This window comes from Primulina eburnea, chromosome 11 (assembly GCF_022965805.1).
Source record: "Primulina eburnea isolate SZY01 chromosome 11, ASM2296580v1, whole genome shotgun sequence".
Lineage (NCBI taxonomy): Eukaryota > Viridiplantae > Streptophyta > Magnoliopsida > Lamiales > Gesneriaceae > Primulina > Primulina eburnea.
The window spans coordinates 9,497,883-9,569,971 of NC_133111.1; the positions used below are offsets into that span (position 1 = coordinate 9,497,883).

The 72,089-nt window shown below is 36.5% G+C and overlaps 5 protein-coding genes across 12 annotated transcripts; 4 read left to right on the top strand and 1 right to left on the bottom strand.

Annotated features, from left to right (window-relative positions):
* The first annotated feature begins 11,451 nt into the window (after window positions 1–11,451).
* On the top strand, window positions 11,452–15,669 carry LOC140805820 (uncharacterized). 3 transcript variants are annotated; one of them, XM_073162134.1, is made up of 5 exons: window positions 11,452–11,653; window positions 12,104–12,194; window positions 12,411–12,547; window positions 13,693–14,066; window positions 14,980–15,669. In XM_073162134.1, the coding sequence occupies exons 2-5, from the start codon at window positions 12,168–12,170 to the stop codon at window positions 15,036–15,038; spliced, it is 597 nt and encodes a 198-aa protein (XP_073018235.1). In that variant the 5' UTR covers window positions 11,452–11,653; window positions 12,104–12,167; the 3' UTR covers window positions 15,039–15,669. The 3 variants fall into 3 exon arrangements, with proteins under 3 accessions (XP_073018235.1, XP_073018233.1, XP_073018234.1); XM_073162132.1 differs by having other exon boundaries at window positions 11,453–11,653; window positions 13,693–14,139; XM_073162133.1 differs by lacking the exon at window positions 11,452–11,653 and adding an exon at window positions 11,748–11,766 and having other exon boundaries at window positions 13,693–14,139.
* On the bottom strand, window positions 15,110–37,483 carry LOC140805818 (serine/threonine protein phosphatase 2A 55 kDa regulatory subunit B beta isoform-like). The gene is made up of 14 exons (XM_073162128.1): window positions 37,249–37,483; window positions 37,050–37,153; window positions 36,627–36,734; window positions 36,397–36,516; window positions 35,790–35,978; window positions 35,577–35,668; window positions 33,952–34,070; window positions 33,740–33,863; window positions 33,516–33,636; window positions 18,925–18,993; window positions 18,302–18,393; window positions 18,130–18,207; window positions 17,406–17,482; window positions 15,110–16,511 (listed from the first exon to the last, which is right to left on the bottom strand). Exons 1-14 carry the CDS (start codon window positions 37,352–37,354, stop codon window positions 16,393–16,395), a joined length of 1,518 nt encoding a protein of 505 aa, XP_073018229.1. The 5' UTR covers window positions 37,355–37,483; the 3' UTR covers window positions 15,110–16,392.
* A 5,985-nt stretch (window positions 37,484–43,468) lies between these two features.
* On the top strand, window positions 43,469–43,999 carry LOC140805368 (uncharacterized). The gene is made up of 2 exons (XM_073161640.1): window positions 43,469–43,549; window positions 43,616–43,999. Exons 1-2 carry the CDS (start codon window positions 43,469–43,471, stop codon window positions 43,997–43,999), a joined length of 465 nt encoding a protein of 154 aa, XP_073017741.1.
* Window positions 44,000–44,181: 182 nt separating this feature from the next.
* LOC140805369 (uncharacterized) lies at window positions 44,182–44,610 on the top strand. The gene has a single exon (XM_073161641.1). It carries the CDS (start codon window positions 44,182–44,184, stop codon window positions 44,608–44,610), a length of 429 nt encoding a protein of 142 aa, XP_073017742.1.
* Window positions 44,611–61,743: 17,133 nt separating this feature from the next.
* On the top strand, window positions 61,744–68,436 carry LOC140804373 (uncharacterized). Of its 6 annotated transcripts, none has more exons than XM_073160355.1 (13): window positions 61,744–62,151; window positions 62,564–62,699; window positions 63,372–63,508; window positions 63,629–63,830; window positions 63,935–64,173; window positions 64,293–64,410; window positions 64,514–64,658; window positions 64,736–64,878; window positions 64,985–65,154; window positions 65,436–65,744; window positions 66,443–66,498; window positions 66,710–66,921; window positions 67,031–68,436. In XM_073160355.1, exons 1-13 carry the CDS (start codon window positions 61,942–61,944, stop codon window positions 68,200–68,202), a joined length of 3,249 nt encoding a protein of 1,082 aa, XP_073016456.1. In that variant the 5' UTR covers window positions 61,744–61,941; the 3' UTR covers window positions 68,203–68,436. The 6 variants fall into 6 exon arrangements, with proteins under 6 accessions (XP_073016456.1, XP_073016457.1, XP_073016459.1 ...); XM_073160356.1 differs by having other exon boundaries at window positions 61,749–62,151; window positions 64,299–64,410; XM_073160357.1 differs by lacking the exons at window positions 61,744–62,151; window positions 62,564–62,699 and adding an exon at window positions 62,703–62,816.
* The last annotated feature ends 3,653 nt before the right edge of the window (window positions 68,437–72,089 follow it).

Consider the following 72,089-nt stretch of genomic DNA (forward strand, 5'->3'; position numbering starts at 1 on the left):
TCTTCCTAGATTTCATTCTTAAGAATTCAAATATAGTGTCTTTGTTTTGTTTTAATTTTATGGAATAAATTTCTTTAATTTAAGATAACAATAGGGCAAAACAATACTTTGTTTGATATTTGATTTTATTTTCAATATCTTTTTTTTTTTTTATTTTAATTATCGATTGATGCTGATTTAATATTTCTTGTTAATAGCATAATCACTTATTTACATGTTTGTTGATTAATTACATATCAAAAGAGGATTAGTTAAATATAGCAACAAAGATGTCATCAACACACTGTTAAACTGATTAGAAATAATATTCAGTTTCAGTGTGCGGTTTTAGGTAAAAACTGAAATTTTACAAAGATTTAATGTATTTAGATATAATTAAATTCAATTAGAAATAATTAAACTGTTAGATTTAAATATGTTTATTTTAAATCCAGGAATCGTTTAATAAATAAATTAAGAATTTCACCGTGATCGCCAAGAATTAAATAATTAATTGAATTTTAACACATGTCAATATAATAGATTATGATACCGTTGTGTGTATTAGTTCTTTATTTGAATATGAATTTCTCATTAATCTTTGAATCCTTCGTCTTTTATTGCAATTGTTTTATTTAATAGTTTAGATTAATAATTTATATACCATCTTTTTATTTATTTTTTCTAACTTAAGTTAAGTGATAAAAATTTTAGTAATTAAATATTAGTCTTAGTGATGTCGATACTTGGACTCATAATCCATTTATTATAACTTGACCTTGTCCGCTTGCTAGATTTATTTCTAACCAAAATCTTCGGTCACCATGTTAGGTGTATCAAGCATGAAATGGTAGAGTTTAATGCAAGATAAAACTATCCTAGATATGTGGAGGGATTACTTTAAGAACTTACTCGATGAAACTAGCACAAAAAAGTTAAACATGGGTAGATATGAGATGTAGAAAGTAAGACATTTAATGTTCTATCGTAGAGCTAGTGCTAAAAAAATAACAGAGGCATTGAAGATTATGAAACCAGGGAAGACAGTTAGACCGTATGGGATACAAATTGAGATATGAAAATGTCTTGGGGAATTAATTTGGGATTCAATGGTTGACTAGGCTCTTTAATAGGATTTTAGATACTGTGAAAATTTCAGAATCTTAGAGACATAACATTGTAGTATCAATTTATAAGGATAAAGGAGATAATACAAAACTGCTCAAACTATAGAAAAGTTTATGAGCCATACAATGAAGCTACGGGAGCGAGACACTTGAAGTATAAATACTGTTTCAGAAAATCAATTTGGTTTTATGCCAGGTAGGTCTATAATGGAAGCTATTTTTTTGATTAGATAAATGATAAAGAAATATAAAGAACAACATAAGAGTCTGCATATGATATTTATCGATTTATATATGAAACACCCCACTTAAATAAACATTTTTAAATTTAAAAATAACTCGACATCAGCGGAAGCATTTATCTTTAAAACAAAATATACTTTATATACATTGCAAACATTATCTTACAATACATACAATACATAATCTCAAACATCTAATTCAAATACCATTATTACATATAATAAAATACATGCTATTTTTAAAACTTTAAATGTTCATCACACCCCAATAAAATCATTAACATATTCAAATAAAACTTTTCCAATACAGTAGCTATATGACTTCTTCCCCTTGGACAATCTGCTTCAAATCTTTTTATTACCTGCATCACATGACATTAACTGAAATGAGATAAAACTCAGTAAGTAGAGAACTTTACATAACAAATACATATTTATATGGCTTGGCTTGAAACATTGCAATGGCAATAAACATTGAATAATACCATCTTCGATGAACAATAATGATAAAATCAATATAGATGGTATATCATAACATGAATTAAAGGAAATGAAACAATAGCTCAATGATTTGTAATCTATGAATGTTATCTCTGTTAATATATATAAATATATATCGGACTGTGAGAGATAACCATGAGAGGAAATGATAGTCTGTAACTTGTAATCTGTGACCTGTGAATGTTATCTCTGTTAATATATATAAATATATATCGGACTGTGAGAGATAACCTATGGATAGTATCTCTGTGATATATGAAAATATATACCAGACTGTGAGAGATACTCTTCATGTGATTGGCCAATGACATGCATGAATTACTATCATTCCTTGAATTGTAGCATATGAAATTCATTTGGACAATTGAACAAACACTTGATAGGCACAATAGCTTGCTAGCTTCTTTATCAATGAAATCAATAAAATTCTTGGATCAATGAATATATATCAACAAATATGGCAATAACATGTCCATTAAAGAAGATAGACATCAATAAAAATGGCTTGGATACATATATATCATGTGAGCACAAGGAATAGCCTCTACTTACGACCCAATCAACACTTGGTGGCAAAGATGACCTCAAAAGAATCCCTACAACAATAAACACCATAAAATCTATGAATTAACACCAAATATACATAGATCCAAAAAGTCAACTCAAACCTTCAACCCAACAATTCCTTGCAAAACCAAAGAATAACTAAGATCTTACCTTGTAGCTTGCACCTAGACTAGGAGATGCTAAGATTTCCTCAAAAATCCTTGAACTTGGTTGAAGATTTGGAAGAGAATTTTGGGGAAGAAGATGAGAAGGAAGCGTATGAGAGAGAAGGAGAAATGAAGGAATGAAGATAAATCTCAAAACCAAGCATAAAAATCAATCCCCAAGCTTAAAATCGTGATTTGAAATAACACTTTCGTCAAATAATGCAGGGCAGCGCACCCGCGCTCGACTGGGCAGCGCTGCATCAGGCAGCGCACCCGCGTTGCACATAGCAGCGTGGGTGCGGCGCTGCTGCCGCACAGGCAGCGCATATGCAGCGCGGGTGCGGCCTGCTGCCGCACAGGCAGCGCCCCTGCGTTGCCTCTGGCAGCGCAGGTGCGGCCTGCCCTCGGCCAGGCAGCGCCCCTGCGCTGCCAATGGCAGCGCAGGTGCGGCGCTGCTGCACTCGAGCGCTACTCCTCCGACACGAACTCCTAAAAACATCCTTTCTTGACTTAATATCCAACCTTTTCTTAATCCACTAAATTCTTATGAATTATAACAACCAAACTCCTTCTATAATCAAGCATAAAACATCTCCCAAAACTTGATCATATCAATATATGAATATCCCTTAACCATAACACATGAAATCAATGATCATAGCACAATAAAAACTTGGGATATTACAATCTCCCCTCCTTAAAAAAAAAATTTCGTCCCCGAAATTACCTACTGTCGAATAGATTAGGATAACGTTGCTTCATCTCCTCTTCCGGTTCCCACGTGGCCTCTTCAATCACTTGATTTTTCCATAGAACTTTGACAATGCCAATTTCTTTGTTCCTTAACACATTAACTTTACGATCAAGAATTTGAACCGGCATTTCATCATAACTTAGGTTAGGCAAAAGCTCCAATGACTCGTACCAAAGAACATGAAATGGCCGCAAGATACTTACGAAGCATAGATACATGAAATACATTATGAATTCGGTCCAAGTCCGGTGGCAATGCAAGACGATAGGCTCGATCTCCAATCTTATCTAGAATTTCAAATGGTCCAATGTATCGAGGACTTAACTTACCTTTCTTGCCAAATCTCATAACTCCTTTTAGAGGAGCTATCTTGATAAAAACATGATCACCAACCTCAAATGCCAAAGGCCGTCTTCTCACATCGGCATAACTTTTCTGTCTAGACTGAGCTGTCTTCATTCTTTCTTGAATTAACGCCACAACTTCTGTTGTTTGTTGAATCAACTCAGGGCCCAACATCTTTCTTTCACCTACCTCTTTCCAATACAAAGGAGATCTACACTTTCTTCCATATAAGGCTTCATAAGGTGCTAAGCCAATGGAAGACTGATAACTATTATTATACGTGAATTCAACCAATGGCAACTTGGAATCCCAACTCCCAGGGAAATCAATTGTGCAAGCTCTTAACATATCCTCAAGAATTTGAATTACTCTTTCTGATTGTCCATCGCTTTGAGGATGGTAGGCGGTGCTAAAGGCTAACTTCGTGCCCAAAGCTCGATGTAAACTTTTCCAAAACTCTGATGTAAATCTTGGATCACGATCTGACACTATAGATACCGGTATACCATGAAATCTCACAATTTCTTGAATATATACCTCGGCATATTGATTCATAGAATATGTTGTCTTGACAGGAAGAAAATGCGATGACTTGGTCAATCGATCTACAATCACCCAAATAGAATTGAAACCCTTCTGAGTCCTTGGCAATCCAACCACAAAATCCATTGTGATGTGTTCCCATTTCCATTGCGGTATAGGCAAAGATTGCAATAATCCCGCCGGTCTTTGGTGTTCAATCTTAACCTGATGACAGGTTAGACATTCAGAAACAAATACTGTAATATCTTTCTTCATACCTGACCACCAATAAAGACGTCGAAGATCTTGGTACATCTTAGTACCACCAGGATGTACAGAGTATGGCGCCGTATGAGCTTCTATGAGTACATCTCTTCGAATGTTATCACCTATAGGAACACATATTTTACCTCGAAAGGTCATCAAACCATCACGATTCAATCCAAATTCAGAAACTCCTGTTAATTCATTACTCCTTTTTAACTTCAATAACTGAACATCGGACTGTTGTTCTTTCAAAATTCGAACAAACAAAGTTGAGCGGAGAACTAATGTAGATAATCGAGCCACTGTCCCTGAAGATACCAAATTTATCTCATTCCTTTGCAAATCAAGGAACAAAGGTTTAGAAATCATAGCATTCAATTCTGAACTTGACTTGCGACTCAAAGCATCTGCAACTACATTAGCTTTACCAGGATGATAGCTAATGGTGCAATCATAATCCTTGACAAGTTTTAACCATCTCCGTTGTCGCATATTCAATTCTTTCTGTGAAAACAAATAACTCAAACTTTTGTGATCCGTAAAAATTTCACATTTTTCGCCATAAAGATAGTGTCGCCAAATCTTTAACGCAAACACCACAGCTGCTAACTCCAAATCATGAGTATGATAATTTTTCTCGTAGTCCTTCAACTGACGAGAAGCATAAGCTATCACTTTCCTATGCTGCATCAGTACAGCACCTAACCCCAATTTTGAAGCATCTGAATAGACAACAAAATCTTCAGTACCACAAGGAAGTACTAACACAGGGGCAGAAGTCAACTTATCTTTCAACTCTTGAAATGCTTGTTGACATGCTATAGTCCACTCAAACTTGACTGACTTACGAGTTAAACTCGTCAATGGCAATGCTATCTTTGAGAAGTTCTCTATAAATCTTCGATAATATCCTGCTAAACCCAGAAAACTTCTCACCTCTGAAACTGTCCCTGGAATGGACCATTGCTTAATAGACTCAATCTTGGAAGGATCTACAGAGATTCCTTCTTTAGAAACAATGTGACCCAAAAACGCCACTTGTTCTAACCAAAATTCACATTTCTTGAACTTTGCATATAATTGTTTTTCCCTCAACAATTTCAACACAATCCTCAAATGATCTCTATGAAGTTCTCGTGTCTTAGAATAAATCAAAATGTCATCGATAAAAACAATGACAAATGTATCCAAATACGGCGTAAAGACACGGTTCATTAAATCCATAAACACTGAAGGAGCATTGGTTAATCCAAAAGACATCACCAAATATTCATAATGTCCATACCTCGTTCTAAAAGCAGTCTTTGGTATATCCTCATTTCTCACCTTTAATTGATGATATCCAGACCGGAGATCAATCTTCGAGAACACTGTTGCTCCTTGCAATTGATCAAAAAGATCATCTATCCTTGGCAAAGGATATTTATTCTTAATAGTTACCGTGTTCAGTTCCCGATAGTCAATACATAATCGCAATGATCCATCCTTCTTTTTCACGAATAACACTGGAGCTCCCCAAGGTGAGAAACTATGACGGATGAAACATTTATCTAATAGCTCCTGCAATTGATTCTTTAATTCTTTCATTTCAGTAGGAGCCAATCTGTATGGAGCCTTAGAAATTGGGGCTGTACCTGGAATTAAATCAATAACAAACTCTACTTCTCGATCAGGTGGTAATCCAGGTACATCCTCCTCAAATACATCAGGATAATCCTGAACCACATCAATGTCCTGTAATTGTATTCTACTTTCCTTTCTTGTATCCAAAACTGAAGCTAAGTAACCAACACAGCCCTTGTGCAACAATTTAGTGGCTTGAAGACAAGAAATAATAGGGATACTTAATGAAGAGGTAACACCAACAAATAAATCCTTCTCATAATCATCTGCTAAAAATTTTACTGTCTTGCTAACACAGTTAATCACAGCACGATAAGCAGACAACCAATCCATACCCAATATCACATCAAATGCAACCATTGTAATTACAATTAAATCTGCATACAACAATCTGGATCCCATGAACACAGGACAAGCCTTAAACATACTATTTGTCCAAATTTCTTCTCCAGAAGGCAACACAATATTAAATTCAACAGGCACCACAGTAGGTTTAACCGATATAGTATGCATAAACTCCTCAGATATAAAAGAATGTGTTGCACCAGTATCAATTAAGGTAAGTGCTTCTTTGCCCAAAATGAAAATATTACCTGATATGACTGAAGCATCAGGATTTGCGCCCTCTTTTGTGATCGTAAAGATTCTTCCCTGAACTTTTCATTTTCCAAACGAAAGAGGACAATTATATATTGTGTGTCCCATTTCCTTACATCTATAGCAACGACCACTTCCGATTAAACATTCTCCTTTGTGTGGCTTTCCACACTTGGGACACAATGGTCGTTCACTATCTGTAGGAGGCAAAGGAAGCCTACTACGCTGCTCCATCTTGCCTTTGCCTTTATAACCTCCTCGAACATTTACACTTGAACCCTGACCTTTAGCTTGAAAAACTTGTCTCCTCAACTGCCTTTCCTTCTCTATCTCTTGCTCATCATGTTCAGCAAGTAAGGCTCTTTCCACAATTTCTTGATATGTCACCACCTTGGACATATGCACATCCCTTATAATTTCGGGCTTCAACCCACGAAGAAAGTGTTCACCTTTATCCTTGTCATTCTCGGCAATAAACGGAACAAATACACAACCTTCTTCAAATTTCAATATGTACTCAGCAACAGACAAAGAAGCCTGTCTTAACTCAAGAAATTCTTTCACCTTCTTGGCCTTAATTTCCCTTGAAAAATATTTGGCATGAAATAAATCTTTAAACTCGTTCCACTTCAGTTCTTTTACATTAATAGTCACTTTGGTGGCTTCCCACCAAATACGAGCAGCCTTGACCAACATAAACACAGCACAACCAACCTTCTCTTGATCAGTGAATTTCAAATAGTCGGAGATAGCTTCCAAAGCTTTGACCCATTCTAGTGCTACTAATGGATCAGGACCACCAATAAATTCAGGAGGGTTCATCCGCCTGAAACGATCATAAGCACCATTTTCAGAACTATTTGTCGTGCCTTGAACTCTTTCTTGAACTTGACCTTGGATCGTCGTTTGCATAGTCAATAACTTTTGAATCTGTTCACCATGAACCTTAGCTTGCTCTTGTAATAACTTAGTGAATTCATCTACTACACGAGTAGTCTTGTCTGTGGGAGGGGTACTATCATCCCCTTCAACATTCTTACGCTTGGGAGGCATTTCCTATACATATGCTCACATTAACATGGATAGGATGAAAGAATACGTCAATGGCAATGAAATAGAATCAACTGTCAATGTTAAAATCAATAGATGCAGGATCGAAAACATACCAGATTGTCCTAGATATATGGTCCAAAGAACTTTGCTCTGATACCAATTGAAACACCCCACTTAAATAAATATTTTTAAATTTAAAAATGTTTATTTAAGTGGGGTGTTTCAATATAAAACCTATTATAGAGTGCTTAGAGAACTAACCCGATGGGTATTTAGAATGAAGCATATGTCTCAATGCTACATGGAGATCATTAAAAATATGTATGAAGATACCATAACTATTGTTAGGTCTGTTGGAAAGATGTCATGTGAATTTTTTGTGGCAGTACTTATTCATCAAGGAACGATTTTAAGCCCTTACCTCTTTGCTTTGGTTATGGATGAGCTGACTGGACATATTCAGGATGAAGTACCTTGGTGTATATTGTTTATAGATGATGTTGTCCTGATAGACCAAATTGAAGAAGGTGTAAATAAAAAATTATACAGATGACGTGAAGTTCTTGAGAATAAATGTTATAGAATTAGTCACGCAAAAATAAATATTTAGCTTGTAACTTTGGTTCTGAATCTAGATGAATGAGTAGTCGAATTGAGATTGAACGTCGAGAAGTCTCAGGGTGTGAAACTTTTCGCTATTTAAGATCTATTATCCAAAATACTAGGGACATTAGAGATTATATAAACGATATGATTAAAGAAGGATTGATAAAATGAAGTATGACATCAGGAGTCTTATGCGATAGAATGATGTCTGCGAGATTGAAAGGAAAATATTATTAGATTATTATTCGATCATCTATGTTTTATGGTTCGGAGTGTTGGGCCGCTATAGAATTAGAAATGAGATTAGGTGGATACGTCTAACATGATTTGGTCATGTGAAGAGGAGACCAAACATGACCTCAATCCGACATATCTTAGATTGCCATGTTGATGAAAAGAGTAGAAGAAGGAGTAAACTATTGAAAACTTGGATAATGCAGTTAAGGAAGATATCTTATATCTTGGTTTAATAAATGACATGTGAGAAGATCGCTTAATTTGGAAGACTAATATCACCGACCCTACAATTAGCAAGAATGTATTATGATGATAATAATGACGATATCCAAAAAACACATTTCACTACTTTTTTTAAAAAAAAAACATTTCACTAATTTCTCACATAAAAAACCTTACGGCCAAAATTTCGCGCTTTTTCCTAATTTACCATTGCTAATCAAATACATTAATTATCTACCATAATATAAATTTAAATAGAAAAATATTCTTAATTATAAATTTTAAAAATATTATTAAAATATAATACTATTTATTTTTTACCTTGAAAATAATCAACGGACGATTGTTAATTTATTTATTAATAATATTTTAAATCAAAGTACTTATATTTGGATATTTTTTTTAATTTTAAATATTTAAGTAAAAAATTAAATATTAGGAAAAAAATATTCATAAGAGTTTGATTCGATTTAATAAAATTTAACATATTCCATTAAAAATTTATGTTGAAATTAATGTTATTAATTATTTGAAGCACCTCTTCTTCTTATAATAACTAATTTTAAAAATTTCAATAAAATTAATATATTTTTAGAAAAAAAAATTTACATATAATATTTGTCTGATGGGGTTTTTTGGGTACAATATATTATAAATTGTATTTCCAGTACTATTTTCAAGAATATTATTTAGTTTAATTTTTTTTACATAAACACTTAAAATAAAACTATATTTTAGAGTGAAGCGTATTTTACATAAAATAATGAGATATAATTATATGTACATATATATGCACATATCTTGTTTTCAATGTTTTGATTTAATTATGAGATTCAACAAAATTAAATATACTCACTAGATTTAGTAAGATGATATATTTTTTTTACAATGATCAAATATTAAAATTTAAACCTATTCTATAAAATTAAATATGTACTAGATTTAAATAGGTGAAAAAGAAAATGTTGGGTGCAATAATTGTCTTTCCTTGGTAGAGCGATCGAACCGTGGTGCTTGAACTGCTGTGCGGTTTAACAGATTTGAGTTGCATCATTACTACTAGCTATAACTTTTGGTAAAGCGGCAAGCGCTCGGTCCTACAATTAGTATCAGAGCCAATGTCACGGGTTCGATTCCCATTGATTGCAAGGAGTGCAATTATTGGGAGGGAGATTGTTGGGTGCAATAATTGTGCTTGCTTGGTAGAGCGATCGAACCGTGGTGCTTGAGCTGCTGTGCGGTTTAAAAGATTTGAGTTGCACCATTACTACTAGCTATAGCTTTTGGTAAAGCGACAAACGCTCGGTCCTACAGAAAATTTTGAAAGAAAGGAAAAAACTTAACTACAGGTGATTATTATTCAATTATTTGAAAGTTTTGATTAATTTATGATATTCAACAAAATTAAATATACACTTGAGATTTAGTAAGATGATTTTTTTTTACAATGATTCGATATTTAAATTTAAGCATAATCTATAAAATTAAGTATTTATTTTATTTAAATATGTGAAACAACATGTTTGGAATTAAGAAAAATGCTTCACCAAATGTGGTTATTATTAAACTCTCTTAATTTATTAATAACTAACGACCGCGGACACACGTTGTGTATAATATAATACATGAATATTATATGTTGAACACAATTTGTTCTCAAAGTTTTTGATTTAATTATAATATTCTATAAATTAAATTAAATTAAATATAACATGAGATTTAATAAAATTATTTTTTATAATTATAAAACGTGAAATGTATGTGCTGCGAAAAAGTGAACAGAGAGTGACAAAATACGTAATAACTACAGAAATATTACAACGGGAGATCAACATGTCATCGGATATTTGGCACAAATCACAGTTTTTAACAAACAATGAAGGTTTGGTTTCTCAACAATCCAAAAAATTCGACACAAAATGTTTTTATATGAATATGAATTAAATATACAAAGTTTATTATCTCTTAAATTTATAGACAATTTTTGTAAGAGTAGGTCTCTTGTGAGACGGTCTCACGAATTTTTATCTGTCAGACGGATCATCCCTACCGATATTTACAGTAAAAATTAATACTTATAGCATAGAAATTAATATTTTTTCATTGATGACCTAAATAAGATATTCGACTCACAGAATTCATCCGTGAAACCAAATTTTTTGTGTTTTTTTAAACACCGGGAGAAACAAAACTCAAAAATAAAAAAGAAATAATATATGGTCTCATAAACGATGAAACTTTATTTAGGCATATTTGAAAGACATTAATTAATTATATGACAAAGATGCATTATATCCAAAACCAAGGACTTGACGAATACAAATAGACTTGATATTTATATGAGTAGGTCTTTTGTGAGACGGTCTCACGAATCTTTATTTGTGAGACATGTCAATCCTGCTAATATTCATGATAAAAAGTAATATTCTTAGCAAAAAAAAGTAATATTTTTTCATAGATAACATAAATAAGAGATCTGTCTCACAAATATGACATGTGAGACCGTCTCACACAAATTTTTATCTATTTATATTCGCTCTGTTTATAAATAAATTTGAAACTTATTTTGCATATAAAATAAATTATAAATAATATGAAATAAAATGTAAATATTAAGTCTCAATACAAATAATATATTATATACGTGTGTTGTACGAACGCGCAATTAAAAAGTACTTTGAAAACCCTAAAATCACAAATCTGTCCTCCCTCTTTCCTTTATCCAAAGCTCATCTCTTTGAAACTTCTATCCATGACTAAGCATTCAGAGATAAAATTCTCGAGTAATCTGATTCTCAATCTAACGCATTGAAAATATTTCTCGTGTACATATCATCAGTAGCGACACCAATTTCTGTGTTTGTTGTAAGATTTTTTTTCCCAATTATATATCGTAATTATGCTTTATGTGTCTGTATATGAATATGGAAGTGCTCCGAAGATATGTTTGTACAATTATCCCGGGGTACGATCTCTAGGTGGAGTTGCTTATCTATTTTTTTGAATTGTGAATTTATCAATAATTTGTGATCTGAACACCTAGGGTTATTCGGTTTCAAGCCATCTTCACCAATATTGTTTTAGCTTGACGTGGTCTATCTTATGTATCTAATGAGGTTATGTTTTGACTGAATATTATTCTATGTGTTTTATCCTAATTTTGAGCACAATATAAACTTTAACGTGAAATATAAATAAAGATTTTATTATCACAGGCTGAGGTTATGTTTTCTGTCTTCAGATTTAATGCTTGTGATTCATGATATTTTTGGATAATCGATCACATGGAAAAACTTGTGAATTTTTTGCCCCCAGGTTTATGGTTCTTGGTGTAAATATGAATTCAGTGGGAACTGCTTATATGCATATGGTGTAGAAGATGGCATTGGCAACTCATCAGTTGCAGGTGATCGTAACTGTCCATATTAGTGTTGAGTGCTGACTGCCTATAAATTTTAAAATTTTATATTTTCACTCCAAAACCTACAAAATGCTGATGGGTTCAATTGATTATTGTCTTAATGAATGTATGATGGATTTTTAGAATCTAACTGCCTTTTCCCCCTTTCCTTTTTTTCTTGAAAGGTGTTTACGTTGATATTTTCAATGTCATTTTGTTCAGAGCTGCTCTTATTTTTCTTTCCCCTCCGTGCCTTCATCTTGGAGCAGAGCGAGCAAATTAAAACGTAGCGTTCCATCATCCTTTCCTGTTGGACGGAAAAATAGATTTATAACTGTGAAATGTAGATCTTGTTTGAGGTAAGATCTTGGAATTTATAGTTCTAAATTTATGTTTGTGTACCTTTTTTTGTTTTATTCATGTATGCAAACTTGAATTTCTATCCCGATTCCTGGAGGATAGCTTTCACATGTTACACGCCTATAAAGTAGGTCTTCTTTGTTGAATTACCACTTTTTGCATTGAATTCAGCGGCGTCTGCTCGCTATACATGTTATAATTATTTGTCGGAGATAGGCAGGCAGATCATTCTTTCTGATGTTATATAAATTTGTCTTTTGTTTTAATGACCATTTTGTATAGAGAGTTGTATGCTTTCTACCAATACCACCTTGCAGTTCCAGGTCCCTTTTCCTGTTTTTGTAAATAACAACGAACTATTTATATGTTTTAGCAAAAGATTCTTTCTGATGTTATATAAATTTGTCTTTTGTTTTAATGACCATTTTGTATAGAGAGTTGTATGCTTTCTACCAATACCACCTTGCAGTTCTAGGGCCCTTTTCCTGTTTTTGTAAATAACAACGAACTATTTATATGTTTTAGCAAAAGAAGACTTTTGAATGGCTTATTCAGTTTACTTTTGAAGATATGTAGTCAAGTTCTTGAAAGCCTTTTCAAGATAAGCAGTATGTCTTATTGCTGTTATAAAGCATTAATTGAATTGCAAATTATTTGATACAAACCTTAAAATGTCTTGCATGTGGAACACTTTCATTTATGTTGATTTGTTCCTCATATTCTTAAACTTGACATCTTTTGTTCTAAATCAGCAAGAAAAAAGGGAAACCATGTTTGGCTTGTTCTAACAACTTAGAAGATGACAATGCTTACCAGGAGAATAAATTTATATACATGTATTTCTTTTTATGCCTTGCAAAGAGTTTTTATTTACGACTGTGTTATCAAATCATTTTTGGAGTGTATGTTCTTGTGGTATCTTTGTGTCTTTAAATGGCAATCAACTTCAAGTGACATAAAGTTATGTGCGCTGAATGTAAACCTGAAAATCACAATCTTTTGCATGATGATTCGTAGGGGAATTCTGTACTTTTGTGACATTTTTCAATACTTTGTAAATTCGCCTTTTTTTTCCCTAGTTGCATACTGAGACTATTTCTGATCCCGCTTTATGATCTGAACTGAACAAATATCTTGTTTGCAGTGTAGGAGCTTCCCTTGCCCTTGGACCTAAGTCAAAATTATTTAAAATATCAGCTTTTAAAGGTAGCAGTAGACATGATGGTTCTGGCAGCAGGAGCAGTGAGTCAAAGTCCCTTAAAAATCCTGCTACCGTTTCTTATTGGCAACATGAGAGTAAAGAATCCTTGGCGGAATCCTCTAAGGTACAGAATGTTGTACCTGCTTCTTACACAGCAGCAGATGAGACTACAACCCGGTCACAGGCTATACAAAATTTGTTCAAGAACTGGCTGATGTTACTGCGATCGCCATCACAAACCCAAACAGTGGAAGAAGTCAACAAACCTTCTTCAGTGTCAACAGAATTGTCAAAAACTAAACAAAAGCAAGAAAGAGGTGAAGTTTCAAAGGCTGTTTGGTGCTACTTTATGGGTTTGGATGCAACAATAAAAATACCATTGTTGATATTGTAAGCATTTTGCAATTCGGTTCCATATGTTCCTTACCCTCTCTTTGACTCTTTTTGCCATTGAGAAAGCTGTTAGTTAAGAAACACAGATTGTCAACCTGTTACAAACTAAATTTTCAAAACAACTCAAAAACACAAGAAATACAAAATTTTGTTACAAATATAGGTGAAAACAATTTGATTCAATTCAATAATTTTAGTAATATTAACTTTGATGTGATAGTTTGCAAATTTATAGTGTTATGATATTTTAAAATTTCAAGTATATTTATGAATTAATAGTTGCATAGATATGGTGAGGAGAAAATTAAAAGTTAGATGAACTTTGTGTATTGAGATAATCCAGATCAACAAGGTTTCTGACTTTGTGATTGAGCTTGGTTGTACGTGTATTGTGTATTTTTTGTGGTTGCAATTATTATAGGTGTCTGGTTGAAAATTCTTCTTCATCTTTTCTGTTGGTTGATTTTGTCCTCCTGTGTACATCTTACGTTTTTGCTACTTGGGGTATTCATGAAGTAAATAAATGATACTAGTGGTGTTGCTTACAGTCAAAATGAGAGTAAATGATTTTCTATCTGTATTAGCGGTCTCTTCCAAATTTTACTCAATTTGCTCGCTTGTGGCTTTAGCTGACAATGATCTATTTTCTCTGTGGAGAAATAGCAGAGAAAATGCTTCTAGTATCCTTAAACCTGTGGCTTTAGTTGACAATGATGTATTTTCTCTGTGGAGAAAATGCTTATAGTATCCTCAAACCTGCACTCTTTTTGCATTATACTTCACTTGCAACGCATGTAACAACCATTGCTACTTACTCACTCTGGTTTTTATCCGCAGCACACCTTTGTACCTCGCAGTTAACCTTATATATGGATCAAAAGTGTCAAAAGAATTGACTCCACTATGGTTTCTTGGACCCATAATTGTCGTCTTCTACATTAAGATGTTTAGGGCGATTTGTGGTCTCTATATATTCAGCTTCAAGCGGACAGTCAAGGTAATAAAAGATCTGCCTGCATTCTCCTTACTGGCGTACAATTACGTATTCTGTGGAAAGCTTATACAAGCCATACAAACTCGTATATGGAAGCCTATGGCAGATGTTAAAAACCTGAACTACAATGAAGAAAGTAGGAGAATATTGAAGGACTTCCAAGGCTGGTTAGTGGAGAGATACCTCGATTTTATTGAATCGGTATGGCCATACTACTGCAGAACAATCAGGTTTTTGAAGAGGGCAAATTTGATATAATAACTAGGCTTTTCTTTAAAGACACTTAGTTAAAAGGCGCCAAGGAATAGAGATCACTTTTTCTTTTCGGTTTTTGTTCTTTTTTGGTAAAATCGCTGAACCCCTTTTTGGATTGGGGTTCTTCTCCTGAGCAATTAGAGAGGATTGCAACCAAAAAGATGTCCAAGAGTGGTCCATTTTTTTTGTTCTCGTTGTCTCCATTGAGTTTCCGTTCTCATATCCGCTCATGCAAATTCTTGTTTCTGTAGGTTTAATAAAATAGAATTTAACTGCTTGTATCATTGAACTATTGTCTGTATTATATACTTTTTATGTGTAATTTTGCATCTACTTATTGTTGTGTAAGATCGTTACAATATAATCTGCTATTTGGGAGAGGCTTGAATTCATTCACAGGTTCCTTATTCACAAGTCCTCTCCTTGCCCCAGGGTCGGTCCATGGTCACATTGCATTAAGAAGATTTTGGGAATTAAATTTGATATAATCTTTCATCTGAAGATGGAAAACATAGGCATGTTCATCACTCATTTTCGGAGAAGAAAATGAAGTCCCAGAAATGAACTAATGCTCGACATTACAGGTATGTCTCTCCTTAATTGAGTCATGAACTCACGGATAAGATCCACCTTCTCTACTCCTCAATAAGGTAAACCAATAGCTTCCCCAAAGTAACACAACAACTTGAGCATTGAGCATGGATAAATGCTTACAAAATCAAACATCCAAATGTCTCTTTTATAGAATCCACTGAATATCCATGTCCACTGGCGGCATGCAGGGTTGGCCCGTAAAACAATAGAGACGGGGTGGGGGGCAGATCCAAAATTTGTAGAGGCTCTATTACACGATAAGAAAAATTGTACATGAAATTTTAAATTTTTATCTTGATGCTCCCCTAAACTTCCTGGGGGTTCTGATAGAGTTCCCTAGACCTACACTTTAATCTAAGTCAGCCCAAGAATCGCAATTTGCAAATTAAACAAACAATCTATTTTCATCAGGCGTGATGATACATAAGTAAGGTGTTTTCAGCAGCACAAGCTATCAAATTGGTTGTTGGATTCCATGCCATATGCAGCAACTTGGAGTTGAAATCAAAACCAAACTCATTACTTCCTGCACCAGCCAATCGTGTCATGAGTAATCTCAATCAGCTAAATGTCAAGAGCACAATTTAATCCGAGAAAAAGGAAGCATGTAAAGTTCTAAGGGAAACATTTTAAATTTGCAAAATAAAGTTATTTGAGAAGAGAACTGCCTCTAGTAATTACTTCCATTAAATATATATGAAAACAATTGCAAAGTCAATTTTGGAATCGGTGACTCTGGGTTTATTTCATTCTACCCATGTGGACATTGTCTCCATGATAGGATGGATGACCAAGATTTGTCCATGCATATATAGAACCAACTTTTTTTTTGGAAATTGTATGTGTGACAAAATCTTATCCGTTGAAATGAAGTGCGGGTAGTTTCCACATAAGTAGGATCTCATCTACCGTGACTCTGGTGTCATGGAAGGGGAAATCAAAATGATGGCACTTACGATTCCTATTCGGCTATAATCTTCAATCGAAGCTTTTTTCTTTAAAGTCATCAAGAAAAAAATTGGTATTGTTTCCGAGTGATCAAGCTAATAATGTAGAATAGGGAGTGATTTTGTTCCTACTTGGTCATAGATTTGAAGCGTGTTATTTTTTAAAATTTTAAAAATCAAGAGAAAACGGTACGGCCCATGCTATAATTATATTAATTAAATTTAATCATTAAGTAATTCATTAATATTTCATTTTATACTAAAAAATACTAGTGCTTCTAATATAATCCAACAATTTTAATTTAAATTAAATTTGCCGACATATTAAGAATTTACAGTTTCTCTTTCGATTTTTATCTTGAAGATTTATGGTTTAACGGAGCCAATGTCGGGTCTAATCGTTGAGGTAAAAATTGGACAAAAGAAAATGAGAATGCTAAAACGACTTAAACGAGAGAAGATATATCAATCACCTTGTCTCGAAAATCCTCTAGTCAAGTTGCTTAATGATGATCGTCGGAGTTTTGGAGAAGGTTGGAGAAGCGACTTCCTGCAACAAAATATACTTCTTTTAAAAATATCAAGGGTATCATGAGCTTATAAATAACAGTAATTTAAGATGGGATTTTGACAACAGAAGCAATATGGGCCAAAACTTGCATAGTCCTATTCCAAATATACAAATTACTGTAATACAAAGAAAAATGAAGTGGACACACCATGTAAAATACTAGATGTAGTTCGGACCTATAGAATCAAAAATCCACGTTTAGGAAAATATAAGCTTGTCTTCTGGTGAAACGAATATGCTTATAGTCTCTGCTATTCGGTTATGTTACAATGTCACCTAGCCATTTTGAACATGTTCGCTTATTCAGTAGGATGCTTGATTGCTTTCTTTCTTGTAAGAGGTACAGTTTTTTCACTAAAAAGATCCAATAGAACAGATTTGGATCTAAAACTTCCTGATTCTTTGATTAACCTTTCATCACAAATAAACACCAGAGGAACCAAAAAGCGATAACGAACAAATAATAATAAGGAATCGTACAAGATTCCCCACGAAGGTTAATTATACGTCTTCCAATGGGGAATAATTTCATGCATAGCACAACACCATGTACTGACTGGAATACACAGAGCAACTATTTTTCTGAAAAAAAGTAAATATAATTTGGGGAGGGTAAAGTAAGATACCTATATGGATTTTTTCCAACTTCTATGGTTGTACCTTCTTCACTTCCAATACCATATGAAAATATGCGCAAATGATTGCTAATAAAGAATAATTAATTTACAGTGAGCATAGAAACACAGTATGATGGAAAACAAACAGACTGGAACATAATTTTCAGCCAGAAAGACTAACCTGTACGATCCAGTCGCGAAGTTAAGCCTGTCTCCGGCAAGACAGCAGTCAAATTTGTCAAATATTGCATCATTATTATACAAATCACACAACTGTAAAATTTATAAAGTGATGCATCAGCAGAAGATGGAGAAAATAACAACTGTACGTAATTGTCATCAGCAAATAAAGAAGGAAAATAGAAAAAAATTATTCCTTTTGCATAAATAAAAGTTATACCTCAGCCTTTACAATTGAATCGAAAATTGGTGATGGATTTTAGAACCCCTAATAAAGCTCATGTGAATTCAATCAATGAAAGATTATTGAAATAAATTGACTGCCAATGACATCACAAATCATTAGTTCCAAAAGCCTAATTTTGTATTTATTTTATTTTTATGCTAGATATAAAATCACCAAAGATACTACAAGCTACATATGAAATAAGGTAACCATGTAAATCCTTGTATTTGCAAGTGTTTAAATCTTAACAGTCCCAGACACGAGACAGCATGATTAAATATATGTACAAATTAGAGGCTATGAAAATTTAATTAGAAGGCTTATAGCATTTTAAGTACTCAAACGATTGAACTACAGAAACTGAAGAAAAGGTTTTGAATCATACAGCAGACACAGACCTTAGGCCTCAGGTGCTCGTGAATCCTATATGTTGCCACCGGGCAGGTATCCATCCGCATATCCCAAAGCTTAAACGAAACGGAGAAGAAAAGGTAAGAGGCAAATATCAACAACATTAAACATTTTTTATGTAAACCATTTGATTACTTTGAAATTTACAATTTAACCTTAGAAGGAGAGAGGAAGAGGCAACATCCAAACACAGACTTGAATTAAGAATATGAGATTTACGAGTCTATGACACTCCAGTAATAGAGGAGAAAAAATAAAAGATCATCTGTCAATCTGTTGTGTTCCCAGAATTCTCACACACAATCTCAAGTAAGTATAAGAACGATTAAAGAAACTGATATTATATTCAATGAAGAAATGTAAAACTCAGAGTTGATAAACTCTGTACAATAACTCTCTCCCTAGCCAAGCTAGTGTTCGCTCAACAAGAATATAACTGAATGCCTCTCTCCTTCCCTACAACTGCCCTTTTATCTCTCCCTATTCACGTGTTTCTTCCCTTTGTTCCTCCTAACATACGTATTAATTATTTTGGGCTTTTCAAGGTTTATTTTACTTGGGCCTTGGGATGTTTCTGGGCCTGATGGGTCCAAGACTTTTGCAATTGATTCTGGGCTCATAACATTACCGGCCTCCTCAAAATGCGCCTTGTCCTCAAGGCGAAAATCAGGAAACTGCCTTTGAAAATCTTCCCGACTCTCCCATGTAGCTTCTTCTTTGGATCGGCCTTTCCATTGTACTAAAATCTGATGACATGGCTGCCCTGCGAGAAGTTTAATCCTCTCTGCTAAAACAACCTCAGGTACAAAGGTCATGAGCAGGTCTGTGTCAAGTTCTTCCGGAAGTTTGATCTCAATATCAGACGTGCCCATTGCTCGTTTCAAGCATGACACATGAAAAACTGGATGCACTCTTGACCCCTCGGGCAACTGGAGTTTATAGGCAACTGTCCCCACCTTCTTTTCAATCTTGAAAGGCCCATAGAACCTGCTGGATAATTTCTGGGCAACCCTGGAACAAGCTGAGTTATGCCGATGAGGTTTCAACTTCAAGTATACCATATCTCCTTCTTGAAATTGAACCTCTCGCCGTTTCTTGTTAGCGTGTTTTGTCATGTGCTGCTGAGCTCTTTCCAGATTGTACTTGAGTTGCCGTAAGAGCTCATCTCTGTCCCCTAATGCTTGTGATACCGCTGCCACCTGTGTCTCCCCCGGAATAAATCGAGCCACGCTTGGTGGCTTGCGTCCATATACCACTTCGAATGGGCTCATTCCTGCTGAGGTTTGATAGGAAGTGTAGTACCAATATTCTGCCCAATGTAGCCATTGAGCCCAACTCTTAGGTTGTTCTGAGCAGAAACAACGTAGGTAAGTCTCAAGGCATTTGTTCAACGCTTCACTCTGCCCGTCGGACTCGGGGTGATACACCGTACTCATTTTTAGTTGGGTTCCTTGGAGCCTGAAAATTTCAGACCAAAACATGCTCATAAATACCGCATCTCTGTCACTCACAATCGTCTTTGGAATCCCATGTAATTTCACCACATTTTTAACAAATAACTCAGCTACTGTACTGGCCTTGTAGGGGTGTTTCAACAGTAGAAAATGTGCATATTTCGATAATCTGTCTATCACCACCAATATTACATCATTCCCTTTTGACTTGGGAAGTCCCGTAATAAAATCCATGGCCATATCTTCCCAAACCACTTCAGGTAAAGCCAACGGTTGAAGTAATCCCGCGGGCTTGGTGGCCTCATATTTTTGTTGCTGACAGATTGAACACTGGGCTACAAATGTCCTGACATCGGCCTTCATTCCCTTCCAAAAAAAATTGCTTGCTACCCTCTTGTATGTTCGTAATGCACCGGCGTGACCCCCAACTGGGGTATTATGAAACTCGTTGAACACTTTGGTGACCCACAGCGAAGACTTCGGGACCACCAACCTGCCTTTGTGCAGCAAACAGTCACTGATTAACATATAATTGGTGCTGCCATTGTCTTTCCCTTGCAGTTTGTCAATGATCTTTCTCAGCTCTTGATCTTTCCAGACTGCTTCCTTAAGTTCATTTATCTCCACCCATTCAGCTTTCGTCAAGATCATCAAGTCACCCTTGTCTTCTCTTCTTGACAATGCATCAGCTGCCCCATTTTCCAAACCTCCCTTGTGCTTAATTTCAAACTCATATCCGAGCAGTTTTGCCAACCAATATTGTTGGTCCGGGGTGGTGATTCGTTGTTGTAAAAGACTTCTGAGCGGTTTGTGATCTGTAAGGCTCGAAGATTTAGTTATCATAATCAGATGGATTTGTTGATAATTAAGATGATTGTAGATGTGTTTCATGGGACTAGAAAAGAAAGGGAAATGTATAATAAAGATGTGAAAGATAGTCAAAAGAATAAGTAAGGTCGAAGCTATGGCGCACATGCGCGAAGAAATGCGCGCATATGCATGGAAATTCCAGTAGCCTCGGCGCACATGCGCGAAGAAAGGCGCGCACATGCGCGAGCAGGCCAGTAGCATTGGCGCATATGCGCGAGAGTAGTGGCGCATATGCGCGGAGCGTCCAGAAACATTGGCGCATATGCGCGAGTTTAGTGGAGCATATGCGCGAGTGTTAAATCTGCCGAGACAGTAGGTCTCGCGCACATGCGCGAGTAGTGTCCGCGCATATGCGCGAGACGTGTACTTCAAAGAACGAGCCAAGTGTTGGTAACCATGCAGGATATATATATATATGTTGCTTCGATTCTTTCTTCAATTCAGCAAGATTCGACACTTTCAGAGGAAGGATAACACATGTTCTTAGGTTCTTTAAATTGTGGTTTAACAAGATTGAGCCATCCAAATTCAAATCCGACTTCGATTTTGAGCTTCTCTCTTCATTAGCTACAAGGTGATGTAAGTATTGTATACTTTCAACATGATTTGAGATATTGTTGTTGGGAGAATTAAGATTTGAACTCTAGGATATGTTCTTGTGAGTATGAAGATAATATAATCGTAAACGGAACGAAGAAATGATATCATATGCAATTCTTATGAATTTCAGCATGTTTAAGAATAAGATGTATCGAATTTGAGTATGGTTTTGTGCATATGATTCGATTGTGAGTTGAGGATGGTATATGTTGATATTTGTTGAGATTGGATTGACCGGTATTAAGAATATACGTCGTTATGCCGTCAAATTGTATCAAGATCACGTAGTGACTTGGATATGTGTTGAGTAGATAAGAGATTGATAGATTTTGTATCAACATTTCCATTTCAGATTCGTATTGTCAACCGTGACAGCAACTGTGCGACGAAAGGTATAGTACATGTTTTGTTTGGGGAATTACGACTCAAATGAGATCACATTTGAGTTTCCCAACCAAAATCACATACTTGTTTTATTGTTTATATCTAGATATGATTATGATTGTTTATAGATTTGTTTATAGAACTTGTATACAAATCTTGCTATGCTTTGTTTACAGATCATGTGGCATTGCATTAGAATGATTATGCTTGTTTACAGATTGTGTATTCATGCATTAAGATAGGACAGTCTGGAGATCAGGCAGACTACTAGATGTTCGGCGATATCACAGCTTAGGGGAAGATCACCGCCCCTATTGTAGACGCGGATACAGATCAGGCCGAAGTCTAGGAATAAGACGGTCAGCACCTCGATTGGGAGGGTAGGTGACAGACAGTGCCGTCTTATTCACAACGGGATCCCTAGAGTTCTAGTCGAGTCGTGTCTAGACATGATTAGACTCGCATTGCATGATTATATATGAATGACATTCTTATTAGCATGTTTCATGTTTTAGATTGTTTTAATGCATGTATACATGTTTATACTGGGATTGTTTTCACCGGTTTTCCGGCTGTTGTTATGTCTGTATGTGTGCATAACAACAGGTGGGGCAGGATCTGGGTCGAGACAGAGATGATCGGGTTAGCGTGGAGATCACGGGCGTAGCAGATGAACCAGTAGTTGTCTTTTATTATGTACTGTATTTTAATACTGGTTAGTTGAGGACATACAGAGCAAGACATGTATTTTGTGTTTGTATGTTGTAAATTAATAAAGAACTTATGCTTGTTTAGTTACATTTGATTTAATGTAAAAAGCGAAAAATTTGACCCACGTTTTATGTTAACGATCCATTTAATCCCAAGAAAAAGAATTAGAGCCCGGGTCCCCACAACAGGTGGTATCAGAGCCGAGAATTCCTTTAGAGTAAGATGAGATAGAATGAGCGGGGTAGATCGAGTCTTCTTCCTTGCTTATGATGTGCTAGCATGTTTATTGCTTTCCTTATTGCATGTTTTTGTTATCTGATCGATTATAACATGTGATTAACTGAATCAGAACTGATTCTAGATCAGAGGTAATTGACTAGTGGATGGCTGAGACAGTTGTATATTTTGTATACTAATCCTTTGGATTATTAGATATGCCACTTAGAAGAGCAGCAGTACCTCTACGACCAGCAGCGCCAGAACAGGGGAGCACATCCGGAGATCCTATGGATGTTACGGCGACCCCTATGGAGACGTTGCTGAAGCGATTCCAATCTTTTCGACCTCCCACATTAAAAGGTACCGAGAATGCCATCGAGTGCGAGAGTTGGCTTGAAGACATTGAAATGCTATTCGACTCTTTGGAGTATAGTGACGAGAAGAGAATAAAGCTAATTGGCCATCAATTGCAAGATATAGCCAAGAATTGGTGGTTGAACATTAAGAGAGCTTTAGAGCAGCGGGGTACCGAGATTACTTGGAAGGGATTCAAGACGGAGTTCTATCAGCGTTTCTTTCCCATCTCCTATCGCAAGGATAAAGGTGCTGAATTTGCCAACCTGAGGCAAGGGCCACTGAACATTGAGGAGTACGTTGCCAAATTCTCTTCTTTGCTTCGTTTTGTACCCCATGTTTCAGGTAGTGACGAGGCGGTGGCGGACCAATTCATAAATGGCTTGAACCCGGACATCTTTACCTTGGTAAACACGGGAAGACCTAATAATTTTGCGGATGCATTGAATCGAGCCAAGGGTGCAGAAGCAGGATTGTTGAGGCAGCGGAGTGCTCCTTATGTTGCTCCGATACCGAGACCACCAGCACCTACCTTTTCACCCCCTCCAAGATTTGATAGTGGCGGTAGTAGCAGTGGCAGAAAGGAACAGCTGAAGACGAAGGGGAAACAGTTTAAGCGACCTGGGAGCAGTTCGTCGAGCTCCAGCGGATCAAGACAGACGGGTTTTGATCAAAGTTCAAGGACTTCAGGTGTTTACTGTAATTCTTGTGGAGGTAGGCATGCGACTGAACAGTGCCAAGGAGTTACAGGCCGATGTAACATTTGTAGGCAACTGGGGCATTTTGCCAAAGTCTGTCCACAGAGAGGTGTACAGCAAGGCCAGAGTGGAAGAGCATCCGGTTCAGTACCTCAGTTTGAGCGGCAGGCATCATCGGTTCACTCTTTTCAGCCTCCACCGGCACAGACTCCACCCAGAGGCCGAGGTAGTCAGACGGTGAGTCAACCTCCGAGGCAACAGGCCCAAGTGTTTGCATTGACCGAAGAGCAAGCACAAGATGCACCAGATGATGTTATAGCAGGTAATTGTCTCCTTTACGGTTATCCTGCTTATATCTTGATAGATACAGGTGCATCGCATACATTCATTTCAGAGCGATTTGCATTGTTGCATTCATTGCCTGTTGAGTCTTTGTTAGATGTTGTATCTATTACTTCTCCGTTGGGAAGTGGGTTGATTTCTGTAACTACGGTTAGACATTGCATCCTACAGTTTGAGGGGCATGAGATCGACCTAGATTGTATAGTATTGGGTCTAGCTGATTTTGATTGTATAGTCGGTATTGACATGCTAACAAAGTACAGAGCCACTGTAGATTGTTTCCATAAGATTGTCAGATTCAGACCCGAGATGACAGACGAGTGGAAATTCTACGGGAAGGGTTCTAGATCTCGGATTCCCTTGATTTCGGCTCTTACTATGAACAGATTGTTACAGAAAGGAGCGGATGGTTTCTTTATTTATGCTGTAGATATGCAGAAGTCGAGCCCGGCATTGGCGGATCTGCCAGTAGTACGGGAATTTCCAGATATTTTTCCAGATGAAATCCCAGGATTACCTCCGGTTCGAGAGGTAGATTTTAGCATTGAACTTGTACCAGGTACCATTCCTATTTCGAGAACTCCGTATAGGATGGCACCTATTGAACTAAAAGAATTGAAAGCACAATTAGAAGATCTTTTAGCCAAGGGATATATCAGACCTAGTGTATCTCCTTGGGGCGCTCCGGTGCTGTTTGTGCGAAAGAAAGACGGTTCGATGCGATTGTGTATTGATTACAGGCAACTGAACAAGGCAACGATCAAGAATAAATATCCTTTGCCTAGGATTGAGGATTTATTTGATCAGTTGCAGGGATCTTCCGTGTATTCGAAGATTGATTTGCGTTCTGGGTATCATCAGCTCAGAGTTCGAGATATAGACATACCAAAGACAGCATTTCGAAACAGGTATGGACATTACGAATTTATTGTCATGCCTTTTGGTTTAACCAATGCTCCTGCGGTATTTATGGGCTTGATGAATCAAGTGTTTCAGAAATATTTGGATGAATTTGTCATTGTTTTCATCGATGATATTTTGGTATATTCCAAGAGCAGAAATGAGCATGCAGAGCATCTCAGAATTGTTTTGCAGACGTTGAGAAACGAACGACTGTATGCAAAATTGTCAAAGTGTGAGTTTTGGCTGAATCGAGTTGTATTCTTGGGGCATATCATTTCTGGAGATGGTATTTCTGTAGATCCAAGTAAAGTGGAAGCTGTGATCAGTTGGTCGAGACCGACTTCTGTACCAGAAATACGCAGTTTCATGGGCTTAGCCGGATACTACAGAAGATTTATCAAAGATTTCTCCAGTATCGCCAAGCCAATAACTCAATTGACACAAAAGAATATGCCATTCGTTTGGTCAGAGGAGTGTGAGTCTAGCTTTGTTGAATTGAAGAAAAGGCTGACTAGTGCTCCAGTATTGACGATACCCTCAGGTACGGGTGATTTTGTTGTATATTGTGATGCTTCTCACAGAGGTTTGGGATGTGTTCTTATGCAAAGGGGCCATGTGATCGCATACGCCTCGAGACAATTGAAGCCACATGAAGTTCGATACCCCATTCATGATCTGGAATTGGCGGCTATCGTATTTGCATTAAAGATTTGGCGTCATTATCTCTACGGCGAAAATTTGAGATATTTTCCGATCACAAGAGCTTAAAGTACCTATTTTCTCAGTCAGAATTGAACATGAGGCAGCGTAGATGGTTAGATTTATTGAAAGACTTTGACTGTGAAATCAAATATTATCCAGGGAAGTCAAATGCAGCAGCAGATGCCTTGAGTCGTAAGGTATGTTCTTTGTCCTTATCGACGATAGGTGTTAACAAGTTAGTTGAAAATTGCTGTACATCTGGATTAGAATTTGATACAGATAGTAAGCCACTACGACTTTTTACGATCCAAGTTGAGCCCAATTTGATTATGAGGATCAAGGAAGCACAAAGAACCGATCAGAATGTGCAGAAATCAATCCAAATGGTCAGATCAGGGCATGTATCAGAATATCAGGTACGAGATCATGTGTTGTACGTGAATAACCGTCTAGTTGTGCCAGATGTTGCAGATTTGAGACAGCAGATTCTGACAGAGGCACATTGTAGTCGGTTCAGCATTCATCCGGGTGGCAGGAAGATGTACAATGACTTGAAGACACAGTTCTGGTGGAAACAAATGAAGTCAGACATTGCCGAATTTGTGTCTAAGTGTTTGAACTGCCAACAGGTGAAAGCTGAGAGGAAGAAGCCTGGTGGATTACTTCAAAGTTTAGCCATTCCTGAATGGAAATGGGACCACATTTCCATGGATTTCGTGACGAAGTTACCACGATCATCCAAAGGCTGCGATGCGATTTGGGTTATTATTGACAGATTGACCAAATCAGCATGTTTCATCCCATACAGAATGACGTATAGACAGGATCAGATGGCGGAGATTTATATTCGAGAGGTAGTCAGATTGCATGGAGTGCCGAAGTCTATCGTATCAGATCGTGATCCACGATTCACTTCACACTTCTGGCACAGTTTACAGCAGGCCTTAGGTACGACATTACACCTGAGTACTGCTTACCATCCTCAGACAGACGGACAGTCAGAACGGACTATCCAGACATTAGAGGATATGTTGAGAGCCGTCGTGCTAGATTTTGGCATTAGTTGGCAAGATTCTCTACCTCTTTGTGAATTCTCTTACAATAATAGCTACCAGACGAGTATCGAGATGGCACCGTTTGAAGCTTTGTATGGCAAGAAGTGCAGATCTCCGCTATACTGGGATGACGTTGCAGAAGTACCAGAACTTGGGCCAGATATGATTCGTGACATGACAGAGAAGGTGAAACTCATTCAGAAGAAGATGAAGACAGCACAAGATCGACAAGCAAAGTATGCCAATATCAGACGTAGACCGTTAGTATTTGAGGCAGGAGATAAAGTATTCTTAAAGATTTCTCCTTTCAGAGGCGTTCGATTTGGCAAACGCGGGAAATTATCTCCTCGATACATTGGTCCTTACGAGATTCTTGAGAAGATTGGCGATCGAGCTTATCGACTTGCACTTCCTCCTTCTCTATCCGGGATACATGAAGTCTTTCATGTATCGATGTTGCGTAAGTATATGCCAGATGTTTCTCATGTCATTCAACCCGACGAAGCTGAACTTGATCAGACATTGAGCTATATAGAACAACCGCTACAGATCCTTGATCGGAAAGAAAGGAAACTCAGAACGAAGAATATTCCACTCGTGAAAGTTCAGTGGAGTCGTCATGGCATTGAGGAAGCGACTTGGGAAACAGAAGCAAGCATGAGACAAAAACATCCCGAGTTATTTACATGATGTATGTAATTGTTTACTTTTGCTTGTATTGCATCTTGTTGTACTTGAATTCATCATCTACAATTTCGAGGACGAAATCATTTCTTAGAGGGGGAGAAATGTAAGGCTCGAAGATTTAGTTATCATAATCAGATGGATTTGTTGATAATTAAGATGATTGTAGATGTGTTTCATGGGACTAGAAAAGAAAGGGAAATGTATAATAAAGATGTGAAAGATAGTCAAAAGAATAAGTAAGGTCGAAGCTATGGCGCACATGCGCGAAGAAATGCGTGCATATGCATGGAAATTCCAGTAGCCTCGGCGCACATGCGCGAAGAAAGGCGCGCACATGCGCGAGCAGGCCAGTAGCATTGGCGCATATGCGCGAAAGTAGTGGCGCATATGCGCGGAGCGTCCAGAAACATTGGCGCATATGTGCGAGTTTAGTGGCGCATATGCGCGAGTGTTAAATCTGCCGAGACAGTAGGTCTCGCGCACATGCGCGAGTAGTGTCCGCGCATATGCGCGAGACGTGTACTTCAAAGAACGAGCCAAGTGTTGGTAACCATGCAGGATATATATATATGTTGCTTCGATTCTTTCTTCAATTCAGCAAGATTCGACACTTTCAGAGGAAGGATAACACATGTTCTTAGGTTCTTTAAATTGTGGTTTAACAAGATTGAGCCATCCAAATTCAAATCCGACTTCGATTTTGAGCTTTTCTCTTCATTAGCTACAAGGTGATGTAAGTATTGTATACTTTCAACATGATTTGAGATATTGTTGTTGGGAGAATTAAGATTTGAACTCTAGGATATGTTCTTGTGAGTATAAAGATAATATAATCGTAAACGGAACGAAGAAATGATATCATATGCAATTCTTATGAATTTCAGCATGTTTAAGAATAAGATGTATCGAATTTGAGTATGGTTTTGTGCATATGATTCGATTGTGAGTTGAGGATGGTATATGTTGATATTTGTTGAGATTGGATTGACCGGTATTAAGAATATACGTCGTTATGCCGTCAAATTGTATCAAGATCACGTAGTGACTTGGATATGTGTTGAGTAGATAAGAGATTGATAGATTTTGTATCAACATTTCCATTTCAGATTCGTATTGTCAACCGTGACAGCAACTGTGCGACGAAAGGTATAGTACATGTTTTGTTTGGGGAATTACGACTCAAATGAGATCACATTTGAGTTTCCCAACCAAAATCACATACTTGTTTTATTGTTTATATTTAGATATGATTATGATTGTTTATAGATTTGTTTATAGAACTTGTATACAAATCTTGCTATCCTTTGTTTACAGATCATGTGGCATTGCATTAGAATGATTATGCTTGTTTACAGATTGTGTATTCATGCATTAAGATAGGACAGTCTGGAGATCAGGCAGACTACTAGATGTTCGGCGATATCACAGCTTAGGGGAAGATCACCGCCCCTATTGTAGACGCGGATACAGATCAGGCCGAAGTCTAGGAATAAGACGGTCAGCACCTCGATTGGGAGGGTAGGTGACAGACAGTGCCGTCTTATTCACAACGAGATCCCTAGAGTTCTAGTCGAGTCGCGTCTAGACATGATTAGACTCGCATTGCATGATTATATATGAATGACATTCATATTAGCATGTTTCATGTTTTAGATTGTTTTAATGCATGTATACATGTTTATACTGGGATTGTTTTCACCGGTTTTCCGGCTGTTGTTATGTCTGTATGTGTGCATAACAACAGGTGGGGCGGGATCTGGGTCGAGACAGAGATGATCGGGTTAGCTTGGAGATCACGGGCGTAGCAGATGAACCAGTAGTTGTCTTTTATTATGTACTGTATTTTAATACTGGTTAGTTGAGGACATACAGAGCAAGACATGTATTTTGTGTTTGTATGTTGTAAATTAATAAAGAACTTATGCTTGTTTAGTTACATTTGATTTAATGTAAAAAGCGAAAAATTTAACCGACGTTTTATGTTAACGATCCATTTAATCCCAAGAAAAAGAATTAGAGCCCGGGTCCCCACATGATCTGTCATAACCGTGAATTTCCGTCCCAAAAGATAGTGACGCCAATGTTGGACAGCTAATACCAAAGCCATTAACTCACGTTCATATGTTGATTTCCTTGTAGCCCTTTCTGCCAGCGCCTTACTGTAATAGGCGACGGGTCTGCCCTCTTGAACCAGCACTGCTCCTACCCCCGCTCCTGATGCATCACACTCAACTACAAATTCTTGACTAAAATTGGGCATTTTAAGAAGTGGGGCCGTGCTAAGATCCTCCTTGAGTTGGACAAACGCACCCTCTGCCAAGTCATTCCAGGAGAAGTTATTTTTCTTCAACTGGTCTGTCAATGGTTTAGCAACTTTCCCATAATTTTTTATGAACTTTCTGTAGTAGCCCGTCAGTCCGAGGAACCCCCTTAAACCCTTGGTGTTTTGCGGTCTCGGCCACTGACTAACACTCACTATCTTGTCCGGATCCACCATCACCCCTTGGCCAGTGATAATATGTCCCAGATAGCCTACCTGCCTCAACCCAAAGTGACATTTTTTTTCATTCAAAACCAGACTGTTCCTCAGCAATATATCGAGCACCATCCTCACATGCGACAAGTGTTCCTCCCACCCTTCACTGTAGAATAGTATATCATCAAAAAAAACAAGAACAAATTTCCTTAAAAGTGGTCGGAATACATCGTTCATTGTGGCTTGGAACGTTGCGGGGGCGTTTTTTAAGCCGAAGGGCATTACCACAAACTCGTAATGCCCATCATGCGTTCGAAACGCCGTTCTTGGAATATCCTCGGGTTGCACTCGAATTTGGTGATAACCCGACCTGAGGTCCAGCTTCGAAAAATACTTCGCACCGTGCAATTCATCGAAGAGCTCCTCAACCACGGGAATAGGATATTTATCAGATATTGTGATCTCGTTCAAAGCTCGATAATCAATACAAAATCTCCAGCTGCCGTCTTTTTTCTTCACCAAAATAACGGGGCTGGAGTAGGGGCTGCTACTTGGCTGTATAACACCCGATTTGAGCATGTCTCGCACCATTCTTTCTATCTCGTCTTTTTGGTGGTGGGCGTAGCGATATGGACGCACCGACACCGGTCCACACCCCTCTTTGATGTTTATGGCATGGTCCTGTAATCGTCGAGGGGGCAATCCTGTTGGTTCTTGAAACACTTCCCCATATTGAGCGAGAAGCATGTCAATTTCCCTACTGGAGCCTTCTTGCTCTACTGCCAGTTTGCTCAGCACACAATCAGTCCCTTTGATCAGAACTGCCCCATAGAACTCCACCTCTTTGACTTTGGCAATTGATTTGAACGATACCACAGCCCTACTGAGCTTCGGGTCCCCCCGTAGAACCACCTTCTGTCCCTGCCACGTAAATCGCATTTCCATATTGGCCCAATTCAGCATGACGTCGCCTAACGTTCGAAGCCAATCAACACCGAGAATGAGATCAAGCTCACCCAACTCAAATAATTACCCTTCGATTTGTACCCGACAGAGGCCCAATTCGACTTCCACTCCTTTACACATCCCTTGACAAGCCACACGGTACCCGTCACCCAAACACACGCAAAATTCAACCCCTTCATCCACTTCAAAACCCAACTCAGCAATCAAATTTCTAGAAATGAAGTTGTGGCTTGCACAGCTGTCAACCATCGCCACTACCTCTCTTCCTGCTACTTTCGCCTTCATTTTCAGCGTCTGCGGTTGATTAATCCCGCTAACAGAATACATTGGCAGCTCTAGCGTATTGTATTCGGTAATCGGGGCTCCCAACCATGTTTCAGCCTCTCCCTGTTGTTGGTTATTCCCTTCTTCAGTTGCCCCTTGATCCTCCTCAACTTCTTCCCCATCCTCTTCCGCCAGAATTGTCACCCTTAAACTCTTATTCACGCATCGATGTAGGGGGTGATATGGCTCCCCACATTTAAAACATAGTCCCTTCTCCTTCCTGTGTAAATACTCCTGGTGTGATACGATCCTACCATCTCGATTCCGTGGCGTTTGGGCCCTCGTCGCCCCGCCACTGTTGCCTCCAGGATAAGATCGCAACCCCCCTCCGTGATGCGTCGGGGCTTGTGGTCGGTGCTGATACTCATCTCCTGGACTCAACGCTTTTGCATTAACGCGCGATGGTGGGTTATTAGGATGACGAACCTTACCAGTGGAATGGGCCTGATTAGCCCAATTCATATTCATGGGCCATCTCTGTTCAAGATTCAGGCCAAGCCCAGATCTACTTTTGCCACGGTCCATCACCTTACCAAACACTTCGACCTCCAGCCCCCTTGCTAACAACATGGCGCGATCCACCGTCCGCGGATTATGAACAATCATTCGCCGACGAATCTCTTCCCGCAATCCACTCATAAAATATCCCAGACAATGGTCTTCTTGAATGTCACCAATCTGGGCAACCAGCACCTCAAATTGTTGAATATAGGTGTCTACGGTTTGTTGTCCCTGTTTCAGCGAAGCTATGAGCTCATATGGGTTCGCCTCATACCCGCCATACCTCTTAATCAATTCCTCCGCAAACCGATCCCAGTTCATGTTAGGGACCCTCGCCTTCATCCAGCGGAACCAATGAATGGTGGTTCCCTGCATACAAATATATGCCAGTTTGAGCCTACACTCAGATGGTGTGCCATGAACGTCGAAGTATTGCTCTACTTTTCCCAGCCATCCCATCGGATCCTCTCCTTCGAATACAGGTAATTCGATCCTTCTCAGCGCCATCCTCATCTCTTCCGTGACTGTTTCGGGAGTCCCACCACTGATGGTTTCCACAGATTCTCTCCGCCCTTCTTCCAGTTGCTCATCGCCATGAACGGGACCCTTCCCTCTTTCCTGGGTTTTAATCAGTTGCTCCATCAGTCCCTTCAGCTCCTGGAAACCGCCGAGCGTTTGATCGAGTTTATCCAGCCTTCCTTGTACCTGAAGCATACTTTCTTGTAATCCATTTACCGATCGTTCCATAGTTTCAAACTTCGCATCATTCCGTGTGCTAGCCATCCTCTTTGCGCGTCTTTCGAATCCGGCAGGTCGGACCAATGTTGTGTTCCCAGAATTCTCACACACAATCTCAAGTAAGTATAAGAACGATTAAAGAAACTGATATTATATTCAATGAAGAAATGTAAAACTCAGAGTTGATAAACTCTGTACAATAACTCTCTCCCTAGCCAAGCTAGTGTTCGCTCAACAAGAATATAACTGAATGCCTCTCTCCTTCCCTACAACTGCCCTTTTATCTCTCCCTATTCACGTGTTTCTTCCCTTTGTTCCTCCTAACATACGTATTAATTATTTTGGGCTTTTCAAGGTTTATTTTACTTGGGCCTTGGGATGTTTCTGGGCCTGATGGGTCCAAGACTTTTGCAATTGATTCTGGGCTCATAACACGATCCACACTCAAAATTCAAGAAAGAATTCAGTCCTTCACCAGGTGGAATCACTATGGGAAGGCATAAACTCTTAACGAGGAAAAACAAGTAAAATATTAAACCAAATTAAAAAGTGGCAGAATCTCAGTCTAGAGCCGTTTTAAAGGAAAATGCTTACTTTCAGATTCATAAAATCACGACATAAAATATGCCTTCCCCCATTTGCGAACTTCAAGTCAGTTATCGCTGCAATTATCTCTGTGAAGAATGATTTTGGTCCGTGGGACTCATCTTTCAATCTATGAAATTACATTCAAATGTTATCAAACATGTTTGTGATAAAGCTACATATGTTAAAGTCACAATAACAGAATATTAAGCAATAGAACAGGAAAAACTCACATCTTTGCGCTGTGATCACATAATGCCGATAGTCTCATGTCCACAAGCCGAATAAACCCCCTTGAGCTGGTGTACGCCATCAGATTGCAATGATATGGATGGAATTCTGCTGAAGTGATAACCTCTAAAAAATGTCACAAGAAGATCAAATTAACCTCCTAGCTGGCAAAAGTTACAAGATAATGGAACTAGAAGACAGTCTAAAAAATCACCTGTAAGATCTTCCATATTTTCAGGTTTCATGTCAATGATATTGAAACACTGATTACTGATTTCAAGGTTCCACAAATTTATTCTAAGGTCATCAGCCGAAAGAAACGTCTCCCCATCACTGTAAAACAATAAGCGAAACTCAATAGCCATTATGATTTGTATTTCAATAGTGTTACACAAGAAAGTACTTGCTCCCCTTGCAAATTCTATATATTTCACCACAAATAATTCAAACCAAAGCAAAAATCAATTGACTGGACAAAATGTTTACAAAAGAAATATATAGCACATATATAAAAATAATCTTACTTAGTGCATTATGATTTGTAAGGACATAGTGCATGATGCCGTGCAAGATTCCTTTTTGGCACGTTGGATTCACCCCACGACCAAATAAGACAATGATCAAATTAGCATATTTTGGACGATGTCGGATTTTAACAAATAGGTAGCTACTTTGATAGTGAATGGACCTACGAAATTAAGGGTGTTTAGAAACCGAAACAAACTATAAACCAAACCAAACCAAACGAAATATCTATTGATTCAAACATTGTACTTATGGGATAACCAAACCGCATTGTTCGGATCGATTTTCAGTCAATTCAAGGTTTGAATTGTTTTTAAAATCAACCAAACCAAAAAAATTGGCTATTTCAATTTTTGGATAAAATAAATTGAACTAAATCGAGTACACTTATTATGAAAAAACATGTAACATTTTTGTAAATTTAATGTGATTTTTCTGGGATATATGACTATTTTATTTATTTTTTAGTTTGTATTTTATTATTAGCGGGCCTTGTAACAATCCAATTACATCAAGAATTTATTTATTGCATATTATAGCCCAAAAAAACATAAACACATCCCAAAAAGTTCAGTTTTTTCATAAGTTGTAAAATTTTGTGACATGCATAAATATTTTAATTTATGATATTTTACTTACAATCATTCTATTACACGATTAAATAAAATAGTTCACTCAATATCTATCAAATGTCAATTGCTACTTTTTACAAATTAATATATCTCAAGTATTAATTCATCATAAAACTCAACATTTAAAATCAATCATCCAAACTAGGTCAAACCGAAATTCATGGTTTGATTTGGTTTGGTTATGAAAAAATAATTGTTTGGTTTGAAATTTTGTAGAATCAATATAATATGGTTTCGTTCGAATTTTCATCTAAAATAAACAGAACCTTAGTTGGACACCCCTAATGAAAACTCATTTATATTTAGGTCAGTCAAATTTGCGTTTTTTTAGTTTTTCATAAATTTTTTTTTGGTAATATCTCGTCTCAGGAAAATCGAAATTCGATTTCATTTGATTTCCTTGTTCCTTAAGCATGATAGTATCTTTTAAGTTTGTTAAATACAGACTTTTCAATTTTGGAGATTTTTTTGAATTTAATTATTGCAAGTCCTTTCTATAGATATGGGAATGATTATAATTAATAAGATAGTTTACCATTGAACACAAATTATTGCAAGTGTTCTTATTTTTCATTATTTTCACGCTTCTGCTATATAAGCACACACAAGTTACAAAGTTTAGCAATGCCAAATTAAAATAGAAAACATAAAAAATGTTTCTAGAATAGGCTCCAGAGTGTACCTATTGATTGAGATCGAGTTTGTACTGAAATCATGCGCACGCGCATAAACTTTTCGACACAAAGCACGAGGAGAATCTGCTATGCATTCTAGCTAGAAACAAAACAAAACAAACCAAACTATTATTATAAACCACACATCATGTTGAAGCCCATTCATTCTAAGATGAATGCTCTTATTAGAAGATCAGATACCAAATTGAGAAGATGAATACCTTGGATCGTCCTCCATTGAACAATGATACACCATTCACTGTGGTCTCTTTCCGTCCCAAAGAATGGCCATTGGCAAGATATTCACTTTGCCCATTAATAAAACTTCTTTCAGCCAACAGAGAATTCTCTGAAGATATGGGTTGGCTGATATCCATTTTTTTTACTTGCTTTACTTTATGTTCCTTGACCTGCCTTTAGGCATGAATTAACAAAATGGCAGGAAAGGACAAAAAAAAAAAAACAAAAAAACAAAGTGTATAAATTAATATCAATAGGATACTTACTGTAGCTGCCACTCTACTATGTTGATCTATTGACATGACTGGAAATTGGTATACTAGTTTCAAAGACATTGACAATCCGAAGTAACTCAACATTATCTTATACCCAATAAAGTCAACAAAAGATTATAGTGGAAGTTATCAGTTCTTTAATATTTACTCATTTGAAAGTTCTCGCATGAATAAAAGTTTTCAAACGCATAGCAATTCTTAACAATTCTTTAGCTAATCAAGATTGGAACTTAACTTGAGTCCAACTTATTTTACAGCACCAGAGAACATCAGCCAATACACTTTACTGATAAATGTTACAAGAAAATTGTACCTTCCATAGTTTAATAGTCTTGTCATTTGTTGATAGAATATATAATGATCCATTAGGTGTCACACACCACCTAATATCATTGATCTTTTCTTCAATTTCAATGCTCTTTAAATAGTCAAACTGTAAAAACATAGTCAAAATATTCAGTTTTAAATCAACATCACCAAAAAGAAGCATTCCAATACATTAATATTTTTTTAAAAGAAAAGATTACAAGTTATGGAACACACCTCTGGCTCATGACTTTGGAACTCAGTTTTATATCGAAATTTAGGATGCCTCGAAACAACAAAATCGGATTTCTCAAACTCCTCCCGTGAAGTGCATTCTAGTGACTCCTGCATTACCAGTGAGAACATATAATTAGCTTCTATGAAACCAACAATGTCTCCAAAGCAGCGTGTTTTTCATAGCACACTCATTTTTAACAAATTCAATAATGTTGGCGATCCAAAGATAACCTCAATTTCTTCAGTACATACTCTAGGCGTTCCACAGAATAAAATATTCACACAAAATCATCAACATGATGCCACATTAATCATTATCATCGCTTTATATAGCACCAAAATAAATCATCCCCTGTATAATTGTACTACTGTTGTTAACCACCAAAACTTCCTTACCAGCTAAAAAAGGGAAAAATTCCATACCTCTTTACCATCTGCTTTCTCGAAAATTACGACCCGACCACCGCGATCCCCTACAGCAAGGTGATTTCCACTCTTGTCGAATTGAACTGCAGATATAATATCAACTGAAAATGTACAGAAAATAATAATCAGACCGTGATTTGAAACCAAGTTTTCGGGAAAAAAAACTGAATCAAAAGAGGAATTTGGTTAAAATTACTATTTTGCACTTCTTCTCCGGGTAGTTTATCGCCGAAGATTTGAGAGAACTTCCAGTCGGAAACGGCGAGAGAGGAAACGTTGGAGGAGTTGAAACTAAAACTCATTGCGGCTGGCCTCAAAACGACATCCTACAAGCGGCGGCTGAAGCTGAGGTCGAGTGGAAGTTGATTTTGTCCGAAGAGAGAAAAGTGGTTTCCGTTATCCACTCGATTTCTCGAAAGTGTTCTTCAACTGAAATGTCCATTATCTTACTTTAAAGAGCAAGTTAATATGGACCCCACTCAATCACCGACTTTTGATATTTCTAATTTAATTTTCATTGAATAATTTCAAAACGAAATTAATTAATTAAAACTAGGATTTTTTTTATTAAAAAACAATCTTGGAAATATAATTATCTTAGATTTATATGGATTATGGACCTTGTATTTTTTTAATGTAAAAATATAAATTCAAGTCTATATTTGATTTATTTTTACTATTTTTTGAAAAAAAAAATTCTACAACATTCTGCCATACGGTTCTAGCTTCATGTAGATGAGTTGCAGCCTACAATCCGAACTGAGGACGGGTTTTTGGGGTGAACTCACCTTTGCGTGATCGTGACCTTTTGTCCCGACCATTATAGCACGTGTGTCGTCCAGGGTATAAGAGACATGATGACTTGACGTTATCTCCACTTTCTTCCTGATTATAACTGACAGTCTGTAAATCTAATTCTATTATTTCAATTAAGAGAAGTGTACGGTCCCTCCGTCAACCAGAATGAAAGGGGTTTCGAGCTTGCTCGATCTGTTCAATTAGGAATTCGTTGAAAGTTAAAATATATTCGTGAAATATTTAAACCAACAATTCACATACTTATATCGAATAAGATATATGTAAATTTTAATGAAATAATAATTGAGTATTTTTAGTCGAATAAGATATATGTAAATTTTAATGAAATAATAATTGAGTATTTTTAGCAAACGGTAATTTTTTTATTAAAATAATGATTATCCGGGAGAGAAAACCTATGCTTCAATTTTTAAAATCTGGGAAACAGAAAATGAAGTGCAGAAAATGATTCCAAACAAATCCTTGCAAGTCCACTAAAATACTAAGACAACAAATCCAAATTTTACAAATTCGCAAACAAAAATGTAAATTCAAAAAAATAAAATAAAAATCCTTCTCTGGATATAGCATAGCTCCATTCTTTCTCAACCAACTCAGTATATGTTATTATTAGATTTTATGAGACGTTCTCATGAAAAGAGTTAATCCGATCAATATTTAAAATGAAAAGTAATATTTTTTTATATAAAATGTAATACTTTATTATGAATCGAATCAGGCCGTAGATTCGTCGAGAAACTCTTCTAACCGCAAGTAAAAAAGACTCTCATTATCAATTTCAGAGACAATGTGTGGGGACCCGGACGCTAATCATGTTCTTAATCATCATTGGGACTAATTAAAACAATTATAATAAACAGGGTCTAAATTTTTTTAAAAAAATAATGCGGAACGTAGTGACATAAAACATATATACATCTCAGTATTTAAAAGTACTAGTCCTGTACCACATACATTTATTCAACTAAGGTTTAACATCTAATGTCAAGTGTCCAAACCCTATCTCTAATCCAAGTCCGGAGCCTCCACTCTAATCACGATCTCTCCTCATCTCCTGGACCCTGAACCTGTCCCACCTGTTGTCAAGTACACATACAAACAAGACAACAGCCGGATAGTTCCGGTGAGAATATAATCCCAGTATAAATCAACGAAGCATGCAATCATATGATAAACATAAAAGCATGGACAGATAACAGCAATATATATCAAAAGCTGAAACATAATCAATATCAAACTGTCGACAATGCTGGTGACTCCACGACTCAGACTAGACTCAGTCCTAGCCTAGGTATCCCGGTTTCCAGACATTGGCATTCCATATCAACCAACAGTAATAGAAAAGACTCCAGTTATATCCACGTCGATATAATATCGATCACCAGTAATAGAAGAAGCTCTGTTTCTATCCACATCGGTATAGTATCGATCACCAGTACTAGAAGAAACTCCGATTCTATCCACATCGATATGACATCGATCAACAGTAATAGAAGAAGTTATAATTCTATCCACATCGATACAGTACCGATCACCAGTAATAGAAGGAGCTATAATTCTATCCACATCGATAGCCAATTATCCGGTGACAGACTATGGCACTACCGTCAATACACTATCTCATGACATCGTGCAATGTGCCCGTGGCGATCCCACCACTATTAGGCACTTCTGTCATAAGATTACTCGACTAATACCTGCTGTCTATATATCAAGAGAACAAGTAATCAGATACCTGCTATCTATATATCAAGAAAACAAGTATATCAATCAAATACATGCAAATATCAATGCAATAAAATAAAGTATGTGATTTAGGGAAACTCAAGTCTAAACCGACTCAAGTCGATCTCCCAATACACATTGACTTATACCTTTCGTTTGCAGTTTTGGCCTGGAATTCAAACCCTGTCGATCCCTCAATCTGGCAATGGCAATATCAATGATATCATATCAATATACCGTTCAAATCGATACCAATCTGATCAATAATTCAAAATCAACGGTATAACGGTACAATTTCAATATTCCCGTCAATATCACATCACCAGATAACAGTTACAATCCATAAGCAATATCCAATACAATCCGTAATCCAATCGTAATTCAATTTTGTCCGGTATAACTCAATATACCCTAAAAATTTATAACAATTCCATAATCAGTCCGTTTCTAAATCTGACTTCGATTCTATGATGTCTAACATGTCCAGAATCATATATGAATTTCATTCAATTCTGACAATATCATAATTTCAAGACATGTCAAAACGTAGTAAAACTTACGTCCAGTTGTAGCCTATGTTGCTAGGAACTCGGTACCGAAGTCGGATTCAAAATCAGACGGACGGATTCTGCACAAAAGGCGTAAGGATTTTCTATAACTTCACAGAGACCTTTCCTCGATTCTTTTCTGATTCTGAATAATTTCGAACGTTTTGTGTGTGTGTGTATATATATATATATATATATATATATATATATATATATATATATATATATATATACCAATGTTGCATAATAAGCCACCCGTCAAATTTTCCTTTTGCATGTCTCGCGCATATGCGCGACATCACTGGTGTATATGCGCGAGACCTACTGGTCTCGGCCTTGGTAGCTCGCGCATATGCGCGAGGAATTCTTCACAACTCTCGGGTTGTCTCTTGCATATGCGCGGATACACGTCGCGCATATGCGCGAGGCTTTCTGGATATTTCGCGCATATGCGCCCGGCTGGTCGCGCATATGCGCGAGAGCTCTTCCTCGCACATACATCTTTTTTTTTTTACATGTTATCTCAAATCGTGTCTCTGTTAATTCCCTCGTAATCATATCAAATTATAATTCATTAATTACAGATTACTAGGATTAAATTTCCGGGCATTACACAATTTCCTATTATCCTCATTGCAATAACGAGAAACAAACCTAAAAGTCAGCAAAGATTGGATTTTGATATCTGAAAAGGATCGCTTGGAGAGGCAAAAAGATTGTATTTCAACCAGTGTTTTCACATGAAGGTGATCGATCTCTATATTCTCCAATAACTTGATTCCATTAAACCTGAAATCGAAAATATCTTCGTTCAAATCGGTCAAAGTTTATTATAGATCAAGGGAGCTATTTATCAAGAGTTTTAAGGAAAGGAACTTAACAAAGTTGGTTTTCTCGTTCTCGATATACTTTAACTGATCTTTTTCACCACACTGAAACGAGGGAGAATTCTACCTTTGGACGAAAAAGGCAGAATGGCATTTTGCGGTTTTGCCTTTCCATCAAGAATGGAGAACAGCTTGAAAAACATGGTTTCCCAAGCTCTGTCGCATCTCCGGTAGTCAAGACAGAATCTTGACAGACAAACAACTCAATCCAGAAAGAGTTGGGACTTTTCTCCCATCCCACATGGTATCTCCACCAACTCCTAGCACATCCTCCGCTCAAGGCTTGGAAAGTTTTCCTAATCAGCTTTCCAGTGCTTCAAGAACCAAATGTTTCACGTCCGCAACATTCCCCTTCATTTGGTTCTCGCTCTGTCCCAATGCATGCATGATCTCTCAATTTAAGTACTTCAAGATTGGGTGATGAACCAATTGTTGAGGTACCGTTTTCTTGGACCGAGACATCTTGGAAGTCAAAAAATTTCAAAGAAATTACGTTTTTGACTATCAAAATTGTAAAACTCGCAAATTTTAAATTATTTTGTAATTGAAATTTGTTCTAGGTTATCCAAGAATTTTCTCTTATTATTTTATTTAAAATTATCAAGATTATCAAAAGTTGTGTGAGATAATTAAATCGTGTGTAAAATATCTAGGGAATTCGAAGTTTAAGATGATATTATGCATATATTTTTATTTTTAGGACAATTATAAATATGTCAAGATCCAAGAATTTAAAATAGAATTAGAGATAATATATATATATTCATGGATCAAGATAAAAAGAGAGATCAATTGAATGATAATGCAATCTTAAATTTTCGAAACTTTTGTGCATATATATGGATAAAATCGAAAATAGAGGTAGGCCAACAGAATAAAGAAATGCATGCATGAGAAATTCAAAAGTTTTCTTACAAGATTTCAAGAAAATCAGGAATCCTATCTTAAGGATAAATGATCAATAAATTCGAAATTACATAGAAACTTTTTGAAAGTTTAAGAGTATAAATTAAGTTGCAATTCAGAATAAAAGATTTATCGGATGTTGAAAAAATTAGACATGGAATTCAAAATTCAAGGCCTAGCTAGGGATTATTTTCGAAATTTTATCTAAGGAGATAGATAAAGAATGATAAATTATCATAGATTCAAAATTTAATTTCAAAAATTTAAACGCAAATATAATGCAGGACCAGGATAGCACTCAGTCTCTATAAATAAGAGGATCTCATAGCAAAAAAAAAAATCATCCTTCACTTTTTTAGCATCCAGATCTAAGGTGAGTGAGATTGTTTTAAAAGTATGTATTTGAGTATACGTCCTCCGATTTTGAAAATTTCGGTCAAGAACCGTTGTTCTGTTTCTACACGACCCTTACACCATAGGATTATAACCGTTATATGGTGTCGTCCTATTAGAGGAGTAAAAATTAGATAGTAAACCATTGAATGTAGAAAAATCTTAGTGCTAGGCCAAAATATGTGTTGATGCTGATGATATGTTATGTGAATTATGATATGTATGATATGATATGTTGTTTTCGAAAATCATGTTTATTTATTATGTATGTGCTTGAACGGTCTTTGATTATTGAGTGATGATCATATCACTCACCCATTACTCTACTCTCCCCAGATAAGTCAGAAGAAGAAATTGAGCAACATGACCAAGACTAGTTTTGTGGTTGTTGATGGACGAAAATAAAGAATTAATGAAGTTCATGTTCATTTTAAGTTTATTTGAATTTTCGTTGTAAGTGCTTCCACATATTTCTTTATTTTTAGTTACGTTGTAAAGATTATTTTATGATTGATTGTGAGAAATAATCTGGTTTGGTTTATACTGTACTACGAGGCTTGTTGTTATCAAGTGTTTGGTGATAAACAACATCGGTGTCGACTAACCTCAGTCTCGAGGCGTGACAAAAATATTTTTAGGCTCAAGGAGATTGATAAAATAGACGATAGAGCTCGGTGAATGTGATATCACTTATCGTCCAAGAACAGCCATAAAAAGCTCAAGCCTTGTCAGACTTCATAATTGAAATGGTACAATTCGGCCAAGAAGAAGTCTGGAAGGTGTTTGTTGACGGCGCTGCCAGCAAACAAGGAAGCGGAGTAGGAGTCTTCCTATTTTACCCCACATGATAGAAAGTGAAATTGGCCGTAAGGTTGGATTTTCGGACTTCAAATAATGAGGCCGAGTATGAATCAATGGTGATCGGGATGAAATCCGCCCGGGAAGATGAAGCCACACGAATCATCCTATAATTAGATTCTCAACCGGTCGTTCAGCAGCTCAAAGGCACTTATGAAGTCCGAGAAGGAAGATTTAAGGAATATTTGAAAAGCATTCAAGAAATATCGAAAAAATTTACTGGTTGGATTGCAGACCAAATCTTGATAGAAGAAAATGTTGAAGCTGATGGACTGGCCAAATGGCGTCATCCATAACAGGAGAAGGTGGCAGAGATGTCATTCATCATACCAAGCTAGTGTCGACCATAGATATCAGCCCGGTAACTTCCCAAGAAAATTCATGGAAAACATGATTGCTCGAGTTCATATCAAAAAGCCAATTGCAGGGAGATGTTCAGCAAGCCCAGAAGGTTAAGAAGCCGTGTTCTCGATTCAATGTCTTGAATGGAGAGTTATACCGACGATTTTTCCACGGCCCCTTGCTCAAATGTCTGGCCGGGGAAGAAACCCAGTATGTGTTGAAAGAAATTCATGAAGGATGCTGCATGGATCATCTGGGAGCGAAAGCACTTACCCGAAAAGCTCTATTAGCCGGCTACTGGTGGCCTACTATGAGTACAGAAGCCCGAAAGATAGTACAGTCTTGCGAAGGGTGTCAATGTCATGGTAATTTATGTCACATCCATGCTTCGCCTTTGCATACAGTTCGAGCATCCTGCCCTTTCGATCAATGGGGCCTGGATATTGTGGGGCCTTTCCCAGTAAACTGAGCTCAGAAAAAATTCTTGCTAGTAGCCGTGGACTACTTTTTTAAATGGATGGAAGCTGAACCCCTAGCCAAAATCACTGAAGAATAGGTATTAAAATTCTTATGGGAAAAAATAGTTTGTAGATCGGGCTACCAAGGAAGTTGATATCAGATAATGGCTGACAATCCCAAGGGCGAAAAATCATGGCCTGGCGCAAAAAGATAAAGATTACTCAGTCATTCACCTCGATAGCCTACCCACAAGCCAATGGACAGACAGAGGTCATTAACAGAGTAGTTGTGCAAGCTCTGAAGGCTAGATTGAAAGCCATAGGGAAAGATTGGGTGGAAGAAGTACACAGTGTTCTCAAGGCCTATCGAACCACTACTCGGACTGCCACTAAAGAAACCCCTTACAGCCTGGTTTATAGATCTGAGGCAGTGTTACCAGTAGAGATCGGTCAAACATCTGCTAGGGTTCAAAGCTACCCGGAAGGATATAATGAAGCTCGGGCCCAGGAACTAGATTTTATAGAAGAAAAAAGAGAAAGAGCAGACATTCGAATGGAAGCTTACGAAGACGGGTCATGCGAACTTATAATCAGAAAGTCTAACCCCGAGAATTTCAAATAGGAGATCTCACTACCAAAAAAAGAACAAAGGTTAAAAACCGTTGTCGTAGGTCAAATAAAATCGTTATTAAAGTCCCTATGGTTAAATGGTGCGCTCAAAGACAACGGTGAAAAACCGTTGTCGTAGACGTCAAAGACGAAGGTGAAAAACCGTTGTCGTAGCTCTTGTAAAACCGTTATTAAAGGCCTCGTGGTTAAAGGATACGCTCAAAGACAACGGTGAAAAAATCGTTGTCGTATACGTTTAAAGACGACTATGAAAAACTGTTGTCGTAGCATTGAAAAATCGTTGTAAAACTAAATTTTTCGACGGTTTTTTCTAAAAAAAAACCGTCGCTATAGCGACGGTTTTGCATATGATTTCTGTCGCTAACTAGCGACGGTTTTTAACATGGTTTCCATCGCTAATTAGCAACGGTTTTTCATATGATTTTCATTGCTATTATTTTCGTAAAATAAAAAAAAATTACTGTTATAATTTAATAAGCCTAACAAAAAACCTTACAATCTTACTAAATTAATAATATTTATAATCTTTAACACTTAAAATTGAAGTGAAATGAAAATCGTGGAAGAGAAAAGAATTTGGTGTGGGAAGATAATTAGGATGCACATATTTATAGACAATTTGCGACAGTTTTTGTATAAAGCGTCGCTATTAACTACGGTTAATCCCAACTGTCGCTATTAGTGATGGTTTTTAAACAACCGTCACAAATATTAACTTAGCGAGGGTTGTTTCATCGCTAATTTAAAATTGCGACAGTTTTACTGAAACTGTCGCTAAATGAAGCGACGGGTTTTTATTAAAACGTCACGAATTTAAAATACGACGGTTTTGTGCACCATTGCTAATTTAAATTTAGCGACGGTTTAAGAAAAATTGTCGCTAAATATTAATCGATTTTTTAAAAAACAATTACAAACTACGATAACTTTTTTTTCAAAAACCGTTGTCGTTAACCAAATAATACACTAAAAAACGACAACGTTTTAAAAAACCGTTGTCGTAGTTAAAAAAAACCATATGAAAGACAACGGTTTACACAAACCGTTGTCTTTGACCCTTGACAGAATCTTTTATAGACAACGGTTTTTGAAAAAACGTTGTTGTAGCCCAAAAAAACCATCTGAAAGACGAAGGTTTTTAAATTCGTTGTTGTAGCCTAAAAAAACGCTCATAGACAACGGTTGTTAAAATCGTAAAAAACCGTTGTCTATGAGAGGGTATTTTTAGGCTACGACAACGGTTTTTGTTAAAACCGTTGTTAAAAGAAAAAACACAACAGTTTTAATAAAAACCGTTGTCATATGAGTGTTGTTGATTTGTATTTTTCTTGTTGTGCCTGGTTCTAAAGAAATATAACCCGGTTGGAGAAGTAGAGAAATTAGAAGCTCGTGGGAAGGGCCTTACAAAGTAATAAGAAGACTCAATTCATGAGCATTGAATTTAGAAGATACCAGGGTCGATATTTGAAAGGGCCCTAGAATGCTTTTTATTTGAAGAAATATTATGCTTAAAATTGTACTTGTTATCTGGAATATTAACAAATATATTATTCCTAAAAATGTGCAAATCATTATAATTTATTAAACACGGAAGGTATGAGGCCCCATTACTCTATTAAACCGGGAGGCATGAGGCCCTGATACTCTATCAAACCCGAGAGGCATGAGGCCCCGATAATTTATTAAACGAGGAGGCATGAGGCCCCAGTTCTCTATTAAATCCGGGAGACATGAGGCCCCGATAATTTATAAATCCATGAGGCATGAGGCCTGAAGAACCTAAAGGGGGGGTGAATAGGTTCTTTTAGGCCCTTTAGCGTTTTTAAAACGAGTTTGCAAAAATTGCAAGCGGAAGACTTGAGGGACAATCACAAATAAAGTGAATGCGTAAAGTAAGTGCGTAAAATAAATGCGTAGTAAAGTAAATGCGTAAAGTAAAGAGGGATAGAGATGTTTATGGAAGTTCGACGAAGAATCGTCTACGTCTCCCCTTCTCGATGAGGATCGAGGTATCACTATATCGACTTGGCTTTAGGAGCTCCAAGCTAGCTTTTACAACCACGCCTCGATGCGTCTACTTGGCCTTGAGGGCTCCAAGGATAGCCACGAACTTTACAACCCACTCGAGAGTATTACTTTCACTCTTTTTCTACAACTCTTTTGATATTACAACTCTTTTAATCAACGCACACAAGAGATAGTAGAAAGCTTTGTAAGAGACAAGAGAGTGGAGTGGGATCGAATGATTGAAAATGCATCCTCAAAGGCCTATTTATACTAGACTTGGACGCCAAGGTTCGGATCTTCTGTTTATGCTTCGGAACGTCCGATCTGATTGAAATCAATTTGCGTAAATCTGGGATGACTTCGGATCGTCCGTTCATGACTTCGTAGGGTCCGAACATATGCTTCGGAGGGACCGATCATACTTCGTTGCTTCCGAACAGTTCTTTCAGACAGTGATGAACAACTTCGGAAGGTCCGAACTCAAGTTCGTACCGTCCGAACTTTCCCGCGTTTCCTGAGATTTGAAATCTTCAACACTTCGTAACGTCCGATCATGTCTTCGTAGCGTCCGAAATCTTACTCGATCAATCAGTCATATCAATTTGTCTCCGCATTGAAGTGATTTGATTGCTTGTGTTCGGAACGTCCGATCACGTCTTCGGAACGTCCGAACGCTCTCCTCGCAGCTTCCGAACAGCTTCTATTTTGCTTCTGAATTGCACAATTTCGGACCGTCCGAACAACATTTCGGATCTTCCGAACGTAAACTGTTCTTAATTTCCTGCATGCCTCAATATAAAACATTAGTACATTTTTAATCCAAGTTTTGGTATCATCAAAACAAAAACTTTGGGATATGTTACAGCATTAAAAACATTAATCTCATCCTCGAGATTTGTATGCGTTTAAGGCGTAACAATCTCCCCCTTTTTGATGATCACAAAACTTGGTTAAAAATTGAGAAACAATAATCAACATAATCTAAATTATTATTAAATAACTCCCCCTTAATCAAATAACAAGTCTAAGAGGTTGAATTAAGGCGAATTTATTTAATAACCATTTAATAGCAATTTTAACCAAATAAATTCTCCCCCTTTTTGTGATAAGCAAAAAGACATAAGCATAAAGAGAGACAAATAAACAGGTAAAATATCCACTAATAAAATTTAAAATATTTAGCACATAAATAAATGTTGAGCCATAATTATGGATAAATACAATTAATTTGTATTATCCGACATTATAATGCTCACATTAATAATACTCCCCCTCAATTTAACAAATATGTACGAGAGTATTCGACTAGTGTTTACAACTCAATCATGCCAAGTTCACCACGCAAACGAGTAAAAGTAGATTCATCTAGTGGTTTTGTAAAAATATCAGCAATTTGATTCTTGGTGTCAACATAGTGAAGTTCAACATCATTTTGCTCAATGTGATCACGAATGAAATGATGTCGAATGTCAATATGTTTAGTACGAGAATGTTGAACTGGATTCTTTGTTAGACATATGGTGCTTGTATTATCACAAAAGATTGGAATTTTTGAAAAAGTAACACCATAGTCGAGTAATTGATACTTCATCCAAAGAATTTGTGCACAACAACTACCGGCAGCCATATACTCGGCCTCGGTCGTTGAAAGTGCAACACAGTTTTGCTTTTTAGAAAACCATGACACCAAGCAATTTCCCAAAAAGAAACAAGTTCCACTAGTGCTCTTTCTATCCACCTTATATCCTCCAAAGTCGGCATCACAGTAAGCTTTTAAATCGAAAAATGAGTTCTTAGAATACCATAATCCGAGATTTGGAGTATTTGAAAGATATTTGAAAATGCGTTTTAAGGCGAATAAGTGTGATTCCTTTGGACATGATTGAAATCGTGCACACAAGCAAACACTAAACATAATGTCAGGTCTACTAGCAGTCGCATAGAGTAGGGAGCCAATCATGCTACGAAATAACTTTTGGTCAACAGGTTTACCTCCCTCATCTTTGTCGAGTCTGACTGTCGTGCTCATAGGTGTGGATGAGGCTTTGGAAGACTCCATCCCAAACTTTTTTAGCATCTCCTTGATGTACTTTCCTTGGTTGACAAAGAAACCATCCTTGCATTGCTTGATTTGGAGACCAAGGAAGTAGTTGAGCTCGCCCATCATGCTCATCTCAAAGTGATCCTGCATAAGCTTAGAAAAATCTCTACACAAGTGTTCATTAGTAGCACCAAAAATAATATCATCTACATATATTTGTACTATCAGCAAATCATTATTTTTAGTCAAGGTAAATAAGGTAATATCAACTTTACCTCTACAAAAACCATTAGACAGCAAAAAGGTAGATAATTTCTCATACCAAGCTCTAGGAGCTTGTTTCAAACCATACAAAGCCTTATCAAGTTTATACACATAATCAGATAAGTGCACATCTTCAAAACCAATAGGTTGCTCAACATACACTTCTTCTTTCAAATCACCATTAAGAAAAGCACTTTTAACATCCATTTGAAACAATTTAAAGTCTCTAGAGCAAGCAAAAGCAAGTAGCATGCGAATGGATTCTAGTCTAGCAACAGGGGCATAAGTCTCATCATAATCAATTCCCTCTTCTTGACTATATCCTTTAGCTACTAGCCTAGCTTTATTTCTAGTGATTGTACCATGCTCATCTAACTTGTTCCTAAATACCCATTTAGTTCCTATGACAGGTCTATCAGTGGGTCTAGGTACAAGATTCCAAACTTTATTCCTTCTAAATTCATTTAGTTCATCTTGCATAGCAATAATCCAAGAATCATCAAGTAAAGCTTCTTCTATGTTCTTAGGCTCTATGTGAGAAAGAAAAGCAAGATAATTGCACATATTAGAAGAGCGAGTAGATACTCCCTTCGATGGGCTTCCAATGATGAGGTCCATGGGATGATCCTTGTGTGTAGTCCATTCCTTCGGAAGAGGTGCGTCCTCTTGATCTTTAGGAACATCATCTAGGCTTGTGGACTCCAACTTTTCGCCAAGGATATCTATATCATCATCATCAGAAACAACAGTTCTAGGCAAGCAAGGGTTAGTTTCATCAAATATGACATGAATAGATTCTTCAACTAGTAAAGTACGTTTATTAAAGACTCTATATGCTTTGCTAGAAGTAGAGTAACCAAGAAAGATACCTTTGTCCGATTTAGCATCGAACTTACCCAGGTTGTCCTTACCATTGTTGTGGATGAAGCATTTTGATCCAAAAGCGCGGAAGTAAGAAATGTTAGGCTTTCTCCCTCTCCATAGTTCGTATGGAGTTTTCTTGAGAATTGGCCTTATTGATACGCGATTGATGATGTAACAAGCAGAACTCATTGCTTCAGCCCAAAAATATTTTGGTAGAGAATGCTCACATAGCATGGTCCTTGCAATCTCTACTAGGGTCCTATTCTTCCTCTCAACGACACCGTTTTGTTGAGGAGTTCTAGGACAAGAAAAGTTGTGACCAATGCCTTTGCTTTGACAAAAAATTGAAAAATTTTCATTTTGAAATTCCGTTCCGTGGTCACTACGGATTTGTTTGATCAAAAGATTTTTCTCATTTTCAACCTTTTTGACAAAAATTTTGAAATGATCAAAGGCATCATTTTTGTGGGCTAAAAACAATGTCCAAGTAAAACGTGAAAAATCATCTACAATGACAAAAGCATAAGATTTTCCTCCTAGACTAGTTGTCCTCGAGGGACCACATAAATCTAGGTGAAGTAATTCAAGGGGCATAGAAGTGGATACAAAATTTTTATTTTTAAAAGATTCCTTTGTGTGTTTACCAAGTTGACAAGCATCACAAAAAGAATCTAATTTTAAATTCAGCTTTGGCATTCCGGAAACTAGGTCAAGTTTTAAAAGTTTTTCTATGGTGCTCATCCCAACATGACCAAGTCGTCTATGCCAAAGAATGTTGTCATCAACATTTAATGTTACAAGGCTTTTTATTTTTGAAAAAGATGAAATCTTTAAATCGACCTTGTAAACATTTTCACTTCTATAACCTTTGAAACTAATGGTTTTGTCAGTTGTGAGTGATACAGTGCAATCGTGTGGTGTGAATTTGACTTCATAACCCCTATCGCACAATTGACTAATGCTTAGGAGGTTATGTTTAAGCCCTTTCACAAGAAGTACATCATCAATAATAGTAGAGTTAGATATACCTATTGAGCCGATGCCTTCTATGATCCCTTTGCTGTTGTCTCCGAAGGTCACCGATCATTTTTCTTTTGGTTGAATGGATTGTAGCAGCTTCTTTTCTCCCGTCATGTGTCGAGAGCATCCACTGTCAAGATACCAAGTGCTCGATGACTTGTCTCCCCTTTGTCCCTACAAGGTTGAGATACAGTTTGATAGTTGGTACCCGTTTCTTTGGGTCCTTTGGGGTTAGTAGTAGTTGGGGATTTGGGGATCCATTTCCAATAACTATTTTTGTTGTGTTGGTGTCTAAGTTTCTTGCATTTAGGTCTTATGTGGCCTATCTTACAACAGTAAGTGCATGTTGGTGGTGTTCTTGGTTTTGCCTTTGCGATAAGACTAGCGAAGTTGACTGATTTCTTTTCATATCCTAGACCTCCTTTGTCGAAGTTACACCTTTGCATGCTTAAGAGGTTTTCTAGTTTACCGCTACTCACATTGAACTTGTTGAAGGCTTTCTCTAAGTCTCTTAGGTTTGTCTTGAGCTTAGTGTTGTCATGCATCCTAGCTTCTAGTTCAGTTTTAAGTTGCTTATTCTCATTTCTAAGTGACTTAGCCTTATTGTACATACTAGTGTAAGCGGAGAGTAATTCATCGTAAGAGGGTACCTCGTCGTCATCCGAGTCGGTCAGATGATCTTCCTTCGCCATGAAGCATAGGGTAGACTCCTCTTCGTTGTCGCTGTCGCTCCACGTGGCTAGAAGGGCCTTTTTCTTGTCTTTGCCGGCCTTCTTCTTGGAGGGACACTCGTTTGCATAGTGACCCTTTTGTTGACAGTTGTAGCAGGTCACTTCCTTCTCAAACTTTTTGTCTTTCTTGTTGAAGTTGGAACTCCGCATGAATCTTTTGAACTTTCTAGTGAGGAGAGCCATTTCTTCATCGTCGCTATCTTCAAGTTGACTGGTCAAGGCGATCCCTTTCGCCTTTACTTTATCGTCATCTTTCTTTGTCTCCTTCCGGGTAGATACTTCAAGTTCATGGGTCTTTAGGGTCCCATGAAGTTGATCAAGGTCGTAGGATGCCGCATCTCCCTTGTTGGATTCAATGATAGCCGTGCGCTTTGCATCCCATTCCGCCGGTAATGCTCGAAGGGCTCTCCTCCACACTTGTTTAGTTGGGTAGTTCTCACCAAGTTGGGCAAGCTCATTGATGATTTGGGTGAGCCGCCGGAACATGGTGTCGATATCCTCCTTGGGTTCCATCTCAAAGGTCTCGTACTTGAGTTGGAGAAGGTCTATCTTCGTTTCTTTGACTTGATTGGTTCCCTCGTGGCAAATCTCCAATTTGTCCCAAATCTCTTTGGCGGAGGTGCAAGCCGAGATTCGGTTGTATTCATTCATATCTAGAGAACAATGAAGAATATTCATAGCTTTAGCATTTTGAGAGATAAGTTTCATATCGTCCTTGGTGAAGTCATCCATTCCCTTAGGAATTTCCTTATTATCCACCGTTTTCATGGGGATATAGGGACCTTTCACCGTTATTTTCCAAAGGTCGTAATCGACGGATTGGATGTATAGAGATATTCTATTTTTCCAATATCCGTAATTTGTACCATTGAAAAGAGGGGGACGATTTGTGGATTGTCCTTGGGCATACTCGCTTGCTAGATTGGCCATTTTAAAAGATTTTGAAAAACCTTGCTCTGATACCACTTGAAGAACCTAAAGGGGGGGTGAATAGGTTCTTTTAGGCCCTTTAGCGTTTTTAAAACGAGTTTGCAAAAATTGCAAGCGGAAGACTTGAGGGACAATCACAAATAAAGTGAATGCGTAAAGTAAGTGCGTAAAATAAATGCGTAGTAAAGTAAATGCGTAAAGTAAAGAGGGATAGAGATGTTTATGGAAGTTCGACGAAGAATCGTCTACGTCTCCCCTTCTCGATGAGGATCGAGGTATCACTATATCGACTTGGCTTTAGGAGCTCCAAGCTAGCTTTTACAACCACGCCTCGATGCGTCTACTTGGCCTTGAGGGCTCCAAGGATAGCCACGAACTTTACAACCCACTCGAGAGTATTACTTTCACTCTTTTTCTACAACTCTTTTGATATTACAACTCTTTTAATCAACGCACACAAGAGATAGTAGAAAGCTTTGTAAGAGACAAGAGAGTGGAGTGGGATCGAATGATTGAAAATGCATCCTCAAAGGCCTATTTATACTAGACTTGGACGCCAAGGTTCGGATCTTCTGTTTATGCTTCGGAACGTCCGATCTGATTGAAATCAATTTGCGTAAATCTGGGATGACTTCGGATCGTCCGTTCATGACTTCGTAGGGTCCGAACATATGCTTCGGAGGGACCGATCATACTTCGTTGCTTCCGAACAGTTCTTTCAGACAGTGATGAACAACTTCGGAAGGTCCGAACTCAAGTTCGTACCGTCCGAACTTTCCCGCGTTTCCTGAGATTTGAAATCTTCAACACTTCGTAACGTCCGATCATGTCTTCGTAGCGTCCGAAATCTTACTCGATCAATCAGTCATATCAATTTGTCTCCGCATTGAAGTGATTTGATTGCTTGTGTTCGGAACGTCCGATCACGTCTTCGGAACGTCCGAACGCTCTCCTCGCAGCTTCCGAACAGCTTCTATTTTGCTTCTGAATTGCACAATTTCGGACCGTCCGAACAACATTTCGGATCTTCCGAACGTAAACTGTTCTTAATTTCCTGCATGCCTCAATATAAAACATTAGTACATTTTTAATCCAAGTTTTGGTATCATCAAAACAAAAACTTTGGGATATGTTACAGCATTAAAAACATTAATCTCATCCTCGAGATTTGTATGCGTTTAAGGCGTAACAAGGCCCCAGTAATATATGAAACCGGGAGGCATGATGCCCCGGTAATTTATTAAACCGGAGGTATGAGACCCCGATACTCTATTAAACCGGGAGGCATGTGGTCCCGGTACTATGTTAAACAAGAGGAAGGAGGCCCTGTCAATCTATTAAACGCAAAAGGCGAGAAAGCCCAACTATTTTTCAAGACTGATAGTATTTTTCAAGGTTTTAATGTTATACTTGAAGACAAATATTGATTAAAAGAAAGCAGGTTATCCATTGAAACTTAGAAAACTCTTGGATTCTTGCAGAAATTTCAAGGTATTTTGTTATCAAGTGGTGTATTGAAAAAGTAAAGACAAACAAAAATAATTTCATTGATAGAAGCCCAAAGGCAGGGAGTACATAAAAAAGAGCTGAAAAAGGAAGATACAATCCTATTCTACATTTGGGGGGTCTTCAGGCTCTTTCACATGGGAATCTTCCCCTCCTACTTCTGAAGTCCGAGCATCCTCCTCTCTTGTTTCCTCATTTTCTTTAGGCAACAAGGCAACGGCCCTATCAAAATCCGAGAAATTCCTTTTATCCACAGGAAGAAGTCCTGCCTCCTCGAACTGGTCCCGACATCTGTCAAAACCCTTCTTTACGAAAGAATATGCCTTGTATTCAATCGAATTTAAAGTCAAGAGATTCGAGGAAGGATGCCCACCATTCTTCTTTGGACTGCAGGAGGGTTTCCAAAGTAGATTCGGCCGTAATGGCACAGGTGCTATAGAGATCAAGCTTTTCCTTCAGAGAGTTGACTCGCGCCTCTGAGGATGAAAGCTCCAAAGTAAGTGTGTTGGCCCGAGCAGTCGCAACTTCATTAACTACCGGGCCTCCTTCAAATCCGCCTGGGCAACCTCCAACTGTTGATGGGCCACCTCAGATTCCGTTCTCAAACCATTAACAGCATCCTCACACAGAAGTCGGGCTCGTGCTAACTCCCCCTGGACTTGCTGATTTAATGTGTCAAGGGTCCGTGCTCAGGTCGCTTCCCTTTTGGCAACGACGACAACTTCCTCATAAGCAGATACCAACATTTGAAGACCCTATAAGAACAAGGATTATAAGTATACTTATCTAAAAAAAATAAGTATCGAGAAGGAAGAATTGTTGACAAGGCCTGGGCGGTACCCTCAAAAAGCTTGTGATTTGGACCCAGTCCTTGGAGGTAGGCTTCCTCCGAAGAGGAAATCGGTCCTTTCAACAATCGGACCCCGGCAAAGGAAACTCCATCGAGGAAAATATTATCTTGAGCTTCGGGATGACTGGAGTGAGTCTGTCTCGGAGGGGAGAAGCCCGTATAGACTACTCAGGAAGGGCCCTCACCCCGTCCTCGGTATCACTTACCAGGACCGTCTCGAGGGTACTGTTTGCTTTTATTTTCCTTCGGACGAGAGGAATGTGGTCCTCTAAATCCCCAGGAGAGTTGGGTGGATTGGCTTCCTGTTGGGAGGATGGGACACCCTCCCTATTTGTATTCTCAATCCGGGTTTCAACCAGTGGCTGGTTTTCACCCAAAGCCTTGCTCTCTTCAGCAGCAGCCTTGGCAAGAGCCTCTTTCTCTTTATTCATCTTCCGAGCTACCTTTTTCTCTTCTTCGTCCTTCTTTTCCAAGGCCCGTCTTCTCGCGGAGGCTTCTTGGATTTTCGAGTTATCTGTAAAAAAACAGGGGGAAGAGAGAGCGAAGCTATTAGAAAAAGTATAAAGTAATGAGCAATAAAAATAGGGAAGTAAAATATTGGGTTGAACACACCGAGTCAGCAATCGCGTCGATCACCTTGTCTGCAGGGTCTCCTGCCCGGGCACTCAACCCATATGCAACCAAATTCTCTTCAGAAAGGAGAAAGGAAGAAGAAAAATTTCTTCCTTTCCACAAGATCTTGGTTCCGGTTGAAGGGCTCCTCAAATTTATAAGCCTGTGGAAGGACAGACTGAGTAAGAAGGTTGGGTAGAAAGCCTGTCAGGCATGGAAGAGGGGAGGGTAGGGTGATATAGAAGAACCTACCTTTCCATCCCTTTAAGGAAGAAGGAATATCATCAATGAATCGACTCTTCAAGCGGGCGGACAATGAAAAGGTGTTGTCCCCAAATCGACACACAAAAAAATAATGGAAGACAAAAGGGTTAATAAGAATGTTGTGCATTTTGAAGAGAATAAAGTTTGCGGCCATTATATGGAAAGAGTTAGGATGAAGTTGGTTAATGGGAACCCCGAATAATTGGGCCACTTCAATGAAGAAGGAATGAATGAAAAATCTGAGACGAATTTGGTCCCTGAAAAAAGTACAAACCATTCGGAAGATGATTAGCCCGATCAGAGTAACTAGGGATCCAGATTTGGTAAGAAGAAGGAATAGAGCTTAGGACTCTAAGATCTTCCTTCGCTCCAGGGCGTAGAGTTCTTTCCATGGCATAAAACCAGGGAGCACTTGGAGCCCCAAGGTGAGGCGAGCTTGGAACCCGGGCCGTACCCTTCCCATTTTTTAGAGCTTGTGAAGGGCCAGGAGCAGAGGGCTTGGTTTTTTGCTTTTTTGATTTTCTGTGGAGATGATTGGAAGAAAGCTTCTTGGGAGGGCAAGAGGAAGAATCATAGCATGCCGCTGCAGACTCATACTTAGTCGAGTCGCGCACATTCTCTCCAGAAGTAGAGGAAGTGGAGTCTGACATATTTAGGAAAAAGAAAGGTAGAAAAACTTACGAAGTTGTTGAAACTTGATGTAAAAAGTAGTGATCGTCGGAGGAGAAGACAACACGCCGAAAAAACGAGATAAGTTGGAGAGAAAGCAAGAGCGGAAATGTGGAAAATGGTGGAAATTTATTTCTTTATATAGCCAAGGGATACTCAATCTAAGCCGTTGATCCAAAGATAAATGGATGGATAGGATGCTCCTTGAAAATTGTGCCAGAAATATGAACAGACAGATACATAATTCAAAGAGATATTAGACTTTTCGACTACTATGGCTTACCTCATACTTACATCAGCACTATGCTACATAAGCTTCCCACCCAGACCTATTCCTTGTTACTCGGGACAGCGAGCTAGCCCGACTATTTCAGGGGAGGTGATGATACCTCGGGGAATATCCTATTCCCAGGTCATCTCGAGAAGACGAAAGGAGGAGCTCGGGTAGTAGGGGTTTGATGAATCCGAGGGGAGTTCTGCCACCAAAATTTTTCCCGAGCATCACAGTACATGTGTCATGTTTTAAACTATAGATATAGGGTATCATGACTTGGTCATCATTAAGAGACCCTTTGGCGTGTAAAAGAGTGAACAGACTCAATCGAAATAAGCATGTGTTGTCAGACCTAAAGTGTCAGTAAAACAAAATCATGGACAACCATACCCTCATGAGTAGTAGATAGGCACTGAAAACAAAATCATCATTGATTTTCCTCCTAAAAATACCAAGATTTGTTTATTACTAAGGGATATACATATTCCTTTGCAAGAAATATTTATTCTCCTCACAAAATATTGACTTGAACATCGGTGTGGCTATACCAGAAAACCATCTGGCGCCCCACTAACGATCTCTGAAATTGCCCACCCATCTCACACCTAATTCACCCGGTCGCATCAGGTGTTGAATATCGATGAGCCCGGGCGAGATTTGTTCAAGATTCAGTTTGATAGAAACTAGAGTAATATATGACATGATCTCTATCAGTTGCAGAAACAAAATTTATTGAGAAACTTTAATTTTCTGAATATTTATGAGGAGTTAACAAAATAATTAAAATTTTAAAATATAAATATTATTTTTTAAATCTCTAACTAAAAATATATGTTGCATTATGTCAATAATTTATATATTTATAGTAAAAAAATGTTTTTAAGGTTAAACAAGAGAACGAGAGATTCTTAGCAAATATCTAATGTGAAAAGTATCATTCCTATTTCCACAAATTTATTATTAAAACATAGTTTTCTTTATTATTACCCAAAAAAATAGTTATTATATCTGTAATTATTTAATTTTCCAAAAAATAAATCCTTATAAAAGAATTTAATTTATTCACAAACGTGTACTTCAATTCACATTCTTTTTTTTTTAGAAAAAATTTTGTTATTCAAACAATATATTATTTTATAAAACTGAAGTAATTATAACATATCTCCAAAGAAATTAAATGCAGTTGAGGTGCAAGAAATTCTTGGAAATTTGAATTTTTCTTTAACATAGTCCTAGCCAGAAATTGATGCTCGATGTATAGCCTTGAATGCTATGAATGTATATGCTAAGTGTGAGCTTTTGAAATATTTTGAATGTGAACAGAAAGTTTGTGAGGAGATTTAAGCAGAATAAAAACTTGGTAGTTTTTGTTCATTATATCTCTCAGCTGCTCTTCTCGGCTATTTATAGGCTTCGCTTCCAACGGTAACAATGGATACGTTCAAGATAAGTGCCACTGTGAAAGAGATATGAGACAAACTGATTCAGCTTTTTGAAGACAATGATCAGAAAAAGGAGAATATACTCACAATAGATATGTAAAAATTTGAAAATATCAAGATGAAATCTGGAGAATCTCTAAACAAATTTGATGAGAGATTCAGTAACATCATCGCGTTGACCCCTCTATGTTTTAGCTGAAGATCTGGCTGAGCTAATATTACGAATTTGTAGAAAGTGTTGTTTATATGCTTTTTTGGTAGCATAAACTTCAGGTGCTGATCACTTCGATAAGTATTTATATGAAGGGAATATACAGTCATTACCACCCGGTATTAATCCTTCAATTATTCTTCATTGCTTCCCCAACATGACACCTAATACCCATAAAATAAGTTCAACTCAATCTCGACAGGTCGGACAGTTGAAAGCCCGATAACCAAGTTATATTAGCAGGTCATCTGGGAGCTCATTCTAGGCTCAGACGGCCGACCTGTCCAATATCCGCTACACATCAGAAGGACTCGGGTTTCATATACACACATCTTCTATTTAAGGAAGGAGTATCATAAAGATTTAATATGATGTTATATAAGATTGTGAAAATCTAGAGTCCTACGAGTAAATAGTTCTGATTAAGAAATATCTTTACTCGTACAATAACTCTTCTACTATAAATATCAGCGTTGATAATATTATCATTCTCTATATTTTTCCTCTTCCTGACTTGATCGTCGGAGAGTATACACCGGAAAAACCTTCTGACCCCTTTCTCACGTTTTTTGTGTGTGTTTCAGGTCACTTTTATCTCCGAGCTGACCTCCTAGAATAAATACATCACAACCCTTAGATAGAAATCACTATTTTTATCAACACCGCCACCTATTCAAGGAATAATAAATTTTCAGATAATCGTTGCTATAATCTTCCGAAATAATGTCATTACGGGACAAATCTATGAACATCATCTGGGATATATTTGAGTTCGAGACTTGTGTAAATACTCGATACAAATACATAAAATAAAACTAAATAAATAAATAGAGGTTATTATAGGCCTTCAGACTTCAATATCATGCACAATATTCCAAGAGCTGTCAATTATCTTCTTCATGTGCATCTATGATGATTTTATTCTCCAAGCTCCAATATATATATCCTCAAATTGAATTTGGAGCATCTTTTTGGCATGTAGACACACAAACTGTTAATTAAATAGTAATGATGTCCCAATTACATTTATATACATATAATTTCTCAATCATTTATTAAATTTCGACACATGCAATATGCATTAGCTGGAATATTGGGTGGCAACTGCACTACCATGCATTGGCCTGAGGAACAATGATGTCCCAGCTCTTACCAAATTACAGCGATCAAACAACCATTTCTAGCCAACAATAACATAAGTAAACCTATATATTATATATATGTGTGTATAAATTTTTAAATCGTAAAACTGCTCAAACACTATATTTCGATTTTTTTTATCAAGTAAAATCAATTATTACACCTAACAAATATTTATTATAAAAACCTATCGATTAAAATATATTATCTTAATATTAATCATCTTATGTGAGAGGATTAGCTCTCTCATTAGTATTTATTGCATCTTCCCCTATATGAACCTCATATGCATGAATCATGATGATTCTATACTAAAATTCGATAATTCTAAACTTATTCTGTATCTTTTCTTGTTAAAATGTGATCTCTACAATTTTCGGAAGGCAAAAACTTGTGTAAGATGGTCTCACGTATTTGTGAGACGGATCTCTTATTTGGGTCATCCATGAAAAATATTACTTTTTATGCTAAGAGTATTACTTTTTATTGTGAATATCGGTAGGGTTGACTCGTATCACAGATCAAGGTCCATGAGACGGTCTCACATGAGACCCACTCTTTTCAGAAAAAGCGTCTTGAAGGTTTCTTATATTTTTTTAACATGATTATCTTTTTTTTTATTTAAAAAAAACATTTGACATGATTATTATTAATTAAGTTTTGTGAATCGTAAGGTGTTAATACTAAAAGTTATAAATTATGGTAACAAATCTATAAGTAATGTAGTTATGTATATAAAATATTCTAAAACACATGCAATAATATAAATACTACGTTTAATTTGTCCATGAGAAGAGTTGTTATTTTACAATATTATTTTTAAATTCAATGTAATAAGAACTAAAAAGATATTTAAGATCCCATTTTATTTTGTGTGAAAAATGTAGCAATTTACGGTTAAAATTGCAATTTGATCCCTGAAATGGTATTAAATATCCCCTTAATAAATCGTGAATATATACTTTTTTAAATCAAGGAATATATACTATAATATTAAAAAAATTGTTATTTTTTAGATGGTGTTTAGATTGGATGATTTGGATTTAAGAAACTATTTCAATGAATAATTTGAAATGACTCCGGTCCAATATTGAGTTGAATTTGAAATATACTAAAATTATTGTAAAATTAAATATGCGAGGGTTTAAAATTCAATTTCAAATAAATTTATTCATATTTTTTTTTTATGAATTTGTGTGTCAATTCATCTAATGATGAGACAAGTAAACTTTGTCCATATTTTTGTGAGATGAATCAACTTTACTCAAATTTACAATTACAAATAATATGTGAGTCATAAAAAATAATGATTTTTCATTAATGACTCAAATAAGATATCTGTCTCATTAAATTAACTCGTAATATTGTCTCATCTCAACCAGATCCAACCATAAATAATCTCTTATCCAAATTCATAGAATTACTCAATTGATAACGTGCAATATTTTAGAAGTGAACCACGAATTATTTAATGGTAATGACATTTAAAATGAGAGGCAAAGAAGGCACCAAAAAGGTAGGGTCCCTTCATTTAATTGGAGTGTCCCTCTCACTCCTGAATAATCTTGGGCACATCTGTCACTATGTATTTATTCTTCAACGTCTCTCTCTACATTTACTACACCCTCTTTTACCATAGAATCTTTCACTCACTAAGTACTTTACTATAATATTAATATTAATATTAATACAAATAAATTTTTTTTATCATATTTGAAAGTCGAAATCAAGAATTAGTTTCAAATTTGGATCTTGATACCAAATATGTTAAAAACTATGGTCATAAAAAATATCTATTAAACTTGAGATTGATATCAACAAATTTTGGTATCATGATTTATGGGTACACACATTTAATTGAATCTCATCTAAATATGAGTAGGTCTTTTGTGAGACGGTTTCACAAATCTTTATCTGTGAGACGGGTCTATCATACTGATATTCACAATAAAAAATAATACTCTTAGCATAAAAAATAATATTTTTTCATGTATGATCCAAATAAAAAACTCGTTTCACAAAATACGACTCATGAGATCATCTCACACAAGTTTTTTACCTCTAAATATTACCCAAAATCAAATTATCATGTATTTTTCAAGTATGAGATTATATTACACTTTTCACTCAGCATTAAATGTCAGCACTAATTGCTTAATCTTCAATTCTTTTGACTCTAAAAACCATTTCCAACATGCATGAGAGACCACCCCTCTCTTCCATTCTTATCTTTACTGCATTACACACACTAGGTGTGTGGTGTTTCTCTGTCAATCTCATGTGCTTCATCTCATCTCTTACTCAACTCCTCCATTCACCACTAAAACCATTTTATCTATTTCACTCTCTCACTTCAATCATTTATTTATTTTATATCTTTTTCACTTATCTCTATCTCACGCACAAAAAACACACACCGTTTACCAGTAGATGCACTAATACAACTGTATGAGAGTCATTTACACTCCACATTTGCATGCTCTGTGGTATGCCAAGAAATGGGCTTTAAAGTTTCTCTTTGTTTGATTTTTCTTTGTTGGTTGCTTCTTGTTCTAAGTTTGAGAGTTGATGGCATTGGCACTGAGGTTTATGTCAAATTATTACGAGCCCCTCGTGAGTTCTCTAATATAAAATCAGCCACGTTTGCTTTTGAAGTTTTGGTGGGTGGCAATGGCGGAATTTGCACAGATTGCTCCACAAATTGCAAGGTTGGTTCTTAGTTCTTACACAAGCAAAAATACGTTTTCCTTGTGGGTTTTTCAGATGCGATTTTGGTCTGATTTGTGTAACTGGTAAAAATTGGACATGGTTTCAAGATTTAAGCGCCATCTCTCTGTGTTTGCTTTTCGAGCGGCTTAATCTTCTTGAACAAGTTTGTTTTTTTAATATGGTTCAATTCAATGCATGTGCCTGTAAAAAACGAAGTGCTGTATTTATACTGTGACTAATTTGATTCACTTGTCAAGTTGTGATTTTAGTTTATTGCAATTTTTTTTTAAAAAAAATATAGAAAGAAATGCCTGCTATCTGTTCTTTTTTCATTATATAATCGAATGTGCCATATCAGGTTTAGTTCCCTTGAATTTTGTAAATTAATTTGTACAAACATTACAAATGCAGCTGGATAATAGCACATTTTCAGCTTGTGAAGGTGGAAATATGACCTATACAAGTCTGCTAGATGGAAATCACACATTTGAGGTGTGCGCCAATGGGTTGTCTGGAGTTGCCTGTGCCGGCTATGATTGGATTGTTGGTTGAGCATCCTCCTATGTTTCTTTAACTTGCACACCTCCTTCCAAATTATTGTGACATTAAGCAGTGTTATCCACCTAAAGTCTGGAAAATTATGTGCTTCAAATGTCTTTAATATGTATGCATAAGAAAAAATTTCGTTTCATTCCATTCCAATATTTGCTGCTGGCTTTAAATAGCTTGCTTTTTTTTTTTTGCATTAGGAGTGTCAAAATTTTATTTGGGACATATTAAATCAATGTAACATGAATTTCCATCAATGGGAGCTTATAATTCTTGAAGATATATTGCATGGTATCATGCATTCTCAATTTTGCTTATCCTTTTTTAAGGATAACACCCCATGGAAAGTGTTTTTTAATCAATCTCAAGTGACAATTTTTTATCCAATAATATCCTTCACGCAGATAAGGTTTCTGCACACTAAAATGCAGGGTATGCTGAAATATGGATAATAGTTGGCAATGGTGATTCTTAAGGTGGGGTGGGGGGTGGGGGGGCAATAACCCTCACATGAGAAAAATTAGAAGGTTTTTCTAAAATTCAACATTTCTCCCCCTTGATTCCCTGGATCCACCCTCTGATGTTAGGACAATATTTTCGCGTAAGTTTAGTTCTTCTAGTCAAATGATCTTTCCAAACAACAGCCTGATCTAATTTGCACTTCTTGCAGACACTATTAACCCAACAGCATATGTTACTACTCCAACGCCCTTTACTAGTGCTTCTCATGTCTTAGTGAACATATCTTTCAGTGAACCTTGTGGTGGTGGAGGTGGTTTCAGATGTTCTACTATAAAAACCTGCAACGTGAGTAGATGGTCAGCTGAAACTCGATCGAGACTCAACAATGCTCTGTTTCTTTATAATGGTTTAGTTCGAAATCATAATTTCAAGTATGCTCTTGCTGACTACCTTCTTTCTTGACAGCTTCTGGTTTATGGTGCGGGTGAGGTTGTACCGAGTACATTTGACGTTGTTCAGCCACATTTGAAATATTCTATTGTTGTCCGTTTATCTCAAAGAATTCAATATGGACGTGTGATCTTGGTAATGGATAGAAATTTCTGTTCAGACTCTGCAGGAAACATATTTGCGAGGAGTAAAAATTCGAGTTATTTCATACACATTGGTGAGTTCAATTGCTGCATATTTTTTTTTTAAATGAAATTGTAGCCTGATTTCTATTTGTAGTTGAATGCATACCGAGTGATCTATTGTTTTGGATTCATGCAGATAGAAGAAGCAATAATGTGAACTTGAAGACTCATATACCCGAAAGACAGCTTCCAATTGAAAGTGAAACTAGAACTGTACTGGCAACTAATAAAAATAGGAATCTAAAGTTGTACTTATATTTCACGGAACCAGTCCTCAACTCATCCACTGAAATTCTAAATTCCATCACCACAAGTGAAGGATCATTTGTGCCCGTCAGTGGGGATACCTTTGGAAATCGAAGATTTGGCTATCAGGTTGGTGATAGTGAACCTCTGCCTAATTGAATTTATTAATTTCTATTGTGCTTACAAGCATAACAGACCTGTTATATTTACCATATTTGTATTTCTCACCTTTTCTTTTCTTTTACAAGTTGCAGCTAACAGATGTAGCGGAGATGGCTGTTGTTACTGTGAGCGTGCAAACAAACTTAGTAATCAGCAGACAAGGGACCTCTGTCACTCCTGTACCTCCCATAACTTTTCTCTATGGTATTTGACATTACTTTTGAACTCGTGTTTTACACCAATACTTTGTTGTTTGAAACTTATTGGAAATTTTTTCCTCGGTTTTGAATTCTTTTTATTTTTTTAGATTCTCAAAGGCCTACGGTTAGGCTGAGCACAACAAGCAAAATGCGAACAAAAGAAACGAGTATTCCGATTGTGATCAAATTCGTGAAGCCGGTATTTGGCTTTAACTCATCTCTTATAACCATCTCTGGTGGTCATTTGCTCAGGTAAGCTGCTTCATAAATTGATTACTGGTTGTGGACTAAATTTCTTTTTGTCATCAGTTTGGTTTTGTGCTATTCAGTTTCCAGGAGATGACTAAGAGCATCTATGCCGTGCATGTACATGCACTCGCCGATTCTATATCAGTCTATATTCCCGAAAACATAACCACGGATGTCTCTGGAAATAAAAATAGAGCGTCCAACACTCTACTAATCAGGCACTGTAAGGATTCTGTCTCTAAATTCTTGGAAAACATAGAATCTTTATGAAAATAAATTTGAGGGAGTTTTTTGTGTTTTGATTATCAATTTTCTTTTTTGTTGTGCAGATTCTGTGCCGGTGGAATCTTTGATTCTTTCAACCTTTGTTACTACTGCTTTTGGTGTGACATGTTTGATTGGAGGGTTTCTCACTGTTTCAACAGCAACACTTTTATCTTTTGGAGCATTCTCCAGGCCAAGTTCTATCTTATCCTCCGACCCTGCAAGATATATTTTTGTAATTTCCCTTCTCGCTCTACAGTCTTATGGATTGAAGAAATATAAGTTAACATTGACTGAATTTCGATGATTTTAAAATATGAAGAAATTTGGATTCAATTTTGTCAATATGCTTTATATAATTGCACGACAAAAGGAAAGGAAATGTTCTTTTTTTGATAAAATTTCACGAGAACTTGAAACTTGTTTGACTGAAATTTTTCTTGAAAAGCTTCGATAAAATAATATTACCATTTCATGAATTCTGAGCAACTTCCATGTCTTTTTTACTTTGTGCAGAGAATCGCTTACCACATTCAGGTGTTTGCCTTATCTAAATGGCTGGCAGTTACTTCGCCTATAGAATATTATGAATTCGCAAGAGGTCTGCAATGGAGTATCCCTTACTTGAAGCTCCCATGGGAGAGAAAAAATGTCCTGCCAATGATGGTTGGATCGAGTTCTTCTAGGAGCCGACTAGTACATAGTTCTGAAATCCGTGAAACAGGAGTTTTCAAGGGTGTTCAACCAAGAGCTGGCAGTCTGGAATCAGCAGCCAAAGTGTATGGATTGCCATTGACTCCTATGGAATACATATCCTATTTTGAGGTCAAATGCCCTTACTTTTATTCGCGTTTTAACACGTAATACTGGTTACAACAGCATTTGTGTGTTCGTGTGTAAATTTCTCCCACTCAAAAAATAGGATCTAAGTTGAGTTGAGCCAACTCATGAACCTGCCGATTAGACAGGAGAAAGTCTTTCTCGAGCTCAAACATTCTGTTTGAGCTCAACTTTAGTAGTTCAAAAGTTCGTCAGATGACCTACGAGCTTATTTTTTTTCTATATATGTAAATGATGGATAGAATATGTATAAAAATATTTTATATACAATCAATATTATTATATAAAAGCGCTGTTAATCATTTCATAGATATTGCTCATGAAATAGCCTGAGCTTGCAATGCAAACTGATTATCTGTCGTAAACATAGTCGTTAAACAAAGCCAATTAGCCAAGTGGAGCCCATGAGGCAGATCATGAGCTCGACCTTGAGCTTTTCTATTTTTGTTCGATGAGTTTGTACTCAGAGTTAAATTTTTCTGAGTTGTGCTCTGGCTGGAGTCCTTGAGATAATTACAAGCTCAAACTCATTACATTTCTATACACGTGTGCGAGGGTAGCATACTCCATCTTACTGCATGAGAAATATAGGCTCAGATGGTTGTTTGCCGCTTTGTTCAGTGTATAATCATTCTTTGTTATTCCGGCCTTATTATTGACTTATATATATTGCAATTTTGCAGAGCCATAATATTGTGCCTCAAGCTGAATATATTTTAGATCCAAGAAATTCACATGGGTAAGTATTTTATAAAACTTCTGATGCTCATCTATTCGATCTTATTTTGGTGAATTCAACTTTGACAAAAGCAAACTTCAATCTACACTTATCTGGTAAAGAGCCAAGGTCTGAAATCTTGTTATATGTGCATTCGGTAAAACGAGTTTGTATTTACTATTTAGTTATGTGCTAGTCACTTTTGTTAACCAATCAAACTGTTTATTTCTAGGTGGAGAGATTTCAGTAGAAGCATGTTTTGGTTATCCATAATTGGTGGCACCTTGGTTCTGGTCCATGTTTTATTCCTTTTTATCCTTAAATTCAAGAAGAAAAACAACGAAAAACAGAGCTTTGGAGCTCTTATTTTTCCAAGATTCGAGATATTTCTGCTAATTCTTGCGCTACCATGCTTCTGCAAAGCTTCAGCTGCTTTGCTCAAAGGTACTTAAAATTAACCGACTCTGCCAAAATATGTGTTCGTTCTGAATCATTTTGGCTTTTGATATTTTTTTCCCTGATTAAGAAATTATGTTTTATTTAACGTGGCAAGGTGGGACGTCTTCTGAAATGGCCATAGGCTTTCTGATCATGAGTATAGTTTCTTTGGTTATGTTATCATTGTTTTTGTTCCTTTCCTGCGGAATCACGCTAGGGAAGCTGCTTCAGTACAAGGAAGTACATCGTGAGGGACAAATATTTCGATGGTATAAAGAAATTATTCGAGTCATACTGGGTCCTGGTAAAAGAAGCCAATGGACGTGGAAGAACCGCCCTGGTTCAACTAATCTTACCATTTTCGGTCCTCTATTTGAGGATCTTAGAGGCCCTCCAAAGTACATGCTGTCTCAGATTTCTGTTGGTCGTGTGAACAAACGTGATGACAGAATAATTGCTTCTGATGACGAAACGGAAGATGCAGAAGCGCCCATAATTCAAAAATTGTTTGGAATTATGAGGATTTACTACACATTTCTTGAATGTTCAAAACGTGTGGCACTCGGAATCGTGGCTGTTGCTTATTTACAGAACTCATCCTCAAAAACTCCAACGATCATAGTACTTTGTATGACCTCATTTCAACTGTTCTTCATGGTTCTTAAGAAGCCATTCATTAAGAAAAGGGTCCAACTAGTTGAGATTGTCTCAGTGTCAGGTGAGGTCGCCATTTTTGCAATCTGTTATGTTTTCTTGGAACATAAGTTTTCCCCCCAAAACGAGAGGAAAATTGGGATTTCGATGCTGTTGATTTTCTTGTTAGCCTTTCTAGTCCAAATGATCAATGAATGGCGTGCACTATACCGACAGACAAAGCGTCTGGATCCCATTAACAACTCGTTTTTACGAGGTTTGGAAAATGCTTTAATTGGATTCCTCTTGTTCTGCTGTCCCCACGGTTTGGTCAAGGATCTCGACCGAAAGTTCCCTTTAAACAACACGCCTGAAACGGCAGAAACCACTTTTTCTGTTAACAGGATTCAGAGTTTGGGAAGCGCGGCCTCGGGAGACAAGTCGTGGTTGAAGCAAATTCAAGAACTAGCAAGATCAAGCTTTAGTAAAGATGGAGCCAGGACCAGCCCAGGCGATCCATCCACGAGTAAATCGACCAAGTTGAGCGGATTTTGGAGAGCTAGGATGAGTGGAAGTTCGACTGCATCTACTGACGTTAGTACAAAACAGAGGGGATTGCACAGAGAATTGGAAGAAATTTTTTCATTAAAATGAGACAATCTTAAATATCCCTTCTGAAGTTTTGGTGGTCCTTTCTTATGCGCTTGAAAATTCTGTAGGTAAGGGGAAATGGCAGCATGATTTAATGATTCTTGTGGTTAAGTATTCAAGAATTGAGAATCACAGTAGAATGAGATTTTACAGGCCATATGTGCAGCAAATGCAGCTACACCTTTACAGGGTGGATTCTAGCAAAGAGAGATTATCTTTTCAAAATGTTCAAATGTATTTTGCATTTGGTAGGTTTCGAAACAGCTATTGCAGTCCAACCACCGCTGGTTTAGAGTAGTACTGCAGCCTAAATATCTTACAAGTAAACTGTATTGCTGTGGGATTTGTGCGTAAAGCCTTGCAAATTGTGCGATTTGTGTTTGTGTATGACGAGCTGACTGGCTGTGCTAATTCATGTTGTGTATAATTTGGAAGGTAGGGGCAGGCCAGTCTACAACCCGTCGCAATCCACTATTATGTGTGGCGGAGCAGTCCACCATTTTGACGAGTTGAAAAATTATTCACCCAACCACCTATTTTATATAATAGGGCAGGGTAAGTCGATTCAACAAACCTGACCTATTTTGACATCTTTACTTATCATCTATCTAATTGGTGTCTCAAAATGTGGAAAAAGACTATGAACTAATTTTTAATTTCATTGCTAACTCATAAAATATTTTGTTATGAGAATGAAATAATTGAAAAATATGATACCATAAAAGATGTTATAAAAGTCTATTCCCCTATCTTATATATTATAAGAAAATATGACCTCATAAAATCATAATAATCTAATTAATTTATATTAATAAAAAATTTAATCGATATAAGTATCAAAACTAGGTAATGAAATCAAATAAAAGTTTAATGGTAGAGTAGATCTCTTGTGAGACGGTCTCACGAATCTTTATCTTTGAGACATGTCAATCCTACCGATATTCACAATAAAAAATAACATTTTTAGCATAAAAAATAATATTTTTTCATGGATTACTCAAATAAGATATCTGTCTTACAAATTATGACATGTGAGATCATCTTACATAAGTTTTTGCCTTAATGATAAGATCAGATACACCATAAAATAGGGTAATTTACGTTTACTTTCCGTACACTTTATGTGTTTTGCACTCATCTATCTTTACATGATCTTTACATGTTATAATTTTAAAGAGAGATAAGTGTCACTGACATAAAATATATAAAATATATGGAAGGGGAATGTAAATCCAATAAAATATATGTGAAAAATAAGACATAACAAGAAACTTATTATGTCCTGTATTTTAACGCAACACTAACTTCAAATAATATAAATTTTACACTAAAAACAAAATTCATTTTCAACTCATCAACTCTAACGTCCTGACGAAAATGAATGTTCTCCTAATATTTTTTATTATTTTATTTGCAATTAAATTATTCCGCAAAACATTCATTAATACGATAATTAAAAGTATAAATAGGTTCATTTATGTTTATTAATTAATTTATATGATGAAATTGTTTAAAATAATTAACTAATTTAAATAGTTAATTAAATTTATTTAAAATTACATTAATTGAGTTAAATTTGTATTTTATTCATTTGAATAATTGAACTTATTGATTAATATCTTTAATAATAATATTTACTATTAAACTATAGTATACATAAAAATAATATTAAGATAAAACAACTAAAATATAATTTTCATAGTTATCTAATTAAAATTTTATTATTTTATTCAATTAATACAATTTTCATGGTTAACAAAAATTAACTATATATGAATAAATAATCTTTTAAAATAAAAAGTTACAGTTTACAGAATATTATAATTAAATTATTAATAATTAAACCTATAATATATTACATTTAACAATTATAATAATTAAAGAAAAACAAAAATAATAATAAGCAATCGCGGTGTAGCATAAGGTCTAGCTGCTGCTGGTTGCCTGAGTCACCATGATTTATTTTCTCTCACAATCCTGTCGGGCCGGGGGTGAAGGGCGCCTAAGGTGAGCGATTTCACCTTTTGGAGCAAAGAAATAAGATGCTATATTTTCAAATACAAAAAATAATTCTAAGTTGGTTCAAAAATATTAAATTTTCTCTAAGTTGACGTTTCTTTTTTAACTCGATTTCTATATCTTCGCAGAACGACTTTTGCGGGTTCTGCACACCGATTATTCTTGTTTACTGTTATTATTGAAATCCCAAAAAATTTGATAAAGAATAAGGAAATTGTATTTGGAAAAAAAAACAAAAATTATTCCTTGGCAGCCAGATATGAAATTTGATTTTTACGCTGATCTTGCCTTAGATAAGTAAAAGATGGGGACATATAGATGCTCTAAATCGTGTTACACTTTGCTCAAACAAAATTTGTTTATAAAAATTATTAAAAAGTAAATGCACGAAACATCATTATTTAACGACAAGATATGAACAACTCTTTTGACATATGTAAAATTTGCAAAACTAGATATTCTTATAAAACGATTGGTGGTTCAAATGATACCGGCCCTTTGAAAAAACATTTAGTCAAGGTACATAAACTTGACCCTGATCCGCTACAATCATTCGGTAGGAACTTACCCAACAACAAATTAATCCTTCAAGTGGTAAAACTTTCACAATTAAAAAAAAAATTTCTCGAAAAGTCATCATAAAATTTGTAACTGTTTTCAACTTTTTATAATATCTAAATAATAAAGTTTTGTTAAATAGTTCAGTTTTTGTTGAATTTATTTGTATTATTTAACATAGTTTTTACACTATTTTTAAGCACACACTTAAGAAATATTGCTTTAATATATATAAAATATAAAAACACTAAAATATTATCTTTCAAATATTTTTTTATAGTTAGTTTGACAAGTGATATTTGGACTAATTTGAAAAATAAATCTTATCTATTGTTACATCTAATTGGATTGATGAATCTTGGACTGTGCAAAAAATAATTTTAGCGTTAGATAAATTAAAATCGTCACACAATGCATACAGAATAGCTAGATATATTTTAAATATTATTTAGATTTATGACATACAAAATAAAATAATTTCGATCACATTAGATAATGCGAGTGTCAATATTCTTGCGATTAAATATCTTAAATATTCACTAAAATCGATTTTAGATGGTAAATTGATTCATATTAGATGTGCATGTCATATTATCAACTTATGTATTAAATGTGCCTATGATGAACATATGTCTAATTTAATAAAAAAAATCAAATTATATGGGAAATTATAACATGAGAGAAAAAAATTGACGTGATTGGAAAAAACTAGTCAAATCAAACATGATTAAATTTAAAATTTATTCTTCCTGTTGAAACTCGATGGAATTTTTTATATCACTTGCTTCATACTTTGTTACATTTTCAAGATTTAATTACTTCATATTACGATAATATTATGATAGAAATTTTTAAAGAAGCAACTGAAATTTTCTGGCATTAAATACTCTAATGCAACCATGTTTTTACATTTTTTTTCAATATGTTTTATAAATTTATTGACTATTGTAATGATTCTATTATGCGTGATTTAATTTCAAATATGGAAACAAAATTTTCAAAATATCGGGAGAATATCCCAATTGTGCGTGATTTAGTAATATTATTTGATTCTAGTCAAAGTCAAGGTGAGTTAGACGTATCTTTTGAATATTATGCTAAATTTTTTCGAAAAAATGTTAAAGATCAAAAGAAGTCAATTATGCATTATCTCCAAGATTTGTTTGTTTGTACGCTAGCAAACAATGTGAACTGAGTGTGCAGCCGAAAGAGATGCCGACATATAAAAAGCAAAAGTGGAGCACTCAACTTCTTTCAAAGTCTGAAACGACAAAAGTTTAAAGAAAAATCAGTGAAAACGATAAATTAAAATG

Excerpts from the sequence above, each read along its gene's own strand:
- LOC140804373 (XM_073160355.1), top strand. The coding sequence starts at position 61,942 with ATGGGCTTTAAAGTTTCTCTTTGTTTGATTTTTCTTTGTTGGTTGCTT. Across the intron at positions 63,509-63,628 it reads CTACTATAAAAACCTGCAAC|CTTCTGGTTTATGGTGCGGG; the intron begins GTGAGTAGATGG and ends CTTTCTTGACAG. Across the intron at positions 66,922-67,030 it reads TTCAGCTGCTTTGCTCAAAG|GTGGGACGTCTTCTGAAATG; the intron begins GTACTTAAAATT and ends TAACGTGGCAAG.
- LOC140805368 (XM_073161640.1), top strand. The coding sequence starts at position 43,469 with ATGGCGTCATCCATAACAGGAGAAGGTGGCAGAGATGTCATTCATCAT. Across the intron at positions 43,550-43,615 it reads CGACCATAGATATCAGCCCG|GGAGATGTTCAGCAAGCCCA; the intron begins GTAACTTCCCAA and ends AGCCAATTGCAG.
- LOC140805820 (XM_073162132.1), top strand. The coding sequence starts at position 12,168 with ATGGCATTGGCAACTCATCAGTTGCAG. Across the intron at positions 12,548-13,692 it reads AAATGTAGATCTTGTTTGAG|TGTAGGAGCTTCCCTTGCCC; the intron begins GTAAGATCTTGG and ends TCTTGTTTGCAG. Across the intron at positions 14,140-14,979 it reads AAAATACCATTGTTGATATT|CACACCTTTGTACCTCGCAG; the intron begins GTAAGCATTTTG and ends TTTTATCCGCAG.
- LOC140805369 (XM_073161641.1), top strand. The coding sequence starts at position 44,182 with ATGGCCTGGCGCAAAAAGATAAAGATTACTCAGTCATTCACCTCGATA.
- LOC140805818 (XM_073162128.1), bottom strand. The coding sequence starts at position 37,354 with ATGAGTTTTAGTTTCAACTCCTCCAACGTTTCCTCTCTCGCCGTTTCC. Across the intron at positions 33,637-33,739 it reads TGTGATCACAGCGCAAAGAT|ATTGAAAGATGAGTCCCACG; the intron begins GTGAGTTTTTCC and ends GTAATTTCATAG. Across the intron at positions 17,483-18,129 it reads GTTGGAAAAAATCCATATAG|GAAGTCGCTTCTCCAACCTT; the intron begins GTATCTTACTTT and ends ATTTTGTTGCAG.